Source organism: Vigna unguiculata, chromosome 3, assembly GCF_004118075.2.
Source record: "Vigna unguiculata cultivar IT97K-499-35 chromosome 3, ASM411807v1, whole genome shotgun sequence".
NCBI lineage: Eukaryota > Viridiplantae > Streptophyta > Magnoliopsida > Fabales > Fabaceae > Vigna > Vigna unguiculata.
In genome coordinates, this window is record NC_040281.1 from 50,074,530 (window position 1) to 50,146,618 (window position 72,089).

The 72,089-nt window shown below is 31.0% G+C and overlaps 7 protein-coding genes across 7 annotated transcripts; 2 read left to right on the top strand and 5 right to left on the bottom strand.

The window, feature by feature from the left end:
• Nucleotides 1-4,552: 4,552 nt before the first annotated feature.
• Nucleotides 4,553-6,479, top strand: LOC114176030 (40S ribosomal protein S13). Its single transcript, XM_028060923.1, has 5 exons — nucleotides 4,553-4,701; nucleotides 4,790-4,862; nucleotides 4,984-5,122; nucleotides 5,404-5,590; nucleotides 6,125-6,479. Exons 1-5 carry the CDS (start codon nucleotides 4,679-4,681, stop codon nucleotides 6,156-6,158), a joined length of 456 nt encoding a protein of 151 aa, XP_027916724.1. The 5' UTR covers nucleotides 4,553-4,678; the 3' UTR covers nucleotides 6,159-6,479.
• Nucleotides 6,480-8,092: 1,613 nt separating this feature from the next.
• LOC114175746 (maspardin) lies at nucleotides 8,093-13,759 on the bottom strand. Its single transcript, XM_028060533.1, has 8 exons — nucleotides 13,455-13,759; nucleotides 13,189-13,314; nucleotides 11,630-11,728; nucleotides 10,280-10,422; nucleotides 9,684-9,792; nucleotides 9,346-9,453; nucleotides 8,838-8,978; nucleotides 8,093-8,736 (listed from the first exon to the last, which is right to left on the bottom strand). The coding sequence occupies exons 1-8, from the start codon at nucleotides 13,524-13,526 to the stop codon at nucleotides 8,320-8,322; spliced, it is 1,215 nt and encodes a 404-aa protein (XP_027916334.1). The 5' UTR covers nucleotides 13,527-13,759; the 3' UTR covers nucleotides 8,093-8,319.
• Nucleotides 13,760-15,737: 1,978 nt separating this feature from the next.
• Nucleotides 15,738-17,464, bottom strand: LOC114175744 (UDP-glucuronate 4-epimerase 5). The gene is given in 2 exon segments (XM_028060532.1): nucleotides 15,738-17,148; nucleotides 17,151-17,464. Coding segments are annotated over 2 exon segments (1,287 nt in total). The 5' UTR covers nucleotides 17,332-17,464; the 3' UTR covers nucleotides 15,738-16,042.
• An 18,899-nt stretch (nucleotides 17,465-36,363) lies between these two features.
• On the bottom strand, nucleotides 36,364-39,164 carry LOC114176670 (geraniol 8-hydroxylase-like). Its single transcript, XM_028061779.1, has 2 exons — nucleotides 38,089-39,164; nucleotides 36,364-37,045 (listed from the first exon to the last, which is right to left on the bottom strand). Exons 1-2 carry the CDS (start codon nucleotides 38,992-38,994, stop codon nucleotides 36,425-36,427), a joined length of 1,527 nt encoding a protein of 508 aa, XP_027917580.1. The 5' UTR covers nucleotides 38,995-39,164; the 3' UTR covers nucleotides 36,364-36,424.
• A 4,753-nt stretch (nucleotides 39,165-43,917) lies between these two features.
• LOC114178985 (geraniol 8-hydroxylase-like) lies at nucleotides 43,918-46,975 on the bottom strand. Its single transcript, XM_028065158.1, has 2 exons — nucleotides 45,863-46,975; nucleotides 43,918-44,669 (listed from the first exon to the last, which is right to left on the bottom strand). The coding sequence occupies exons 1-2, from the start codon at nucleotides 46,799-46,801 to the stop codon at nucleotides 44,043-44,045; spliced, it is 1,566 nt and encodes a 521-aa protein (XP_027920959.1). The 5' UTR covers nucleotides 46,802-46,975; the 3' UTR covers nucleotides 43,918-44,042.
• Nucleotides 46,976-53,225: 6,250 nt separating this feature from the next.
• Nucleotides 53,226-54,903, top strand: LOC114175514 (protein MAIN-LIKE 1-like). Its single transcript, XM_028060270.1, has 5 exons — nucleotides 53,226-53,333; nucleotides 53,375-53,512; nucleotides 53,589-54,095; nucleotides 54,335-54,661; nucleotides 54,883-54,903. The coding sequence occupies exons 1-5, from the start codon at nucleotides 53,226-53,228 to the stop codon at nucleotides 54,901-54,903; spliced, it is 1,101 nt and encodes a 366-aa protein (XP_027916071.1).
• A 3,009-nt stretch (nucleotides 54,904-57,912) lies between these two features.
• On the bottom strand, nucleotides 57,913-64,907 carry LOC114179876. The gene is made up of 3 exons (XM_028066362.1): nucleotides 64,722-64,907; nucleotides 63,457-63,528; nucleotides 57,913-58,623 (listed from the first exon to the last, which is right to left on the bottom strand). Exon 3 carries the CDS (start codon nucleotides 58,609-58,611, stop codon nucleotides 58,105-58,107), a length of 507 nt encoding a protein of 168 aa, XP_027922163.1. The 5' UTR covers nucleotides 58,612-58,623; nucleotides 63,457-63,528; nucleotides 64,722-64,907; the 3' UTR covers nucleotides 57,913-58,104.
• Nucleotides 64,908-72,089: the final 7,182 nt, after the last annotated feature.

Below are 72,089 nucleotides of genomic sequence, written 5' to 3' on the forward strand. Positions count from 1 at the left end.
CAAGCAAAAGAACATACACCAAAAGAAAGGATAAGCTAGAGAAAATATTTTAACATGTAATGGAGCAAGCAAAAGATAAAACATATTATTAACAAATAAACAACAGGCACCCAGATCATGTGAGACAAGCAAATGCAGGACACTACGACTCAATATCTGGATCATACTCTTGATATAGAATTCTAAAGGAAGTATGCACCTGTGTTGGCTTCTAAACTATGCAGAGTCTAGACGCAAGGGGTTATCACCCAACCACACACAGGATTAATCCTCTGATGTCTTGGACCCAAATATGTCCCAAGACTAGGACCTCCTGCCACTCTCACCACATCAATTATTCTACTCTATGTGAGCGTGAATAATTATTAGAGTTCAGGATATCTTCCTTTATCTAAACATCTCCTATATCAAAGTATACACTAACCATACACATCACCAAGAGTTTCCCATGAAACTCTTTTACCAACACATTCCACGTATTATATCAATCACCCAAACCTCATGTAAATTCATCTTCCACCCACCAAACATATTATGTTTCCCATTTCATGCTCAACATAACATGATTTTCATTTCCTTTCATACTTTTCACATGCATAACAATATTAAATCCACTAAGTCATGGCTCATTTCATAATGACACATTCATTTCAGTACACTCAAGCATCCATATCAAGTATGACCACATACTATGAGCAAAGAAAATAATTAACACAATCATGGAGCCTCATCAGCCAACACAATAGACCCTGCCAGGAGTTTTCGCCCAAGCTAAAGGTCCTCGCCCAGGCGAAAGGGTCCCTTTCACTCAGGCGAGCCCTTCTCGCCTAGGCGAGAGCTCAACAGTGGCAAGTGCAAGGTCCCAACGAGTTCTCGCTCAGGCGGAAGCGTCTAGCCTAAGCGAGACTACGCCTCGCTTAAAAATAAAACCAGTCGCCTAAGCAACAACTCGAGCTAGAATCCAGGGGTGAGTCCTTGTTAATCACGCTTAGGCGAGAGTCACTCACTTGGGCGAGATTAGCAGGTTTCTCATCTGTTAGCACATGCAACTTCTCGTTCAACAGAACATACACATGCATCAAACATTTTCATACAACCATCAACAACATTCAAGCACCAAAGACACAAGAACAGTTCATAAATAAGCAAAATACTTTAAAAAAACATAAACCCTAGCTTCCCTTACTTGTATTGAGAGTAACTAAAGCAAACAGGTCTGAAACTAAGGAGCACCACAACTCCCAGAACTAGAGTAGCGTTGAAACATGGAAAGCAAGGACAAAACGAGGCCAGGAGGTTAAATCCTAACCAAACCAATGTACCCCAAAAGATGTAGAGGAAAAAACTGACCATGAATCGTAAGAATCACTTACTTGGGGGTTGGACGGACTTAACTAGCTTGAACATGTGAGTATTCCTCTATGCCCTAGTATAGCTCTTTTCAGGAACCAAGAGTGATTGAGGGTGGAAGACAGTTTATGAAAATGAGACAAGTGAAAAGTGAGAGGGCTGGACAGGTATTGGGGTCCTACAGTGGCTGGCCTTGGGCCTACGAAACGGGCTAGGCCCATACACAAATAAACTGGAAAAAGGGGACTTACAATTGAAACCATATCATCCATTAATTTTTAAAATTTTATTTAATAATTAATCATATATTCAATTTACATCATTTTGTTAAATATGTGTTATTATTTAAAAAATAATAATATTTATGATCTATAACTATTATAATGTGACTAGAGATGGCAAATAAACCCATCCCCGTTTTTTACGGGGAATCCCCGTATTGACTGGGTATGGGTATGAGTATGGGGAATCTCCGACTTTTCAGCTGGGTATGGGGATGGGTATAGAGATGTACATATCCCCGCCATAATACCCGTCCCCGCCATATCTCCATTATCGTTTAAATTATTAAAATATTCACAATTAATTAAGTAACCTTATATATATATATATATATATATATATATATATATATATATATATATATATATGACAAACCAAATAATTAAAATAAATAAAAAATAGAATATATACATATATATGTGTATATATATGTATATATACATATATACATATATATATATATATACATATATACATATGTGTATATATATGTATATATATATATATATATATATATATATACATATATATACATATATACATATGTGTATATATATGTATATATATATATATACATATATATACACATATGTATATATGTATATATATGTATATATATGTATATATGTATATATACATATGTGTATATATATATATATATATGTATATATTCTATTTTTTATTTATTTTAATTATTTGGTTTGTCATGAAACTCATTCGCATCTCTAATATGTAATTATGTTAAAATGATGTATGTTAATTAAAAAAAAATTATGCCTCACATTTGAATATTTTTATTTATTATATATTTTTCTTTCACATGAGAATGTTTATACTCTCAATTTAAGGTAATATAAAAAAAATTACTTATTATTATTATTAATTTTTGTTTAATTTGAAGAACTCTTTTGTTTCATTAAAATAATTTTCGTTATTTTTCAACCATTGAGTATATATGTTGATATTTGAAAAGTTTTCTTAGTTCTCTAAGATATTTTTCATCTTATCATACCTTAATTATACATTAGATTTTCTTTGTGCGATTTCTTTCGATAGTCTCTCAAATTATTTCTAAAACACACATTTGTTAGTTTTTTAATATTTTTATTTATTGTTTTTATTTTCATCATGTAGAATAATATTTCGATATATTCTATCTAATTATTTTTTATTTTATAACTCATTATTAATCATACTGTAATTTTTTCACTTTAAATTATGTTTGAAGTGGTTAAAATTATATATATATATATATATATATATATATAAATAATATTTAGGAATAATATATGATAATTCACTATAAGAAAAACATGAAATAGTGACTGATTTAGTCAATAACCCATATAAGTCACTATTTTTCGTCATTAGTGGTAGTAGTTGATTTATTTCTGAATCAATGATTAAATTAGTGACCGATTCAATGATCAAATCGGTACTTGATTTAGTGACCAATTTAATTACTAATTTATTTGTAATTTAATGACAAATTTTTTAGCCACTAATGATATTTCTATTTAATTTTAACCACTTCAAACATAATTTAAGAATTAGTTCTCTAAGGTATTTTTCATCTTATCATACCTTAATTATACATTTGGTTTCCTTTGTGCGATTTCTTCAATAGTCTCTCAAATTATTTGTAAACACACATTTGTTAGTTTTTTAATATTTTTATTTATTGTTTATTTCATTATGTAGAATAATATTTCAATATATTCTATCTAATTATTTGTTATTTTATAACTCATTATTAATCATACTGTAATTTTTACACTTTAATTGTATAAATAACTTTTATTTACTACAATATAAAAATTTAATGTAATTGCTATGAATATTTTTTTTGTCACTATCCAACATATATTGAAGTTCAAAAGATACAAAATCTATGTCAAAATTTTATTATTATGTTTATTCTTTGTTTTTTGTGTCATTTTGATCAAGTGATGTATTATCACTTTTATTAGTGTATAAAAAAGAGATTCATTAGAATTTAAAAAATTGAAGTAAACAAACATTTAAAATATATTTTAATTTGAATATTTGTTTTCCTTTTATATTTTTTTGAAATATTTTTTAATTTTATCAACTAAGTTCATCAATGTTGTAGTTTGCAAATTTAATAAATGTTTTGGTTCTCATGAAATTTTATTTGGTATTCTAATCTAAAATGTAAACAATTATAATTTATTTCAAAGTATTTGATATGCAAGAAACAATCATCCTCCTAATATTGAATATTTGATAATATTATGTTTTCTTTACTGTAATTTTTTTCTTTTATAAAAATTAATATTGAAGTAATTAGAACATGAGTACGGGTATGTGTACGAGATTATACCCGTTACCCGGTGGGGATGGGGATGAAACAAAAGTTTGATAACCGTTAGGTTTGGGTATGAGGATGAATTTTTTATGCAGGAATGAGTATGGGATAACGAAACCCGTCTCCGTCCCGTCCCGTTGTCATCTCTAAATGTGACTTTCTTTTAACTTATCTATTACCAATATTATATTTATGAACAAAACTGATTTTGTTGATATTATTATCTAAATTTTACACTTGCTAACACACATAACTTTTAAAAATATAGAAAAAAAGTTAAATAATTATATAGTTATTCTTGAGTTGAAGAATTCTTTTTTGTCAAAAGATTATAGGTTATATATATATATATATATATATATTTTTTTTTTTTAAGTAATAGAATTATTTTAATTAAAATAAAAGATAAAATAGTATAATTGAAAATGACCAAAAGATATATTTATATAATGGTACGTAAAAGTGTACTTAGAGTGGATATGTGTAATTATAGAATTGTAGAAGTTAATAAAAAAAAAAACTTATTTTTATAATTACTTTTATATTAATGTTTTTATAATTCTAATATAAATTTTAGTGATTTTTTGGGGTGGCTGTTTCATTTATAAATAATAGACAAGGGTTCAGATTCTAGGGTTTTTCAGAGTGTAGTGTGCCGAAGAGCGTCGCAACCCTAATCAGAAGAAGCAGAGCTTCAACTAAGTCACAGCACCAGCCATGGGTCGTATGCACAGCCGCGGGTTTGTACCAATCTGTCAAGTTCTTTCATCAATTTCGTTCTATTCTTTTCCATTATTCGAAATCAAAGTTTTTTATTTTTGGTTTCAGTAAGGGTATATCCTCTTCTGCTTTGCCCTACAAAAGGACACCGCCCAGTTGGCTTAAGATCTCTTCGCAAGATGTAGCTTTCTATCTCTCTATGTATCAGTGTTCAAAGATTATATTTTTATATCTTGTATCTTGTTTTTTAACCTTTTTTTTTTATTGTGCAATCTGTTTTTCTCATCTGTTGAATTTTCTAGGTGGAAGAGAATATCTGTAAGTTCGCGAAGAAGGGTTTAACCCCATCGCAGATTGGTGTCATTCTTCGAGATTCTCATGGTATTGCTCAGGTGAAGAGCGTTACTGGCAGCAAAATCCTTCGGATCCTCAAAGCTCATGGTTTGTGCTTACTCTCTGCTATAACGCTTACAATTTCTATTGATTTTTTACGCGATTGTAATATGGAAAATGCTAATGGATAGTTGTAAGGAAGAGATATAGAAAGAAAGGAAAGAATAGGAGGAAACAAAGTGATATATGTGATGAGTGGTGTGAATGGTAAAAGAAGCGAGATAAGAAGAAGAGATGGTGTGGGAATGTGAAGTAAAATAGAATGTGTATTTGTTTATAGGTGCCCTACTGATACTAATGATGAAAAATGTTTTGGTGTTTGTTTTCAGGACTTGCGCCTGAAATTCCAGAGGATTTGTACCATTTGATTAAGAAGGCAGTTTCAATTAGGAAGCATCTGGAGAGAAACAGAAAGGACAAGGACTCCAAGTTTAGGTTGATTCTCGTGGAGAGCAGAATCCACCGTCTTGCTCGCTACTACAAGAAGACCAAGAAGCTCCCACCTGTCTGGAAGTAGTAAGTGCATTGAAACCCTTCACCTATATGTTGCATCCATGACTATTTTGATATTATTTTATCGATGCTTTTATGCTGTGAGCAATGGAATGGAAGTGAAAAGAAATGGTTAGCTTCAGTTTTTCTCTGCCTCTCCTAACACAGATTAGATAATTCCTTTGTATCGTTTCTCTGTATACGTTAAATTTATGTGTACCAAATACTTTGATTCTTTTTTGCAAGCACGTTTTCAGTATTTATTTGAGATGGGCGGCATAAATAGTCATTCAACTTATAGTTTTGTTTTTTAGATCTGTTAATGGTGAAAACTGATGAAAGTGTCATGCTGATAGACATTTTCCTAGAAGTGTTGTATGCATACTTGATATCATTTGGATGTTATATTACATAGAAATGAATTTTTTCTAATTGAATTTAATTTTTACTGATGTTCATTGCTTATGTATTTGTAATCTGAAACCTAATATTGTCTTTTTTGTTTACCTGTTTGCCCTGTCCCTGACCTTCTATTGATGGCTTGTAATATTTGTGCAGTGAATCAACAACTGCTAGCACTCTGGTTGCTTAGAGAATGTATGCACCTTTCATGGGCTTTACTGCCTTGCAGTAGCTGTTGAGCTAGCAATTTGCCAGATCATTTTGATGTTTATTTGAAGGCTGGATAGGTAATGTGGTCTTAGATTCGCTAAGATCTTGTGGTTAGACTGAGAAAGATACTTCAAAGTAGTTAAGTCAATTTATCAATGTGGTGTTTTTATTTTATTTTAGCTGTTGGAGGTTGTCTTTTAAAGAGATGGCTGAATGCGGTTTTTGGTTATAATTTCGAGTAATATATATGCTGAGAAGTTTTGACTTTTGAAAGATCGCAGTGTTTACTGCTTTAGTACCATATGTCTGTGCATACAATTAGCTTCCGATAGATCGCCACAAATGCAAGTGAAAGTGTTTTCTTTTGAAATTTATCGCCAAATCATACTTCGGGTTTCATGTTTTCGCTTAGCCAATCCTTACGTTGTTCCAATAATGTGGAGTGTCAAGGATGTAGTTTAAACATCGAAATAAATGTCATTGATTTTGTACTTAAAATTTGAATACAAAATTTGGGTTGTGAATTTTATTCTCCCTTTCACTCAACAAAGCGTCTATTATGTTTTTCTTTCTATTTTGAATATAACTTTGCTTATTTTAATCAGTGTAAGGATTTGTTTTTTTATCGGAAAGTTAATAATATATCCCGACTTAGATGCTTAGCTATTATTTAAAATATAACTTATATATTTTATTGAATTTTTATTTATTTGTAATATGTTTTACATTTATATTTATATGGAATTGAATTATTTTGTCTTCGTTACACGTTATTTTTTAATTATATAAAATAAATTAATAAGATAAATACAAATATTTGTCGTGTGCGATTACTTTCTTAGAGATGTCATTTACAAGAGTTCTTACCAAGAGATGCGCTGGGTATATCTGAAAGTCAGAAATTGGTTACCAACTGACGAAGGGTAGAGAATAACTTTCCGTTAAGAACATTGCTAATTGGCTGCGACAGTCCCTGCTTTCTAGAAGTTATGTAAGCACTGGGTTTTGCATCAAGAGCTACTCTTATTTGGATACCACTTCTTAAGAATGGGTTTTATACAAATTGTGGCAATATTTTGACTCCTTTTTGTGTGGTGTTTCAGTCATGGATTAGTAAGATAGAAGTTTAATGCGGTACTTGATTACAAAGTTCTCCAGCTTAATACAGAAGAGTCCTACGGATTCAGATATTATGTTCTGCATAAGTCATAACAGCTGATAAACCGATAAAAGATGTCAGTATCATCCTTAATACCATAATATAATGCACCACACAAGCCAGATACTTGTCCAGAAAGGTGAATCCAAGCTAATCAATCATATAGTCGCGGGTTTGTGTTAAGAACTTTCAAGATGAGATGTTTGGGTCAAGTGATCAGTCTCATAACGTGGTGAAATAGAGATTAATATCTTCTGGCGATACAAGTTAATACATTTCTCAAGCACATATTTGAGTCATTACAATTTAACCATTTGGTTGATTGATAATCGATATTCTGATTATTCGCAGTTTAGCCAAATTGTGTGCAGAAGTCTGTTGAATTACAACTAAAAAATATTCTGGAATGGTTTATACCTGCGAATTATGTACCAACTAGGTAAATAATCAGAATAACCAATTCCTATTGAGAAACTTGATTTATTGTTTTAAATATGGTTTTTCCTTTCATCATATTATATTTTTATCGGTAAAATTCGAATGCGAAACTTTGTCTAAGAAATTCAAATGCAATATCATTTATACCAACAAACATTGTGGTGGTTTATCATCAATCTTTCTAGCCTGTTATTTGATTTCAATACCTGCTTTAAATAAAAAGGTAGAATTTTACGCGACCACTATCCGACTTCACAGATACATAGAGGAAGAATGTGCCAAATAAAAAAAATATACAGAGGAAAATTTTCACAACATTTCTTGGTCACGTAAATACTTGAAACATGGAACATAAATTTGGATGGAACAGTTTAAACACTACCTTCAAATTGCACGCAATAACTTACAGCATCGCTATCTCAAGTTCATCCAGCTAAAGGAACTCAACTCAGACATCCAATCCACAATACAGTCCATCTCAATAGCTTTGTTTCACACCCTTGGTTCTCACCACAACACATTGAATCTCCAAAAGAATTCTGACTTACACAACTTGACTAAATTCCAAAGAATAGTTCCAGATAATGTACAGTGAACTGATGTAATGAAGAAGATGTAAAATTGCAATATGGCACATGAAATGTACAGAAGTTCCTGGAATGTTCGTTCTCCCTTTGAATCCACCAGGAAGGGCATATAAGGCGTGTTCATGATTCAAGTGGCAACATTCTGAACTATCAAGTGGCTGCTTGTCTAAATTACCGGATCCTGAGCTTTCTGGGGTAGGATTTATGTCATAATCAGCAGGTGAATTCTCTGAGCCCCCTCTATCGTCTTCGTGGGACTTGTCAGACTCATCTTCGTTACTCTCTTTGCTACTAGGACTTCCTCCAAGATCACCCTTAGGTATGTTGTGAACCAAATCTGGCCGAGCTTCGACACCAACACGCCTGAGGTGTAACTGCATGAGGATATAAACATGTTAAAAGATAAACCCATGTGCCCAAGACTGTCAGAACAAATCCCATGTAAAATAAGAAAAGTCAGATACCACATATATACCTGAAGATGCAAGTTCACTTCATCAGGCCTAGAAAGAAATGGAAAATCTCCACCAGTTTTCAAATAAGCGCGCCTTGCCTCTGGATATCTTTCACCCAGTTGATCTTTGAGTTGTTGAGGAATTGCACAGTAGTCATTAGTCTTTAAGAAAGGAGAAAGATCATGTACAAGGATGAAAGTGGAGTTATTAAAAATTTTGTACCATACCACACTTCCATAATAATAATAATAATTGTGCTGATAAAACAGTGAGACATTTTCATCAGTGTCACAAGCAAAATGTATTGATGGTGCATTATAGAAATTACCGGTACCAGAGGAATTTAAGAGTGGAATAGTATTACTCAAAAAAGGAGCTTGTACACGGCACATCAAAACAATGCGATTACAATTGATCTAGAGATTCGACAATTAAGATTTTTTTTAAGATAAAAAAGAACTATCCAAAAAAATTCATTTCATATCAGCATTATACAGAAATAAGTAATTATATCTTAAGATGACATACATCCATTATAGTGATAAACGAATCTGAAAGAAGAAGAGGTCCCACTGAAGCATCATCTGTTGTCAGCGACAATCTGGAGGCCAAATCTTCTCTAGAGAGCGTTTCCACCTGAATCAAGTAAATCAAAGAAAACATTTAACACAATAAGCGCAAATTCTTCTTAAAAACAGGATATAGATTAAATTTTAAGGAAATGTAGTGCTTGATGACAGTTGATTAATCTCGCAGTCTAAAAGTATAGTGCAAACTCTTTATTTATTGTCTGAAAATAAATTCTTTCGTACTGAGGCAAAATAGCAGTTTGCCAATAAGCAGTTGATTACGCAAGAAAAGATTACCTGAGAAACAACAAAGTCCACTGAATCTGCAATAAATGGTTCATGGGGACCGTCTCGAATTCCTGTCAACACATACCGCTTAAGCAAAAAGGAAGGAGTCCAACTAACACTGTAAACGCAATAGAAAAGCTGAATCAGTAGATGGAAAAAAAATATACATCTAATGAAAAACTATCACGAAGTATAGCAAGAAATTCCCAACCGGGGACAGATGAAACATTTTGTTGGACAAAAAGCTTAAGGGAAGGGGTTCACCATTTTAGGGTCGAGTATACCATACAGTAAGCTCTCACTATAGTAATCATAGATGATGCTTAGTTTGATGGAATATTACAGGAATATATATATATAATTTTGAAGATATCATTCTAGTTTCCTTGTGACTACCTATCATAATTTCTTGGAAGTGCATATAATTGTCCAACGTGTATAGGTATAGGTAAAGTAATCATTGATGCTTTTATTTGCTACGAACTCCACTAGATGACACACAAAGCAGTTTATCTTTCACAAATATAAAGGACAAGAAGGCACATAGTTTGCTAATTTCTAGCATATCAATTATTACTCGTTACAATAGAATCAGAGAAAAGTACATGGGTGCCCATGGCATTGCAGCAGAGAAACTCCGGGTCTCCAAAAATGTGTTTGATAGAACTAAAGACCGAACTCTCCTAGGACGATGCTGTGCAAATAGCTGGGCTAGGAAGCCTCCAAGTGATGTACCATAAAGATGTATCTGTACGAAAGATTAAACTAATTTACTGACCATTTTCTCAAGTTGTTAAAAGCTATGCCACAAAATTATAGATTCAAAAGATGACATTACATTGACAGACATCTAGACATGTTGAGCAGTTAGTGGAGAGATTTGTTGTGTAAACTACTAAAATCATGCACTGTGTCAGCATATTTTATACTAAGCACTTTCATGAACAGATTAAAATCATACATCATTTGGTTGTATATCGTTAATACTTGATAGATATAACTTCTAGAACAGATTAATCCAACAGGATACAAGCTATGAAAATATAATCGAACAAGAACTTGAGTTTTAACCAAACAAAAAATGTATATTTCCAGTGGCAAACTACATCCACTGAAATGGTTGTGGTAAGAACATTTGAAATTTTATCCAAAAAGACCTAAATCTTAACTATATAAAAAACCATGCGCGATATTACAAGTAACAACGTCTCGATCAACCATGAAAACATTGAAAGCAGGCTAACTGGTATTTTAGGTTGGGCTAGAATATTTTTAGGCTCACATGCTGAGGCTTCAAATATATTGCAAAAGAACATGACTTCATTAATCTGGGATGGAAAAAGATATATCAATTTAATTATAAGCACTCAATTCCTTGCAATTAATAATTTTCAGTGAGAACTTTCAAAGAGACTCGAACTGAGTGTTAAGCCTTAATATATACAGCTCCATATTTGGGCTGACGGTCCAATACTGTTAGTTGTTTGGGGATAGGATTCAGCTTGGATTTGTAATGTTTGCCAAATAAAATCCTTTATCATTACACAAATTGTTGGAAAATGTCTAGGAGCCATTCCCTCCTTACGGTACAGGAGTGTAGACATCATACACAACAATATCCAAATTCGAAAGTAGTAACATATGACAGATCACAACAAAATTATAATGGTGCACAACCAAAGTAAATATGAATTTTGTATTATATATGAACACTAGAGGATGTGCAAAACTGAAGTATAAGAACAACAAGAGATTTAAGAAAAAAAAAACTGTTTAATTGAATACCAGCTACGTAGGGCTTTCCATTAACTGGAATGATCAATGTCTCCCACATGGAATAAGTTATCCAATTATACGAAAAAAAGATATATGTGGCTATTAAAGCAAACAATTTATAGATTTAGCATCTGAGTAAGATGTTAGTAGTAGAAAGCAAGATGAGTTTGAGATCATACATGGTGTACATCAATAGCATCCAAGAACTTTTCAAATGCTTGAATCCACTCAGTATTATTCCATACACGAGGTATGTCAACAGATATGACCCTGTAACCCTGTACAAAATAAGGATTAATAAGAAGTAAAGATAAGCATACACCTAATCAATAAAAAAAATTTAGCCAAATCCTGTTAGTAGGCAACACGCAATGAGATTTTATAGTACAGAGCTCAAATTGCATTGCTAATGCTCAATACACCCCTTCTCAGTTGTTATAAGAGAAGTACATATCAGTTACAAAGATAGAAAGCAAATAGAAATAGCAAAGAAATAAATCTGAAAATGGTATTCTGATTAAAAGTCGGAATGCGAGTAATGCAATTCCCTAAAGAAAGGCTATCAATGCTGGAAACAAATAAAAAAGGAAAAGAACTAAATATATGTCTCAGCTCCCTGAGCTGCGTGCCCAAGCCTGTGGCCGTAGCTTGCACTGACTTCCCTTTCACCATCAGCATACTTTATAAATCCCACTCTGACCCTATCATTCTTCCACTCAGGTAGCAACCTCTTCCTCTCTCTAATTTCCACGTGTCCCCCCTCTTTGCTCTTCTGCAGAAAAATCTCCATGTCTTTGGGCCATGAATGAATTGATCTAACATTTAGTCTATACTTTTGGCATGTATTCTTGGGCTCTATCAACCGTGAATACAACAACAAGAATCTTTTGTGAATGATTTTGTAAAATTCAATCCATTTATTTAGAATTAAACTTTCTTAGTAGTTATGATCAATAAAGAAATACCTAGCAAACCATTCAAATATCCAAAACAAGTTTTTCACTAACTATAAGCCATCCAGCAGTTAGATGAGTCTAGGTTATTGCTCTCTTGTTTAGCAGCAGAACTGCAGAAAAAGCATTTTTGAAGTTAGCTACCCGTTGCCTAATGGCTTTGTGGCAAGAGAGAGAGCATATCAACTTAAAAGGAGAAGCTTGGATGATGCCATTATAACATGCAAAATATTGAAGTTAATATATGAGTTGGAGTCTAACATTATGGAAAAATCGACAGGTTGAATAATGAGAAAGATCCACACATCTATTTCCTTAAGTTTTTGGGTTGAGATAGTCATGTTCTCTTGCTTTTTGGCCCGTGACTCATTTTGACTAACAAATTGTTCTAAGGATTTGGGTCAAAGTTCACGTTATGTTATATGTCTTCCCAAGATTTCTCTCGTCGGATTTCCCAACTCACAATGTACACAAGTCAAATCTTAACAATTAAGAGCGCATTTGTAAAACTGTCATCACACATTCCAAAGCAGTTGCGCGTGACTAGAGAGAAATGGATAATATGCATTGAATGAAAGTTAAAGCGTCAAAACAAACACAACTTTAATCATCCACGAATGACTAAGATTAAAACATGGAGTCAAGAGAACCTTTCTAGAGTGCTGCTGATTTTAAATAAGTTTCACTGCGAATTAGAGTGAGTGAAGATTAGGTAATTGCAAAGCGCATCAGTGGAAACACATTAGATGTGATAATGTTTAGGCAATCAGCATATGCATGGGTACCTTCATGGATAATGACATGATCTGTTTATAATATACATCGGCGGTTCCAGCCGTTCCGGGAAGACATATAAGCGGAGGTACAGCTTTTGGTCCGAAATCGTAATACCGCCACTGTTTAGTGCCAATCTATCAAGAATTTAAAAGCAAGAGATCAAAAGAAGAGTACAAATTCCAATCTGTTGATTAAGAAAGCAACTGTAACGGAATCTATGGGTAAAACCTAGAAGTGCAATTGGGAGAAAGAAAAGGGGAAAATAGAAACGTACTGGGATTTTATGAAGAGGGACTTGGGACTTGAAGTGGACGTAATCACCGGGCGCCGAAAAGACGCTTTTCATGGTTAGCACGCTAATTCGCAACGCAAGGGTGGGTGGTTGTCCACTACCACTGCTTATGCCATGCCCATCCTTCAATTTCACCTATCTCTCTCTCTGTCTATGCATTATTGGGATTGCAGGCACGCACATGCCATCTAACCTATGGCCCCTTTCTGTTGTGACGTGAAATTAAATGACCGTTCACAAATGACGCTATTTACAACACAGAATTAAATATTACGGTCACTCTTTTCTTTCTTTCTCTTTTATTCCCTTCGTTTTAATTTCCGATCAAAACCAAATATCGTGTTGTATTATGACTTGGTCCAATCTTCATTCTATACAAGTTTTTTTTTAATGAGTAAATCATTGAAAAGGAGATTAGCTATGTTCCGCGTCTGAATAATTATTATTCTTTTGAATATGCTTAAATTTTAATATTTAAAATAATAGAGGACCAGTAGATTAACCACCGAATATTCTAAATAATCTATATTTTAAGTCATTCCTTTTTTCGCTCCTTTTATCCAGCTTAAATTTCTCAACTGATTTAAATATTTGCCATTGAAACAGTTCGTAAGTCCAGAGAATCGTAAGAAATGAACTAGAGGACAAATCTTAGTTGAAGTAAACTATTGCATCGTTCGTAGATCAGTTTTTTAGTAGATCAGTAGGTACCATTTATGAAACATTTTCGAATTGGTAAGCGACAATATTACAAAGTAATTCTTCTAATCAGTTCTTTTCTTACTATGTGTATATATTTTTCCTTACTTAAAAGAGCATCCAACATGTCACTCAACCAACCACTCGATAGTCAAGAATCTAGTATCATAGGGGGAAAATGTTTTAAGTGTTAGAAAATATCAAAATTATTCAAAAGAAAATTGCATCAACATAATCGCGAAGTTGAAAGGAGTTGGCTTACTTAGGTCATTATGAGGAAATGAAATTGTCAAAAGAGAAAGACAACATGACCCTCCATTGAGTGTGATGAGTAAGCCAGCTGCTAACAAAATGAACAAAACTTAACAATTTATTATGCGTTACTTATATGAATGGAATTTCAAGATTCACAAGTCATGATGTGCTATAAAGAACAACAGTATCAGTCAGCGATTGGTAAGGTCTGGTATTATTACTTCACCTCTTTCCTTTCGCTCTTCGCATAAAAATGGCTGAGAATTGCGAGTTAGAATCACCTAACTCGCAGAATATCATGTGAGCAGTTGAACTCTCTCAACAAGGCACATGATAATGAGATCAACAGGCGGCCCGATGACCCATCCTTGTAGGAAAAGAAGCTTTCGTTTAATCTCTAGAAGAATCATCATTGAGTCGCCTAAAATGAGGAATGAAGACTTCATCACAATCCAACTTAACCGGTATGAAGCTTCTTCAATCACTGTCTGCCAACTACGCAACAGTTGCAGCAAGATAGCCTGTCGTAAATCAACTCTAGCTGACAAATGAAGTTTTACTTACCTTGAACTCAACAAACTGTTTAAAAAATAGTACAAAATAAAGTTAATAAAAGTCTCTCTGAATGCAAGAAGTTTGATCTACCACGTATCGTAACCCCTCATGGTATTACTACCTGATGTGGGCATTCGGCAAGTCAAAGCGAACGCTGCAGCTCACTACCTACCATACCGATCCATCGGTAGGTTGTAATAACTCGCAATTGCAATGTCAATTTACTCGCACATGCACTTGACAAAAGCTTATTTCGAAATCCAGGAGGTACATAGTCGAAACTGATAAGATTAAGGTCACAAAGCATCTGTATCTGATTCTAAATGCGTTCATAGTTTAACCTACTCTTGATCCTTCATAAAAGACTAAACTCAGAACAATATGAAAGAAACTTGTCAGGAAGCATTTGATTCAAATTGAAACCATCAAACTTCCTCGCATATCATCACAAACCACCTGACTACAATGTCATACATGACCAAATTCATTTGTCATTTTATCTTGGTTTCAATACCATTTCATACGTCAGTTGTTAATGACTCCACAGATGGCAGGAACGTTAAATCAAATAGCCTTCTGAATGACAGTTCAACAATCCTGATAATTCAGAGTCACTAAAACAGGTCTATACCTGCACATTTACAACAATACCACTCTCATCTAACATCCAGAATCTGCACCAAACATATGTAATACCCACAAGAATTAGCATTACATGCAGAACACAGACAATTCATCAACCAAATAAAAAGGTAGTTTAAACCAAAATCAAAGCAAAGCAAGTCCATAAGCACAAATAAGTAAAATATGAATTCGATCTCTAGAGTCTCAACTAAAAAATGTACAAAATGGCTAACCTAAAGGCAGGCAGGCATTCAAATGAAAATGAGAAAACCCAAAATTACAAGAAAAATGACAGGACAGAACAGAACATGATGGTAGATCACCCTAAACCCCTAATACAACTGTAAACCCCCAAATACAATCATCAACAGGGCGCCAAAAGAATAGGGGCAGGGAACAATGACTTGTGCAGCAAAGCAAAAGAATCACATCACCATTCACCAAGAGCTCTTCTTGGAGTAGAATTCAAGGTACCACTTCACAAACTTCCTGAGGCCAGTCTCCAAATCAGTGGTAGGCCTGTATCCAAGGTCCCTGTAGGCCAAACTAATATTGGCATGAGTGAACTTAACATCTCCATTTGTTGGCATCGGAAGCGCCTTCTTCTTCGCTTTCACCTTGAGAAGCTTCTCCAAAATCGCAACAAGCTCACTCACAGGCACAGGGGAAGTATTCCCCAAATTAAAAATCCTCAATTGCGCAGGCCCTTTCTTCTTCCCGCCACTCCCAGTACTCTTCTTGGCCGTATCCAAAGCCCCCAAACACCCCTTCACAATATCGTCAATGTAGGTGAAATCCCTCGCCACAGTTCCACCATCGGGGGATTCAAATATGGTAATCTGCTTTCCCTTGAGAATATCCTTCGTGAAGAAAAAATACGCCATGTCGGGCCTACCCCACGGCCCATAAACCGTGAAGAACCGAAGTCCAGTGATGGAAAGCCCATATATGTGGTTATAGCTGTGAGCGATTTCCTCGCCAGCCTTCTTCGTCGCCGCGTAGAGACTCGCCGGTTGATCTGTACGGTCCTTCTCTGAGAAAGGAACCTTCGAATTGAGCCCGTAGACAGAGCTGGACGAGGCCCAAACCACAGAGGGCTGCGGGTTCGCGTTTTTGCAGGCCTCTAGAAGGTTCACGAAGCCTGCGATGTTGCTGTGAACGTAGGATCCAGGGTTCTGCATCGCGTAGCGGACCCCAGCCTGCGCGGCCAAGTGCATGACGTGCGTGAAGGGTACGACGTCGAAGAGCTTGCGGAGGAGCACGGCGTCGTTGATGTCGCCATCGACGATGAACACGCCGGCGCGGTCGAGGAGGCGTTGGCGCGCGCGCTTGAGGTTGGGGTCGTAGTAGCGGTTGAAGTTGTCGAGCCCGAGGACGCCGTCACCGCGGCGCTTGAGGGCGAGGGAGACGTGCGTGCCGACGAAGCCCGCGGCGCCGGTGACGAGCACAGTGAGGCTAGAGGAGGAGGAGCGGCGCGCGGATTTGGCGACGCGCTTCTCCCAGTGGGAGCCGCCCCAGGAGTCGCCAAGGGCGCGGCGGGGGAGGTGGAGGGAGACGGCGGAGAGAGGATGAAGAGGAAAAGGATGAATGCGAGAAAGAAGGAGGACCAGAGAGTGAGCTTGGAGAGTGAGGAGTGGATGCGGAGGCGGTGGTGGATGTACGGGGATTTTTCTGGCTTCAATTTCCCTGGCGTTGAGGGCGCGTGGTGCTCATTCACCTGCGACATTTCATTCAACCACCACACCTTTCAATGCGCACTGCTTAAGTTTTTCTCTTTTATCTGATGAAGATGATGATGATGAGGGATACAAAAGGGTTTCTGTGATTACTTTTTCGTTTTTGCTTCTTTCCACCACCCGACTTAGATATGTGTTTTACTTATACCACGTTTCCATTAGGATACTTCCAAAATACACGTGGCATTTTCTTTTTATATTTAAGTTTCATTTCTTTATTTCTACATACTACTCTTTCAAAATTGTTATTACAAAACTGTAAGAAAAGCTGTTCAATTTAATGTCTGGTTTTGTTTTGAATAAAATTATTTCCAAAAAAATACATGAAAGTAACAAACAATTATATTAATATGTTTAAATTTTAAATAATTAAAAATAATAGTTGTAGAATTAATTTGCTCCCACGTTTAGGAAAAAAAAAATGTTCTTAGATAAACAATGAAAGTTTAGTATGTTAAATTATTTCTCTTATTTTTATTTCATTTCCTCTGTTTAGTGTGTTAGGGTGCATTTACTGCACCGTAGAAAGCTGGTCCATAGATAAATTAGTAGCAGTCATTTTTTCCAAATAATAAAATCGAAAATAATGGGGTGCAGGTAAAAATGTGATAGGATGCAGATATCAACTCGTAGCCCAGAAAATACAATCTTTAAGGATTTGAGTTTGGTTTTGAAACTATTTTGGTAACTGCAATATATTTTTATGTGGAAAAACTTTAATTTTCAATATATTTTTATATGGAAAAACTTTAAATTGCTTATTGCAATATACTGCAAAGGTGATTATGATGATAACATTTTTTTTATTGTCTATTAAGTTTGTTGGTATATATTGTCACCAGTTATTATATCGTTCCATAAAACAACTAATGTATAAGGCGATAGTTTCAGGATCCGCTTTTGAGCAATAAACTCATTTGAGTAAGTAAATCTCAGGGTATTGATAAATTATTCATTGCAATAAGTAACTGGTGATGAATTTCTAAATGCCACAAATCTCAAACCACTTTCATAGATTATTATCACTGCTTCCTTTCCATATATTAAACATTAATGAATATAAATTAATAATATGTCACAAATATAAATTTGGATAAAAAAGAGTTTTTAATGTCCTAAAACTAGCAACAAAACTTGTTATACATTTGAAAACAATATTTTAACAGGTTGGCAGATAGCACATGGTAATGCTATATTAATTTGACTTTGCTAAAATGTCATTAAGTATTTTATTTTAAATTTAATTGTATTTTTTCTTGCTAAACTTTTTTTGACACAATTTCTATATTATATTTGTCATTCTTCTTCCAGGAATTAGGTAAAAAATATATTTCCTAGGTGCCGCTGATTACATTAAATTATATTTTCACCCTAAATGTATATCTACTTATCAATGAAAATAAGTGATTTCAAAAGAAATATACATAATAATATAAATTTGATTGCAAAATACTACAGAGACAATAAAATCTTCGTGACTATATTTCATCTTCTTGTTATTATTTGTATTTTTGCCATTATCTACAAAGTTATGAACAAACAATATGTATACTTAACAAACACGTTAACAAATACTTATTTCACGTCTATATTTGATTGTATGCTTCTTTGTTATTATTGAAAATATCTGCAAGATCTTATTAACATCAAAATCTTTTGAAGAAAGTATAAAAGCTACTTCATGTAAAGGAAAGACAAAATATACACTCTTGAACATCTTCTATTCATCTTGTTCTTACTCTTCAATTTGCATTCTTCTGGCGCTTCTTGTCATAAGGGTTTTTTTTTTATTTTTTATTTTTTATTTATTTTTTATATCATGATGCCATAAGAATAAACTTTGGTGGTCATGGAGAATATGTTTGTTTTTGAGTGACATTATCACCCCACTATTTCTTATTTTCTATCACCCCACTATTTCTTATTTTCTTCCTTTCGATCATATATACAAAATAAACTCTATGATTAGCCATGTAGACTTTCCAATTCAGTAAGTTATTAGTATATATTATATTATCTTATCCTTAACTTATACAAAATTCCAAATAAACTTAAATGAAGTCAATATATTGACTATCCTTACCTTCATTCCAAGGATTTTTCAATGAAAGAAACGGAAGGACTAAGCAAGTTATGAAAATCTTAACCTACTTCGAATAAACTTAAACTAGCATATATTGATCTAATGAGCTCTTACCTCACATGAAAAACAAGAGAAAAAGAAAAAAAATAAATATTCAACAATAAAAAACTTACTTTAAGACAAATTATAATTAATTCAAAATGTCCTAATATTTTCCTTTACAAATTGGCTTCCTACTGAACTAAAAAAAGTAAAATGGTATTAGTATTTTAAAGAAAAGTTTGAGAGAATGAAATAAAGGAGTTTAGAAAGATGATGACGTTTTTAACCGTTTTTTTTTTTTCTAAAAACACCAAAAAATAAAAAATAGCGATGCGAGAAGACATAAAAACATATTTATATTAAAATATTATAACCATAGATTATATACAGATAAAAAAGAAAAATATATATTTTTTAAATATTTTTTAATTAATTGAGTTACCGTTATGCTTTGATGTAAAAAATTTATTTATTCTATAATAACGTATATTTTGTTATAGACATAAATTTATCCCATATTTGTTAGTCATGTAATTAATTATAAACTAATTAGGTGAAATGAAACTATTTGTTAACACAATATATTATTTGGTTGTTAATATACTAAAAAATATATATTCATATTAAATTTATTAGTGAAAATATATGCACACCTAAGTTTGACTATTGTCGGACACAGGATACGAGGTTGAGGTTTATAATGTGAGATATGTTTATAATAGTCAATCAAGAACATGTGACTACATTAAGATAGTCTAAAAATAACTTAACATAAAACGATTAAGTAGTTGTATTAAGATATGATTGAATTCTTTTAGATAAATTTTTTATTATAATAATTATTTTAATTTTAAAAAATAGTTAAATTTAAAAAAGAAATATGAAATTGAAAAGGAGCTGTTAAATTAAAAAAAGTCATTTAAATGATAAAATAGATAAATTAATTATTTCTATTTAAAAATGTATTTAAAGGATAAAATTTGAAACAGAATATGTACACTAAAAGAGATTTCTTTATATAATATAATAGTATAGATTATAACCGTAATTAATTATATAAAAATAATAATAAGTTACATTTTAAGTAATTGACCTATTAATCTATCTATGCACCGGATATTCACTTTTCTTTTTTTACATATTTTATTTTTCAACTTTATCCATACTAACTGTTTTCTAAATTAAAATAATTAACCTACAAATTTTATCTTTGATTGTCTTGTTTCTTTTAAAAGAAAATTAATCACTTTTTAAATTAAAATAATTATTTATAATAAACAATTACTTATAAAATAAATAAAAAGATTAAAATTATTTTATATACTTTTATTTTAAAAAATTAAGCTGCCCATAATGTCGATATTTCACATGTTGCATTTTTATTACCTTAATATATATATATATATATATATATATATATATATATATATATATTAGCGAACACACAGACGCGACAACGCCCGTATTCGCATTTTTTAATTTTTAAGAAATTTAAAATTAATAATAAATATATAATTTTTAAAATAGTTGTTAAATATAAAATTAGAAAAAAAAAGATATGTAAAATTAAAATTTAAAACAAAAGAGATTTGTACAATGATGAAAAGTAAATTATTTATAAAATAATTAATTTTTAAAATAACTAAGGGTAAAATGGGTACTATGAAATGTGGATACAAAAAGAGGCATCCCCTTTATTGTTTTATATAGGCTTAATTATGATTTTGGTGTCCTAATTTGTTGGGTTGGTTCATTTTGGTCCCCTTATTATTTTTTTGTTCAATTTGGTCCTCTAATTCTTTAAAAGGTTCAATTTGGTCCCTGCCGTTAAGTCAACTTTAACACCGTCTCCTTGACCTGCCACATGTCATTTTGTGAAATTTTCAATTTTTTTTTAATTTTTTTTAAATATTTTTTTTTAATTTTTTTAAATTTTTAAATTTTTTTTTTAAAAAATAAACTGCCACGTGTCACCTTGTGGTTGTGACACGTGTCAATTTGAGATTTTTTTATTTAAAAGAATGTACTACCACGTGGCAGGTCACAATTGTGCCACGTGTCAAGCTAATATTGGTTGTTTTCAATTTAGTCCCTCTATTTAAAATTTTGATTCAATTTAGTCTCCCAATTTTTTAAAATGATTCAATTTTGTCCTCTCTAATTTGATACCAAATTAGTAATTAAGCTTAATTACAACTTATATATACATATTAAAATAATTTTTATTATATTTATAGATTAAATTACTCCATCTAACTATTCAAATTATTATTATTTTTTACATGTATAGAAAATTTCAAGTGTAAAAAATTACAAGTGAAAAATGTAAGAAATGAAATAACATGAGTATTTAGGGAGTGATTTGATGTATAAATGGTAAAAAATCATTTTAACATGAATATATAAATTGTAATTAAGTTTAATTATTAATTTGGTCTCAAATTGGAGAGCACAAAATTGAATGATTTTAAAAAATTGGGGGACTAAATTGAATCAAAATTGTAAATAGAGGGACTAAATTGAAAACAACCAATGTTAGTTTGACACGTGGCACAATCGTGACCTGTCACGTGGCAGTACATTTTTTAAATAAAAAATCTCAAATTGACACGTGTCACAACCATAAGATGACACGTGGCAGTTTAATTTTTAAAAAAAATTAAAAAAAATTGAAAATTTCACAAAATGATACGTGGCATGTACGGAGACGGTGTTAAAGTTAACTTAACGGCAGAGACCAAATTGAACTTTTTAAGGAATTAGAGGACCAAATTGAACCAAAAAATAATAAGGGGACCAAAATGAACCAACCCAACAAATTAGAGGACCAAAATGATAATTAAGTCTTATATATATATATATATATATATATATATATATATATATATATATATATATATGAAAAAGAAAAAGAAAATAACTTGAATAAATTTTTAATGATTAATTAAGAGGATAATAATTAAAAACGAGGAGAGTGATGTATGTAGAAATTTTATAGATTACAACTTTTAAAATTCATAGAAAATTAAACCACATAACAAATTTAACCTATTTATTTGTTAAAAAAAGTTACACATAGCTTTAGATAAAAATAATTAGGAATAATTTAACCTATGAAAAACTTTAAATACTCATATTTTTTCATCCCATTCCCATTATATTCCATTATACTTTCATAATTCATGTTTATAAGATTTGATTACCTAATTCATAAGGATCAAGAAAAGTCATTAATTTCCTTTAAAAATAAAAAGAAATAAAATTAACTAATTTGCTTGATGCAGTAAATATATCTTAAATTTATATTCTACTAAAGTTATTATTGTTATTAATATTTCTCTCTCTATTATAATAGTTGGTTAACGTTAATATATATATATATATATATATATATATATATATATATATATATATATATATATATATATAAAGTTCTAATTTATAACATGCAAGAATCTTATAAAAAAAATCAAAAATTAAATCAAACATATTTTTTACATCACACATATTAGATATGACAATGCGTCGCAATCAAAATCGCGACGAGACGACGAACAAAAAATTAAATTTTCAACCATAGTTTAATTTGAAAAATTAAGGAAAAACAAAAATGATAAAACAAGGTTTGCGAAAAACCAAATTTTGGATCCGAGAGTCGGTTACCTTTAACTAGGGGTGGCAAACGGGCCAGTCCGGCCCGTTTTTGCCCGACCTGTATGTGGCCCGTCAAAAAACGGGCCGGGACGGGCTGACCCGTCAAACAGAAACGAGCCAATAGTCACAACCCGTCCCGTATAGGACGGGCTAACGGGCCGGGCCTGGTTGGCCCGTCTAGTTTTTTTTAATTAGTTTTCAAATTTTTTAATTTGTTTTATTTTTTAAATTTGTTTATATATACATATAAATTATTATTAAAGTCATATTTAATCAAATAAAATATTATTTTAACTTTTAATTGATTAGTTAATGTTTTTAATTAGATAAGTTAAAATAATTATTAAATTTACATATTAAATTATTCAATTATAACTAATAATTCAAACTTAATTTGTAGGTGCTAATGACTTAAATTACAATACTATTATATATTTATACATTAAAAATATATAATCTAAAAAATTAATCTTTTTAATTATTTTTATTTCATTTTATTTTTTTAAAACGGGTCAACGGGCCAGGACAGGCTGGTCCGTACTTTGGCCCGTCAAGTTGACAGGCGGGACGGGACGGGCCTGAACGGGCTGACGGGTTGAAATCTTCAACCCAGCCCGTTCCTTTTAGCACGGGCTGACGGGCTGGCCCGTTGGGCCCAACCCGTTTTGCCACCCCTACCTTTAATGACCATCCTAAGACGGTACCTTTAATTAAATGTACAAAAGTTATGTGATTTTTTTAAAATATTTATTTTCCCCAAAAATAATAATAAATGAATTTACAAAAGAAACAATTTTTTTTTTAGTTTTTTGGGACCGACAAGGATTAATCTTCACTCCTACATATCTTCATTTACAATGAAAAATCAGGGTTACTTAGTTATTTTACAAAAAAAAAAAACTATTTGGAAAACTAATTTGAAAAATCGTTTGAATTTTTTTGATATTTTTGAAAACTTTTTTATTAAATTTTTCGTATTTTGAATGATTTTAAAATTGGTGTCACGCGACCGTGAGTGGCCGGACAAACACTTGAAATAAATTACTTTTTTATATCTTTTATTTTTTCAATTTTTTTAATCATTTATACATTTTTAATATTTTTTTAAAGTTATTCAAGAGTGGATGTGGATGTCGTGAGTAACAAGATAATACATAATATTCATTCCATTGTTTTTTTTTTCATGCCTCCTTGCGGTACATACCATACACACATTCACATGCATGTGTAGCATCTTGCATTTTCATGTCACTTTGCATAACACATAACATGCATCAACACCACATCTTGAAAAAAAAGTTTCACTATAATAAATTCAAAATTAATTGTTTTCCATTTGTTGTTAATAAATTCATGGAATCTTGCCAAAGGTGGAAAAAAAGAAAAGGAGAAAATAAATCATTCTTTGGTCAAATTAGTTAGTTGAATAACTATTTTTTTTAATGAAAAGTGGCATGCTTTTGAAACATTGCTCTAATATGTGTACATGGAATTGCTCAAATTCATTTCCTTTCCATCCCATTTCTCATCACATTACCCTCATAAATCTTTGTTTTGTATTCCATGGCGATCATCATAAAGGGGGCATGTGCCCTAGAATGAATTTAAATTGAAGTGCGTCTTTGAACACAGAAAAAAAAAAGAAGGAAAAAAAAATGAAGAAAAGTCTGTTAGACTGAAAACCCAAGAGGGCGGTCTAAGCAAAAATTAAGATAACAAAAAAAAATAATAATACAAAAAAAAGTAAGAGTAAACAAGGGGCAACCTCTAATGTGTGATTGAATTTTTTTACTTTGGATTAAAGCTTTTGAAATTAAAACAATCATGAGTTGAAATGATGTGTAGTCATGTTTATTTATCAGGAAAAAAATGATCTTCCTTTGTTACCCATTTTGTTAAAAGATCAAAATTTCTTTCTAATTACCTTAAACAAGGGTCACCTTCCCACTGAAGTTAACATAATGTTTGCATCTATTTCATTTGACTTGTAATTCACCAATAAAAAAAATCAAAAAGTTTGGAAAGACAAAAAAAATTGGTTATGCAAAAAAAAAAGAGAGTTGGAAATTGGAAAAAAAAATGGTGAACAAAAGTAGTCAAATGAATTTTTGGTGCAACGTTAGATAAAGACCCTTGTCCTAAATAACCTTTATATACCATTTATTTTGAGCCTTCACTATCCATTTTTTTTATTTTTATATCCCTTAGCCTTGATCACAATACAAGCGTAATAAAGTCCACACAAATCAATACACAAATCAATGATTGATTGTTATTTTTTCAAAACTTTAATTTAGAGGAAAATATTTTGTCATGTTAAGAGGTTTGTAAAAAAAAAAGGATTAAAAAAGTGTTCAAAGATTTGCTTTCAAATACTGGGGCAGTTTATTTTTGGTTGACATATTTCCATCGAGATCAAAATTAGCACGAGTAGTCAAATCAAGGTCATGCCCTCCCATTCTTTCATTCTTCATGTGTATCCTATCATATTTTCTGCTTTGAGCTTAAACTTTGATCAACCTTTCTCCAACCATTACTCATTAATCTCACCTTGAAATAAATTGGGGAGACGTTCCACTTGTTGTTCCTACATTATAGTCGGATTACATTGGGGCAACTAGTATGAAGTTTCCCATTATTTTCAACATTCTCATGTTATCAACAACTGGGACAAGCTCAAACACATTTTGCACTCTAAGACCAATCTATATCCTCAAATTGGGACAAATTTTGACGTCTCCATCTTTTTTGATCAATAACTGGGACAAGCCCAAACACACCTCATGTCCTGAAGTTAACTCTTAACTATCAAATTGGGAACTCCTTAGTCAATTACCTCATCTAATCCCTTCCAAGACCTTTGGAAATTTTATGTATGTCACACAAATAGTGTTCAAAAAGTAATGATACAGAAAAGAGTTTTGCAATAGGCTGATCAAACCAAAGAATTTTTTTCAAAGAAAAAAATCAAGACAAAAGGATTCCATAAATCTAAAAATAACAACAAATTGGGGATCAATTGAAATATAAGTTTCATTTAATGTAAAAGGGAAAAATTATACGAGGGCATGCTTCATGGATAGATTCATATCCAATCATACATACATCATTCACGTTTGTGAAAAAAAAATAGCAAATTGGCTTTCATCATGCATTTATACATTAATTCATACATCAAAGTTTCAACTTGGTTCATGTAAAAATAAACAAATCATAACATGTGCATCATACACTAATATTGTAATAGTGTTCAAAAAGAAAATTCATTAGTCATGCCAACATTATCTTTCACTATGCATGTTCGAAATAAACATAACAACATTATCACACATCATAATCCATGTTAAAAAAAAATACATAGCATGCGTCAACATTTTTATGCGTATATCATGTAAATGTTAGAAAAAAAAAGTCATAACAAGTGTCAACATATTCATGCCCTCATAAAAAGAAAATTTATAACATGTGTTAGCATCTGCATGCATTCCTACACATGACATCAATTGTCAAACAAAAAATATCCAAACATGTATTAGAAAAATTAGGTTCTATGTAGTATTTGGTTCAAAAAGAAAAAAAGTCACATACATGCCAACATATTCATGCATATATCATATTAGCGTATTCATGCACATATCATATTAGTATATTCATGCACATATCAAATTATGTTAGCATATTCATGTATGCATGAATCATCTAAATGCTCAAAAAGAAAATTCATAACATAACATGTCTTAATCATCATGTATCATGTACATGCATCATAGTTCTTTTTTATTAAATGAAAAATTCTTGTCACTTTTACGAATCGAAACCATCTTCATTCATATGAGTGGTTGTCGAATCTTTTTTTTTCAAAAAAAAAAATGAAAAAATAGTAATATACCTAATTTTAATCATCATGGTTCTCTTATGAGTCAAGGTTTCCACACCTTGTTTCTATATCAGTCAAGGTTTCCACACCTTGTTTCTATGTGAGTCAAGGTTTCCACACCTTGCCAAGGTTTCCACACCTTGCCAAGGTTCCCACTCCTTTTTCTATGTGAGTCAAGATTTCCACACCTTGCCAAGGTTTCTACACCTTGTTTCTATATGAGTCAAGGTTTCCACACCTTGTCAATATTTCCACACCTTGCCAAGGTTCCCACACCTTGCCAAGGTTACCACACCTTGTTTCTAAGTGAGTCAAGGTTTCCACACCTTGCCAAGGTTCCCACACCTTGTTTTTATATAAGTCAAGGTTTCCACACCTTGCCAAGGTTCCCACATCTTGTTTCTATGTAACTCAAGGTTTTCACACCTTGCTAAGGTTTCCACACCTTGTAGCTGCCTTAGTCAAGGTTTCCACACCTTGTAGCTGTCTTAGTCAAGGTTTCCACACCTTGTTTCTATGTTAGTTAAGGTTTTTACACCTTGTTTCTAAGTCAGTAAGGGTTTAAACACCTTGCCAATGTTTCTACACATTGTTTCTATGCTAGTCAAAGTTTTCACACATTGCCATTCGTTTTTACACATTATTTTAAACAAAGTTCCCACACAAATCCATCTGAGTCATATCTTGGTCTTCATGTTTCTAACATGGGGCAACTTTTTTTGGTTTCATAGTATACACTTACACATGATTTGTTAAGAACAAACATGAGTCTCTTTCATTCATGCATTCATAGAATTCAATTTGACTTTCACATGTTGATTTTATATTATAACCCTCTTCACATAATGGTTACAAACTATCGTTTGAATATCAGCCCTCTACGAGACAATGTTCGAGTTTAGGTTTTCTTTTGGTATGTCAGCCTTCTATGAGGCAATGATCGAGTCTAGGTTTTCTTTTGTTGTATCGACCCTCTGTGAGGCAATGGTCGAGTTTAGGTTTTCTTTTGCTATATCGGCCATCTGCGAGGCAATTATCGAGTTTAGGTTTTCTTTTGTTATATCAGTCCTCTGCGAGGCAATGGTCGAGTCTAGTTTTCTTTTGGTATATCGGTCTTCTACGAGATAATGGTCGAGTTCAGATTTTCTTTTGGTACATCGAGGCCCTCTGCGAGGAAATGATCATTGATCTCTTTAAATCAAGGCCCTCTACGAGGTAATGGTCATGGATTTCTTATGTCACATCGGGACCTTCTACATGGTAATGGTCACTGAGTTCCTCCCGTCCGGATGGAGACCCTCTCCTTGGGTGTGGTCATGTCTATCTTTAAATATGTTTGAATCTTTTTCACTTATTTTATTTTTCTTCTATATTTCTTTTTGAAACCCAAATGAAATTAGTATTTTTATCTTTACTTATCTTTTACTATGATAATATGAAAAATTCACTTTCATATTATATAGTCAAATCTAAGTAAAGAGGGACAACTGTCAACACCTAATTTCGTCCGGGTAAATGCATTTGTTTTGTTAAAAAATCATAAATAATAAATGTATAAATATAAATATAAATAATAATAAAATAAAATAAAAATATGTTTTTATATGTTAGGTTTTTAACTTTAATTATACCATGAAAAAAAGAAAAAAAAAGAAGAATGAAGAATCTAATTTATTTTTAATTGTCACACCTTCTTCATGAACCCAAATGTTTTATACATATTTTCACCCACTGCTTGCTATTTACACTCCATAAACAATATGTTATGATTTGATCACAATCTTTATGTGACGGAAAATGTGATTCTAATAATTACAGACAATATTTCGTTAATAATTATAATCAATACCGTGAATATTATGTGACCATTTAATTTTTATAATATGTTTCACCAGGCCCAATTACTTCCTCATGTATTTTATTTATTATAATTAGATATTAGGATTTTAGTGGTACCTCAAGATGCCTATATAAGCACAAAATTTCTCCAATGCAAGACACAGAAAACAATTGGAAAAATCCCTTTTCTTCTTTAATACCAGAGTACACACGCAAAATGGGTCACCTTATTATCCTGTTAGTCAGTGTTGTTCTGTTCGTGTCCCTGAAAGGTAAACTCTTTTTGCTCCTAATGTTATTCATGGTTCTCTTATAGTATCAAATGCATGATCGATTGACGTGTATGATTAGATGTGTTTGGAGTTCGCACACATAAGATGATTTTGGATTTGTCATAGATATGCTCAGCCCTTCTCTTTCCTCTTATTTGGAATGCCGTTTATCTTGATAATTAAAAATGTATCTTTTGTAGGCTTTAATTCTATGTAAAAAAAAAGATAAAAAATTATATTAATTCTTTTATATAAGTATTGAATATCATGTCAAGTCTTGGACTTGCTTGATAATCAAAACCCCTTCATAGGCTTTTAATTTTTTTTTAAATTAATAATAATAAAAAATAAAAAATAAAAAATATTTTAAATATTATATCAACCCTTGGATTTGCTTGATAACTAAATCTTCTATTATGTAGAATCTCGGGTTCTCTTGATATTAAATAATATATATATATATATATATATATATATATATATCTAAAATTTAGAAAATAATAATAATAACATCAAACAACTTTTTAAAGAATTATGTTATCCCTGATTTTCCAAATGAAAATATGTAGGAGCAAGATACAATCCTTGTCGGGCCCAAAAACTAAAAAAATAATTTAATTTTTAATCTTTATTATTTTGTATGTGTTTTTTATTTTGTTTGATTTTTTGGGGAACAAACATATATTTTAAACATCAAATTATAGATTGCAGACTTAATTAAAGAAGGAACGTCTTAAGACGGACGTTGTAGGGTGCTAATACCTTTCCCACATGTAACCGACTCTCGAATCCAAAATTGGTTTCGAAGATCATTGTTTTTGAAGGTTTTTTTTTTATAGTTTTCTATAATAAACTATGGTGACGACTTCTTTATTTATATATATATATATATATTATTTTTTTGTGTTCTAAAATTAATTAATGTATGAAAAAGAATGGATTTAGAGAAAAAAATTAATCATACCTCGCTCTTAACCTATTCTTACCTTCTCTTATAAGTGTGGAAAGTTATATAGTATTGAGGCAATCATGATGTTTTACTCAACCTCTATCTCACACCAAATAACACCACATAAGTCAAAGTAATCAACTTAGGTAAGTATCTTCAACTCTCTCATGTCCTAAAATGCATATATAGTGAAATGCTTAATTTTCTTTTCAGATAAATTTTAAGTATATTATTAATGGTTTGTAAAATGAAGAGAAAAAAAAAAGTAAAATAAAAGATGTGATGAATGGTCTAATGCACATTGGTGTTTAGTTAGTTAAAGAAAAAGGTTCAAGACTTAGCAAGGAAGCACGGTTTGCGTATACGAGATGAAGTATGTATCTTGTTTTGTACTATTATTTATGGTTTTTTAAGTGTTAAATCAGCAACAACGCATCCAATTTTCTTTAGTGAGAATTAATGTAGCAGAATGATGTATGATGAAGATGCTACATCAGCCTTTGTAGATGTAGACTTTGGCTTCGTCAAAGTCTTTGTCTTATATTCACTTCAAACATGTATAATTAAAAGAGTTATTTGATATATATCTTCACTACTAATTAATTCATCATGTTGTAGTTATTTTAATAATTTCTATTATATTTGTAGAAGTTTTGGTGTAATTTTATTCATAAAGTTGCAACTAATTTATTGGTTTGAGAATATGGCAATAATTGTATAAAATTCTGATTGAATTGTTTGGATTACATTAATTGATTTTGATGCTTACATTAATTTTGAACTTGGACTAAAAGAGTAAAAATGATTATAATAGTTAAAATAGGCAAATAGAGTGCAATCATTTAGTTTAAAATTGAATTTTAATTTTGTTAAAAAGAGTTAGTATACATTAATTTGTAATTCTGCATTACTTTTGACAAAATTAATGTTTTTGTGTATGAGTTTTGTATTATCACTAAAGTGACATCATCAAATTGGATGTAAAATATTATGGCTTAAACAATCATATGAATGTCGAAGTAATATTACTCTTCAACAAAAAAAAGTAATAGTTAAATTTGGAGAGACGAATGTCATAATGTTGTCTCTTATATAAAACTCTTTTCACTTAAGTCGCGATTAGTTATTCAAATGATGATGTAGTAACCAGTTGAATAAGGCTTAAGAAATATTATAAGAATCAAAGTAGTGTACTATTTAAGAAATATATACCATCACTACTTAAATGAGAATGAGAGCAAGTCAATTATCTATACTTATATGTTCAAGTGTTGATTTGATGTCTAAACAATCTATTGTATCACTAAAAAAATGTTGTAGCTTGAGCAAAGGAGATTTAGTAAATTAGTTTGTTTTTTCTTGTTTGTGAGATCAAAATGTTCCACCAAGACCTCAATATTTTGTATTGTCGTCCGAAATATTCTCTCTTTCACTCCTTTGAAATGTTTCTTCTTTGCATCATTATTCAAGATGTTTCTTTCTTGTATTGAGGTGTAAGTATTCGTTAAGGTACTTCGATGTTCAAGTTAGTAACTAATATAAGATATTATAATTTTTGTTTACCTTAATTAATAAATAATCTCTCTTATATATCATTTCTCGTTCACTCTATTTGAATGGATTTGACTCTCATACACTCTCTATTTTAAGAATATTTGAATGAGATGTACATTACATTATTTTCCATATGATAACATTAATTTACTGTATAATATGTTTTAAATGCAAGTTGTGATGTTGTTGGTTATCTGATGCAACATGATCTCAACCATGTATTGTACCAATTTTTATATGATAAAGATTGCAAGTGTCAGTTAATATATATTTCTATTCAATTAAATGGTTGTACAATTATTTGATATAAGTATAAATTTATATACATGAGCTTGTATAGGAATGGTTACATTTACATGAGTTTAATTAATGAATATTATATATGTTGAATTATTTAATGTCACATATATCTAGAATGATACATTGAATTACTATATGGTTTGTAGTATTAAACACATAAAACTATTACAAAGGAAATTGTTTTTGAACCTATTGGATTTATAGTGATTTAATAAATTTACTTTAATATAAGTAGCAGAAATCCATTTGTAAACCAAAAATACTTATAATAATAGGTTGACTGTAAGTCAGTAACATATTTAATATAAGTATTTTGAAAGACACATGTTTATGTCATTTATGTTCATTTGAAGTTAGATCCATTTATAAGTGTAATTTTTTTTTTAACTTGGATAAAATTTGTTGAACTTTGTAAGATATTTTTATGGTCAAACCCTATAATTATTTTGTCGTAAAAAAAATCTGAATGTAGTTAATACATAGATAAATAATATTGTAAATTGAAAGAAATACTTTTGAATGAATACAAAACGTTATATATATATATATATATATATATATATATATATATATATATATATATATATATATATATATATATATATATATATATATATATATACTCCTTTAAATTACTTTTATTTGGGTAACTCTTAAACAATTTGTAACATATCATGCATACTAATATATACTATTATTAGTTCATACCAAATAATACGTAAATCAGGTAATTTTACTTTACTAAATATAATTAATTTTTTTATATATTTATCCCTTCTAAAAGTTGTTATACAGAAAGTTTCAAATAAACATATATAATTACGGTTTGGAGTCCAAACATGTGATTTACAAACACATAGCTCCATGTTTGTCCCTATTGTTGTAGATACTTGAACAAAAGAAAGGAGTAAAAAGTAACAATGTTTATTTTTAATAGAATTTTGCATAAGACGAAAAATAATTCATAAACTATAATTAATTTATACTCAAATTGAAAATCAGATTTTAGAAGAAAAAAAAAATAGAATCGCAATTTAATTTCTAAATACTTAATTTAGTTTATAGAAAAACAAATATTTATTTTCTTTTTTATTTATTTCTCGTTCTCCCGTAAGTATTTATGAAAAAGTAAATAGACTCTAATAATTTTGTTTGTCAAAGAGAAGTTTATCCCAAAAAGGTTGGATTTTGATGTACTCAGTGTTTCGTGATGAGTGAATAATGCGTGAACATGAAAAATATAGGTATTTTCTTCCTACACCCCATACTGAGATAAATAAATAAAAAAAAACTAAAAACTAAAATACCTTCTCTAGCATAATTATATATGTTACCATTGTCGACGATGCTCCTTTGGTTACCATTATTGATATCATTGTTGCATTTCAGTTTTCCACTGCGTAGCAAGAACAAGAATATAGAGAGTTCCTTCGAGAAAAAAACTTCTTCCAAAAAGCTTGTTTCATAAAGAGTTATATGTATTTTGGAAAGCTCATTTATGAAAATTCGTTCTAAAAAGTATTATATATGTTTTTGGAATTTCGTTCTATAATATTTATTTCAAAATGCATTTCACGCGTTTTCTGAAGTATTTTGGACATCTTATTTATGAAAAATCATTCTAAAAAGTATTACATATATATAGAAAATTCTGTTATAGAATGTTTGTTTGAGAATACATTTCATGCATTTTGGAAATTCTATACCATAAATTCTATTCCAAAAATTATCTTCTGAAAATAATGTTCTGAATATTCTGAAAATTTTATTTTCAAATATTTTCAGAAATTCTGGAAAATTTTCAAAGCGGGTAATCAGAAGTCATTTTTACAAAAAACAAAATGTTATTTTGAAAATGATGAGGGTAAAGTTAGATATAATAATGGTAATGCAAGAAGAAAAGACCAAAAAGTTATCAGGACTGAGGCAGTAACGGACCCTATTGGGCTGGTAAAACTGGGAGGAATTAATTAGGCTAGCCCGAAACAAATATAAAAAAAAAAACCAAACTTGTTGAAATTGCTGATGTAAAACTCATTTTTAAATTTATTCACATTTAGATTATCGGTCTTCATTTAGGGTTTCTTTCTACACCTCTAAATTTTTTTCTGCACCTCCACCTCTAAGTATTTTCTAAATTCTAAAACTGACCTTTGACAATTTGACAAACTGCACTCAATTTTTTTAAAACTTGAATCTCATCCTCTTTTTCCTATTTAATGAAAACGAACTCACCTCACCTTCTAAGATTTTACTCAAAATTTTTCTCTAACCTAACGGTGTCGTATCGTACCCCACCAAATCTCACACTCCTCTTTCTCCTCTGCTTTGTGCTTCATAGACTTTGTGGTTCATTCTCCTCTTTCTCCTTTATGTTATTCCTCATTGACACCATTCAGAGTGCACACATGTAATATTTCTCTCTTCTCCACTATGATTGTGCTTTGCCTATGCCATGTTTATGAATGATTTGAAATTGACATTATAGTTTTAGTTTATGTAATATTTGAGAAATACAAATCCACATATGTGAAAACAGTTCTGGAAAAGCATCGGAAGTCGACTTCGTGAGATAAAAAGATACCGGAAGTGAACTTTCATAAACAAACAAATTTATTGGACAAATAACACCGGAAGTCGACTTTGTAAGCGTAGAATATGTACCGTACCGCATGTCGAAATCCGATAAAACAAAATTCCATACGTGGACTTTCGGTAATGGAGTTTCGTGATTTTTTAGAAGTGGACTTTTGTAAATGTAGCTTCTAGATGTCGACTTTCGGTGAAGGGTATTTTCAAATGTTAATATCCGGTGACTGATGCATATGGATATCCACTTCTATATTATGACTATGCTGATTCTTGATATTTACTTCCAATTATTTTGAATTATAATTTTGGTTTATTATTTAAAGTTTTATTACTTTTAAGATTTCTCAGATTTTTTATTTATATTTTTTATTTTAGTTGTTATATTACTTTTTTTAGTGTTTTTATGTTTTATTATAATTTTTAATTGTAATTAATTTTAATGTTAATATGTTTTTTATTTTTGTTCATTATTGATTTTAATTTTAATATGTTTTTAAATTTGTTTAGTATATATATGGCTAGAACAAGAGGAGCATTTGTACCTCTTGGCAAAAGTTCTTCACTTGCTGAGGCTTTTGAGTAGGAACCTTGACATAGACTTACAACATCTCTTGGAGAAGAGGTTAGGATCGTCATGGAAAAGTTGGTCCATTAGCATCTCATGGAGGATTTGATTTATCATTAAGAGCTCATACTAATATTCATGAGGAGCAGAAGAATGTTTTCAACATCAGGAGGTTGTTCTAGAGCAAGACTACCATGATTCAGGATGATTTTTTAGAAGACTTAAGGATACTTCTATCTTGATCAGGTATGTTAATCATATGTATGTCTTATTTGAGATGGACAGATTAATATAATACTTTAATAATATTTTTTTCTTAAATTAGTGGATGAATTTTAAAAAAAATTATATAATTTTATTGACCATGACCGAGTAAATATGAAGTTTGTGGTCAATGGTAAGAAGAAATTAAAAAAATTCAAAGACGAGGGATTTTTTTTTTGTTGAAATTCCGCGGCTGCTAACTTTATATTAAAGGTTGCAAAATGGTTTGTCCGATTGGGTTAGTAAAAGCCCATCCAATTGCTTGAGATCAGGGATTACAATTGTCAACGAAATAAAAAAAACAATCGGTTTTGTAAAATTTATTTTTCAAGCATATAACTCCAAAATGAAAATATTATAAAGAAAACTGCGCCAACGAAACATGATCTAAACAATGCAACACATCGCACCCAGTAACAAAAAGGAAGAACGTAAGCAAAAACAATTTAAAAATTGATATATCTCTTTCTATATCCAAATGGAATCACATCGACATTTAATCCATCAGGACAAGCAATAGTTAAAGGCACCCATTCACATCATAAATAAATCATTATGTTGGGCGTCTCTAATTAATTAAGACACGTAAAAAACATTGTCTGCTATGTTTCTAGCATATATCCTCTTTCTGAGTTCTTCTTGAAAGGAAACCTATTTTTAAATTTCCAACCAAAACCTTAAATTTCAAAACAAAAGCTTCTAATATACGCCATTTAATTAATTTACATCCGTTGACAATAGTTCAAAATAAAGAAATTTGTCAACGGAAATGAGTTGATAACCGTTTGTATTATATATTTTTTTCAATTTTTTATCACGTGGCGTCATAATAAATATTTTAATCGGTTTTAGTTTCATATACATGTTATTTTTAGAAAGGAATAGAAAGTTAAATTAAAAATGAACTTGATATATAAAATAAAATTTTTAACTATTTATTTATTCATAAGCCTTATCATTGGTTTAAATTAATTTTGAACTTTCAAATTCATTCTCATAATTTTGGTAATATGAAAAACACTTGTGAAATATGTAAGAAAGAAGTAGAAATATGAGGCATTAATGAGTTTTGAATACATAAATACATTATATTCAATTGTAAAGATGTGGGTTGGAGAAGCGCGGGGTGGGGATGGCAACTAGAGGTGTTTTCTTTTTTAGAACAATACCAAATTTCTCTGATAAATCCAAATTCTCTCCTTCTGGTATTCTCCAATCAAATAAGTGTAGAAGTGTTGCCAGAAAATATAGAAATGTTCTCTCAGCCATTGCTATTCCTGCACAAATTCTTCTTCCAGATCCAAAGGGGAAATAACTGAAGTCATTGCCACTGAAATCCCAGTTTGCATCTAGGAACCTTGAAGGGTCAAATTCGAGTGGTCTTTCCCAAATGGAAGGGTCTCTGTGAATGGCCCACACATTGATGAAGACTCGAGAACCCTTCGGGATGGTGTAGCCTCCCACATTGGTGGTTTGGCTAGGGCAATGTGGGATTAGAAGTGGAAGCGCAGGGTGCAACCGAAGAGTTTCTTTCATCACAGCTTGCAGGTAAGGCAACTTACGAATGTGAGTTTCTTCTACCATCTTATCTTTTCCAACCACATCTTCTAACTCTTCTTCAACTCTCTTCATTACCTCTGCTTTCTGAATTATTTCTGCCATTGCAAATTCAATTGTGTTGGATGATGTATCGGTTGCCCCTGTAACCATATCCTGTTTGTGTTCATCACAGATTTGCACAATATTAATTATCAAATTATTTAAAGTTATCCTTTTTTCTAACATTAATAAGATGGAGTCGCAGTGTAGGAGATTTCGTTAGCTTTTCGATACGGACATACTTACCATTGAATAACATTATCCAGTTAATTCATGACTTTCATTTTCTCCTCTCAAATAATGCTAAGTTTCTCCATTTTCTTACTTCAGCAAATAAATAAAGGGTTAATGTACAACTAATAAGAGTATCAAATGAAACCATATAGGTAATAATATTTAAAATTGTGTAGTATTAACAAATTTGAAACCTAATATATTTTTAATGCATTAAATAACTTAGGTTAATTCAATTTGATTAGGCCTAAAATATAATACATAATTAATTAGATTTTGTAAATTAAAAAATCCAACTATATATTAGGTTAAAGTTAGTAATTAATGTGGCAGAGTTGTGATGGTGGGTAGGTTTTTGATAGAGCTGTTAAAATATGTTTGAATGCGCTAATTAACTCGGCTCATCACAGATTCAGATTAGGTTGGATTGAAATATTTTTACAAATTTAAATAGGGTTAATTTTTGACTCGACTCATTCGAGTTGAATCTGTGAATGAGTCGAGTTGACTCACAATCTCACAAATAAATGATCATACAAATATTTTGTTGTTAAGTTGAACTTTGTTTTTGGATCATGTTAGATAATTTGTATTTTTTTATTTTAGTTTGTATTTAGATTATATTAAAATTTATTTAGATTTTAATTAGAATTTCAATCTAGTTTTAACTAAAAAATAAATAGTTTAAATTCATGATAGACCGGATCTATCGAAATTTTTTACTCTTTTGATTGACTCCATAAATAATCAACCGTGATAAATCGAACCGGGTGGGCGAGTTATTCGTTTTTCCAGCTTTAGTTTTTAGATTACTCATGTCTGTTGTAGTTGGAAGTTGGTAGAAGGAAAAAAGACGTGAAAAAGAAACATCAAACGAGACCCGAAACAAGAATTGGAAATGGAAGTAAGTGTAGGAAAGGTACCATGAGTAGGGCCTTGAGGTGTGTGATGGTGAATGGCGTTTTCGAATCGAAATCTTGGGAATCCTTAAGATCCAACAGAAACTGCAGAAAATCCTTTCTTTCTTTCTTGTTCCCATCTTTTTCTTCACCCACCTTTACTCGTTCACCAATCATCTTTTCAAATATCCCATCGAACCGTGACACCAACACGTGCATCTCTTTCTCCACACCTTGCAAATCGAACCGCGCCAACATGGGAAAAAAATCCGAGACATTGGGCTTCCCCAGAAGCCGCGTCGTCTCCGCCACCAACTCTCTGAACTCCGCCCCCAAAGTTTCCCTCTCCGCCTCTTCCACCGCCCCGCCCCACATCATACTAGTTATCACATTCATCACCGTCAGAAACACCTGCTCCCCCACGTTCACTGCACTCCCCGCTCGGCCGTACAAATACGACACCGTTTTACGCACCTCGTTGCGCCGCAGATCGTACACGGAGTCCAGGGTCGTGTTGCTCAGCATCTTTACAGTGCAGACTTTCCTCAGCATCCGCCATTCGGCTCCGTAGGGGCTCCACGCTATGTCAAAACCGCCGTAGGTTGCAACCCTGCCGGCGACTGGGACGTCGCGGTTGGCGAATACAGTGTCGTGGTCTTTCAAGATCTCGTGAGCCACGGCTGGTGAAGCTATGACGATGGCGAGCTTGCTCCCGAGTCGGAGCTTGTAAATTGGGCCATGGATTTTGGCCAATGCGGCGAAGTAAGTGTGAAGGTCCGGGTCAAGAGATAGAAGGTTCCCGAGGAAAGGGAGGCCCGATGGGCCCGGTGGAAGCCTCTGAGTGTTGGGTTTGAAGAAATAAAGCCATGCGTAGTAAATAACTGTGGAAAGGACCCAGAATAGTAGAAGCAATGTTGAGAGGGTGAACATGATTGCGTTGAAATCTGAGAGAATCAGAAGATGAGAATGGCGACCACATAGGTAATTCCACTACCTTTGCTCTTCTAAATGTGAAGTTTCTGAAGATATTTTTTCTACTTGTTTAATATCATGCGAGTTAATAAAAAAAAATGTGCGCATGGCAATAAAATCTGCAAGAGAAGACAAATATGAGTGTTCTCTGCCCCGCAAGGACCGCACATATTTATGGGCAATGGAAGTAGCCGGAGTGACCACAAAATGATCACATAAATATCTTCTTTTCTTTCATGGCCTAATATTCATTTAAATCCAGAAATTTTTATGGATTCTTTTTTTTTTCTTTAAATTAATAAAAAATCTTTGAGTAGGTAGGATGTGATGTGACGCCTAGCTCTATATAGGAGGGAAGAAAAAAGAAACACAGAAAGGAACGTTTTGGAGCGAAAGAAAGAAAATAAAATCTTGAAAAGTAGGCAATTAATATGATTAATGTGCTAGAATAAAAAATCAAATAATCTGGTAATATAGTGTAAGAGAATAAATTAAAATGAAAAAATAAAAGTAATTTGATGAAATTCTTTTAAAATATAAATTAAATAAAAAACGTTTTAATTAAAATATAATCATAAAATGTTAATAAAAAAATTATATTTAGAATAAAAATATAAAAATAGGAATTTTATTAAAAAATATTAATGAATAAACATATTAGTTTTAGAATAACAGTATTTGAATAAATTATTTTATAAAATGCCAAAATTTAAATTAATAGAAATTTTATAACTTAATTTTTTATTTTATTAAAATAAAATATAAATAATAATAATAAATATTAAAAAATAATTTATAATTGATTATAAATGTTTATCATAATAAATTAGAAGTAATAAATTATATATATATATATATACATATATATATATATATATATATATATATATATATTTGGATTTTCATGTTTTTTCTAATTGAACAATTAAAATTGTAGTATCATGCTTCCGAAGATGTAAAGAAGTTGTATTTACTTGTTTTGATCTTCACTTATAGTTTCCTTGTTAATACTTTAAAAAATAAATGTATTCTTTTATTTTTTATTAATATATTTATTTCTTTCCAAAGAATTAAAATTCAAAAAAATAATTGATCATAATCTAATTACTTAAATAAAACTTTGATAAAACTAGCTATGAAAAACATATAAAATTTATTATTTTTTTTTCTATATCAATAAAAGATAATATACAAAAGATAATATACAAAGACTCACAAAATAAATAAAAAATAATGCTAATTATTAAACTAATATTTAATTATCAAGTGAGACAAAAGAGAGATATTATTATTTTTTTCAAAAATTAAAAAAAAAAAACATAAGAGAAATGAGAGCAAAAATAACGAGTTTATGTCTAACTTTAAAAAAAAATGAAAACAAAAAATAAGTACAATAGGTAAAAAACTTAAAAGACAAAAAAATATTTATTAATATATATTTTTATTCTTTGTTAAATTTGATTTTATATTTTATTATTTGTTTTATACTTTATAAAAGAAATAAAAATATATATAATTTAATTTTCATCATTTTATATTATATGCTATATATTTTTTAAAAATTTTAAAACTTTTTAATATATAAAATTAAAAATTTAAAAAAATCTTGGGGAGCCACTATCCTTTGTGTTATTGAAAAGGTTTGTCACTAGGTAAGATTTTATATGCGTATTAAACTAATAATAATTTAAACTTGGACAAAATATTTTATTGTTCTTTAATTTATGTTAGAAGAATTAAACACAATTTATGAAAATAATACTATATTATTATATTATAGTAAATAAAAGATCTTTATACAATTATGGTGGTAAAATTATAGTTATAAGAATGAATTGAAAAATAAAAATAATTATATAATAAATCATAAAAATAAGTAACAAATAAAAATATCAAATGATTTGATACAATTATTGAATAAAATTACATGCAAAAAAATATATAATTATGAGTATGATAAAGATAGAAAAAATTTTAAAGATTTGAGAAAATTTTATATGAAAATAGTCGAACAAACATCATTTGAATAAAATCACATATAAGAAAAATGTATGATAAATGTTGTGATAAGAAACAAAATAAAAAAGAATATTGGAAATATTAGTAGAGTTAAGGGAGAGAATAATATATATATATATATATATATATATATATATATATATATATATATAATCTTTGAGTAGTTTAATAATTTAAATAGAGACAAGATGAGGATGAATATGCATATATCATCTATGTTCTTACACCCAATTGAAAAAATTAGATATTATCCATATTTATATTCATACATGTAACGAGTCAATGTAAGAATTTTCTATCAAATCATGGACGGATTCAAATAATAATAATTGATATTTTAACCCACCACTCCAAACAATACTCATATAATTGAGAGGAACATAATCTTTTACTTCAAAATTAAGAATATAATAATCAAACTTATACAGGTCCCATTCTCATCTTCAAAACTTCCAAACTTTTAGAATCCATGTGCGTGTGTAACGAGAAGTTATGGTAATTAAATGATGAAGATTTATTAAATTTTGTATTAGTTAACATGTTTCCTCAACTGATAATAAGCAAAAGTTAAGCTCTTAGCATAATTATTTATGCCTGCAATTTGTCTAATCCCGGATTAAACAAAGTTGTCTACAATAATTATTCATGCATTTAATCACTTTCATTTAATGCTTAATTCATCACTTTTTTTTGTTGATATTTTGCTCATCTTCCAACCAATTAGTCAACTTATTATTTAGTTAAATCGAGGGGCTTAATTATTTTGAAATTCTCTCTCCTAATGTCAAATTTACCACTATCTACATCCTTTTAGCCTTGGCCACTGCTAACTTTGGTTTATTCTTTAGTTGGATGTTGACAATGCTTTCCTCTATGAAGACTTACAGGAAGAGATCTATAAGAAGTCTCCACCTGGTTTTTCTCTTCCCCAATCAAATCTTGTTTGTAAGCTTAACAAGTCTCTATATGGTTTAAAATAAGTCAGTAGTAATTGGAATCAAAAATTAACTTCAAAGCTACTTCTTCTTGGTTAATATAAAGCTCTGCTGACCACTCTCTCTTTAGGAAGAAATTTACCTCTATTATTACTATTTTATTGGTTTATGTCGATGATGTAGTTCTCACTTGCAATAGCTTTGCTGAAATTAATGTTGTAAAAGTTCATCTTCATTCTAGATTTTATATTAAAGATCTTGGTCCTATCAAATATTTTTTGAGCCTTGAAGTTTCTCGTTCTGTTGATGGATTAGTTTGAATCAAAGGAAATACTATTTGGACTTGTTTCAGACGTAGGGATGCTTGGATGTAAACCTACACCAACGCCATATGATCCTTCTATCAAACTACATATCGACGAGTGAGCTCTTCTACCAGATCCTTCTTCCTTTCGATGTCTGATTGGACGACTTTACTTGACTAACACCATACCTGATATTAGTTTTACTGTCCAACAACTCAGCCAATTTGTTTCTTCTTCGTGTGAACCACATATGCAGTAGACTTTACAGATCATTTGATACTTAAAAAATGCTCTTGGATATGGCTTTTTGTATAAATCCAACATCTCTTTTAAAATTCAGGCGTTTTCTGATTCTGGTTGGGAAACATGTGCCACTACCCGACGCCCTGTTTTTGGATATTGCGTTTTCTTAAACATCTCTTTGGTTGCTTGGAAGTCTAAGAAACAAAACCACTATTTCACAGTCTTCTTTTAAGGCTGAGTATCGCGCATTGGCATCCCTAGCATGTGAACTACAATGGATTCAATACCTTATTCAAGATTTGCATTTTTTTGTTCCCACTCCTTACACTAACTTTTGTGACAACAATTCTGATATTCATATTGCCAAGAATCCCACTTTTCATCAAAGAACCAAGCATATAGAACTTGGTTGTCACATTATTCGACAAAAGCTTGTTGATGGTCACCTTCTCCATGTTCCTTCTAGAAGTCAACTTGATTATATGTTTACTAAGTCCTTACATCCTTCTACTTTCCGGGTTGGGCCTTTACAATCTTCATGCCCACCTTGAGAGGGAAAGATAAAGATATTATATATCTTTTGAGTTTATTTATATTGATAGAGATATCATATATTTGATTCTCTTTTATTATTATCAAATATTTTGTTTTATTAGGTTTTACTTTTTCCTTTATATGATGGGACATTGTACTCTATATCTATATATTGAACAAAGGTTCTAATAAATCAATAAGCAACTAAGCTCTCTTTGAGTTGTTTTTCACCGAACACTTCTTGTGCGTTTCTGTACGCATTTTTGTACACATTCTTTCTTCTTTCTCTCATGGCTTATATATATTAACATAGTATTAGAGTCAGGTTAGAGTCAATCATAGCGAGATTTTTTGGACATTCTGTTCCACTCGCTATCGGGTCACTAACGGACCACCCACTAAATTTTAATTTCATGCACGAGATGAATATACCTAGCGTGACGGGGTGCAAACTTCACCTTATAAGCTGGTGTTGTGGGATGAGTTAAGCTAAACCCACCTTTAACACGTGTGTAACAAGAAGTCATGGTAATTAAATGATGAAAATTTATTAAAATTTTTTATTAGTTAACATGATAATGTTTCCTCAACTGATAATATACAAAAGTTAAGCTCTTAGCATAATTATTTATGCCTGCAATTTGTCTAATCCCGGAAAAAACAAAGTTGTTATAATAATTATTCATGCATTTAGTCAGTTTCATTTTGTAATGCTTAGTTCATCACTTTTTCTCGATTTTTTGGTCATCTTCTAACTAGTTAGTCAACTGAAAACGTAATTCCAACGTTTTCTTCTTTTAGAAAATTGCAGTTGTACTGAGGGTTTAACAATAGAACTACGAAAATCTATAACTAAATGCATTTTTGTTGCATTTTATTGAAGTATTTAAAAGAAAAGGCACATGCTGGTTACATAACTATTATCACTGTAGTATACACTCCCATGCTTGGTGCATGAATAATAAATATATTAAATTCTATTATAAAGGTGTGGGTTGGAGAAGCGTGGGGTGGGAACAGCAACCAAAGGCATTTTCTTTCTTAGAACAATACCAAATTTTTCTGCTGTCTCTAACTTCTCTCCTTGTGGTATTGTCCAATCAAACAAGTGCACAAGTGTGGCAAGAAGATGCAGAACAGTCTTTTCAGCCATCGCTATTCCTGCACAGATTCTTCTTCCAGATCCAAAGGGAAAATAACTGAAGTCATTGCCGCTGAAATCCCAGTTTGCATCTAAGAACCTCGTAGGATCAAACTCAAGTGGTCTTTCCCAAATGGAAGGGTCTCTGTGAATGGCCCACACATTGACGAAGACTCGAGAACCCTTCGTGATGGTGTAGCCACCCACATTGGTGGTTTGATTAGGGCAATGTGGGACTAGAAGTGGAAGCGCAGGGTGCAACCGAAGAGTTTCTTTCATCACAGCTTGCAAGTAAGGCAACTTATGAATGTGAGATTCTTCTACCATCTTATCTTTTCCAACCACAACTTCTAACTCTTCTTCAACTCTCCTCATTATCTCTGGTTTCTGCATTATTTCTGCCATCGCAAACTCTACTGTGTTGGAAGATGTATCGGTTCCACCCACAACCATATCCTGTTTGTGTTGTTTATGTACAATTTTCTTAGTGTTAGTCACAACATTCTTCAGTATGGTGTTTTTTTTTTTCACTAAGGCACGGAAGGAATCGCCCTTATAACAATTTCAAAATAGATAATTTACCATTTGATTCGCTTAAAACTGTTTAGTTATACTTATCTGAAAACATAAATCATGTTATACTTATAAAACCTAACCTGTTTGTTTGCTAGCCAAAATTACATACGAAAACAATTGTAATCGAAGAAAAATAGGAAAACAATACTATAAAGTATTAAAAATGTTAAAAAAAAGAAATCGATATGTATAATTTATTACATTAAAGAAAATACTAACATAAAAAATAAATAATCTATCTATTATCATATAAAAAATAATCAATCACACCTAAAATCATAATAATTCAACTGTAATATAATAAAATTTACAAAATAATTAATTCTGAATACATGATCAATTTTATTATAAATATTTTATTATATTTATATAATAAATCATACTTTAATATAATTAATTATTTTTTTTCACATGATTATAATTATGGTATTAAAATAATAAATAGAATAATTGTATTATTTAAAATTTTAACATTTTATAAATTCATTTATTTTAATATATTTTAGTTTTGAATTATGGTTTTTCTATTTATTAAGATTTTATAATAGTTTTTTTTTTTATTTTAACCTAAAAGATATTTTAACTTTAATTTATATTTCAAGAATTCATTTTGCATTTTTTATTATATCACTAAATTAACTATAAGATTTTTGTTTTTTTCTCTCATTTTAAATAATTTATTTTCTTTTTGACTCACTATCCCGAGAAAACATCAATAACTAATTGTGCCATAACGTGAACACTCTTCAATGAAGTGAGAATTTGAATCATGAAGTGATGTCAAATAAAACTGCATTCTTGAGATTTGAATCATGATATATTCTAACCTGAGGACCATGCTTTGAAAACCTTTTAGGTTCACAACACCTCCTTATGTCTATTTACTAAAGCGGTGGAAAAATAATGTTTTCGTTCCGAAATTCTTATATTCCATAAACTTAGTTGACTGAAATATATTATTATTTTATTCTAAAATTTAGTTTTAAAAAGAAAAGGTAAAATTCTAAGAAAAAAATGAGATGCAAAGAAGATAACCCATAATTGAAGTTGGAAAGGGAGATAAGAAAAGGTACCATGAGGAGGGCTTTAACATGGGTCATGGTGAATGGCGTCTTTGAATCAGCGCTTTCAGAATCCTTAAGATCCAACAAAAACTGCAGAAAATCTTTTCTTTCTTTCTTTTTCCCATCTTCTTTTTCACCCACTTTCAATCGTTCACCAATAATCCTTTCGAATATCCTATCAAACCGGGGCACCAGCGCCTGCATCTGTTTCTCCACGCCCTGCAAATCCAACCGGGCCAACCCGGGAAAAAAGTCCGAAACATTGGGCTTCCCCAGCAGCTGCGTCATCTCCGCCACCAACTCCCTGAACTCCGCCGCCAAACTCTCCCTTTCCACCCCTTCCACCTCCCCGCCCCACATCATACTGGTTATCACATTCATCACCGTCAGAAACGCCTGCTCCCCCACGTTCACCGCACTCCCCGCTCGGTCGTACAGATACGACACCATTTTGCAGACCTCGTTGCGGCGCAGATCGTAGACGGAATCCAGGGTGACGGTGCTCAACATCTTCACCACGCACACTTTCCTCAGCATCCGCCATTCGGCTCCGTACGGGGTCCATACTATGTCAGAGCCGCCATAGGTGGCAACCCTACCGGCGACGGGGACGTCGCGGTTGGCGAAAAGAGTGTCGTGTTCTTTGAGGACCTCCCGAGCGAGGGTGGGTGAGGTTACGACGATGGCGAGCTTGCTCCCGAGTCGAAGTTTGAAGATTGGGCCGTGTATCTGGGCCAAGGCAGCGAAGTAAGTTTGAAGGTCCGGGTGAAGAGATAAAAGGTTCCCGAAGAAGGGGAGGCCCGGTGGGCCCGGTGGTAGGTTTTGGGGGTTGGGTTTTCGGCATAGGTAGAAGGTAAGTAGGAAAAGGAGGAAGAAGAGTAGAAGGGTAGTTGTGGGTTGAGCAGAGAAATAATGGTGGGTTTGAGATAGAATTGAGGAGAGAGACATGGTGGTGTATTGTATTATGTTATTCTGTTGGGATTTGACGTATATTTATAAGAAATTGGAAGGTAGAGGTAGCGAGTAATGCAAAGAAAACCAGAACAATACGACAGATATAAGTTTGTCAAAGCTTTTAGGTGTTTCAAGGACGACAGAAAGGGAATCTTAGATAGTTTAGGTGTTTCAAGGACTGAATTTAAGAGCCTTAGGAAGACATCGAATCAGGAAAATTGAATGGGAAGTGCGTTATTACGAGTTTGGGGAATTGGAAATAAAGAAAATATTTTAATAAAAGAGAATGATATTTTCTATAAAATTTGACAAAATTTATTTTTCAAATCACATTAAAAAAATTTTTAGGGGTGCCGACATTTATGCATGGTCAAAAATTTTTTCACAAAACTTTGTTAAAATATATTATTTTTTTGAAAAAATAAAAATATAAATGTATTACTTTATAAAGTATATATATATATATATATATATATATATATATATATATATATATATATATATATATATATATATTGTAACGTCTCATTTAATTATTAAGCGAAATTAAAGGAAAACGTCACACAATAATAGTACTGTAGCGTAGTCTTGAGGTCCTTAACACAACCCATACAAAACTAGGGCACACCACGATGCCAAAGGAAAGCTGAATACAAGTCTAACAAAGAGTGTAGAGTAGAAATGCATAAAAAGATACATGAGCCATAGCCCTAAAGAAAACATGAAGAAAACTCCAGCCCAGATGGTTAAGCAACGGAATCACCATTCCCTTGTTGACCACGAGAACTTCGCCTATCTGCTCCCATCAATCAAATTGATGATCATCGCAAGAAAGAACAGCCACATACAATACAACCATGCAACAAAACGGGTAAGCTAGAGCCAACAACATATTCATCATACAGTTAAACATGATTTCACTATTCAATATCTATACAACAACCAAGCATGTTATGACTCTTCAATCAATACACTACGACTCGACTCGACTCATCCGGATACGTATAACTTGGTTGGATTCAGCGGATGTTTGCACTTGTGGTGGATACCTCTGCTCAACCCCGAGCTGCTCGATCCTGAGCTATGTAATACAAGTGTTATAATGAATCAAATTCCCCTCACCACAAGGTTAGCCCTTGATGAATTTCAGGCCTCCTGCTACTCTCACCACAGGGTCAGTCCGCTCTAGGTGAGACTAACTGGCTCCTCAGAGTGTCAGGATGCAACCTTACCTTGAATCCTTACCTAGTTATACAGATGGGGCACCACCATGGACACCCATTAACAGAGGCCATGGAATTACGTCCTGACCACTGAAGCGTAGCGCCGGAGGTCTCACCTAGAGACCCCAAGGAATTACACGCTGACACGGACCAACATTCATAAAACAACAGTAGGAGAACATCAAAATCATGTTTATAATTCCATACCAATCCCTGAGATTTATTCCTCATACGCATCACATTTTGAATCCATACATCTGATCATCACCATCCCATGAGTCTAGGGCCTCATCTCATGTCAATACCATGTTCCTTTAGTTCCAAAACGCTCATGCATCTCACATGCCAAGTTCCCACGACACTCATCATTCATCATTTATGAATCATGTCACGCATACATAACAATCCATCATATATATATATGCACATACACCTCGACATACAAGCATACCCGAGCAATTTCCACTCATACCATCACATAATAGTACAATAGAATACAGTTCAACCACCAAAAGACATAAAAACCCCAAACTGATCGCATCCTCGCTCAGACCGTCGCTCAGGCTGAGGAGTCTCGCCCAGTCGAGAGTCTCTCGCTCAGGCGAGTCCTCTCCGCCTAGGCGAGAGTTCGCGAATCTGGAACAGGGGCCTCCGCACGTTCTCGCTTAGGCGAGACTTGCCTCGCCTGGGCGAGACGCTCGCTTGCTCGAAATTGAGCGAGTCGCCTAGGCGACCATCTGCGCGAGAAGACCAGGGCGAGCCTCTGCTCGCCTTGCCTGGGCGAGACGTGCTCGCCTGGGCGAGTTGAACAGTCCCCGCCACTGCCATGCTTGTAACAGACGTGTTTTGCACAAACCAACAACACACCAACCATTTCAAGCGATCTCCACAACATACAAGTTCAAGAATCATAAAGTGTACCGCAAAACAGTTTATAAACACAACAACAGTGAGGTTCTAGCTTCCCGTACCTGGACAAGCTAGCTGAAAACCTCGACACCCCAAATTGTGGAGGACGAACAACTTCTAGGAATGGACTCGAAGCTGGAAAACAGCGAGAATGGGTCAGTTCAGAACCCTAACAACAACTTACGAAAAACAGACCAAGGAAAGGAAACTACGAGTCCGAGAGCACTTACGTGAGCTAAGAACGACCAAACGGAAGGTGGACTGTCAACACGATAGAACCCTAACGGAGAGAGTGCGGCTACAGCTCTAAACACCAAGGTAGGAGAAATCTGAAAAGTTGGGAACTAGGTCAGACTCGGGTGGCTTTATCTTTTGGGCCAGCCCTAAGACCCAGTAGCTCAAGGGCAGCCCTTAAAGCTTTAGGGCAGAAAAAGTAAGGTGGATTTTCATGGGCCTTACATATATAAACAAACGTAACAAGCTATATATGGGTTTTGTTTTGTGTCTACAGTTTTATCATATTATTTTTGTTTTATTGAGTTTAAATTTATTTTCTTTTACTTATTAATATGCATATTAATTTTGATATACTTTTTATATGTATTTATTGGCATAACTTAATTTTTTTATATTTCTTAAAATTTGAGATATTATTTAAAGATTTAAATTTAAATTAAATAATTTTGAAATGGTTTTGTAGAGTAAAAAGAAGAAAACTTGGAACTCATAAAAGAATAGAGAAAGTAGGGTGAAAAAATATATTTTTGTGGTTATTTAAAAGAGAAGATAAACGAAAAGAAAAGAAATATAGTAATATTATGTAGGTTAAGGGATTCGTTTGAAAGCAAAATATGTAAATAAATCTTTATAAATGACTATTTTTATAGAAGAGAGGAAAGAAACAGAGAGAAGAAACAAAGAATTAAAAAAAGATGGAAAAAGAAAGAGAAGAAAAATGGGCCTCTTGGTTTGGTCTTTAAATGAATCCCAATATAAATTATAGGATTCTATTATATGATTAATAAAATAAAATTTGTTGGGTAGTGCACTTTGAATAATTTAATGGGTGAACGTCGTGGTCTTTGTCTAGGTGAGTAGTATAGAAGAAGATTTTTGTGGTGAATATTAATATGTTTCGAGATTATCTTTATTTTGACTTTTAACGAAACAAGTAACAGTATAAATCTGAAACCAATATTTGTGGAGTACCTTGCTCTTGGTATTCATTTGTCTGAGTTTAATATCTATATAAAATGAGAAATAAATCAGTCTTTGTCAATATTGTCTGAATTATTCTTGTTTTGACGAGAAATTTTTGTATTAACTAGATATGAATATGAGTATGAGAAATCTTCAATTTTTTTCAATTGGATATAGGAATGAATATATGTGAATGTACATATCTGTCCCGTCCTCGTCCCCATATCTGTCATAATACCCGTTTCCGTCATATCTTCATCTGTTTAAATTATTAAAATATTCATAATCAATTAAGTAAACTTATATATATATATATATATATATATATATATATATATATATATATATATATATATATATATTATTACACATTTACAATTTTTATTTTTTCTAATTTTTTGGTTTGTCATAAAATTCATTCACATCTCCAATATAGTTTTCATTTTATCATAACCTCTATGTAATTATGTTGGAATGATGTATGTCAATTAAATATTTTTTGTCTCACATTTAAATGTTTCTATTCTTTTTTAATATTTTTATTTATTATATATTTTTCTTTCACATGAGAATCTTTAACACTATCAATTTAAGTATTCAGTAACATAAATATTTCATTTACTAGGTAATATAAAAATTTATCTTCTTTACTTTATTATTATTATTATTATTTTCATTTGAAAAACTATTTCGTTTCACTAAAACAATTCTCGTTATTTGTCAACCATTGACTATGTTGATATTGAAAAAAATTTCTTAAATCTCTGTAAAGTATTTTTCATTTATCATACCCTTAAATATATATTTGTTTTTCTTTGTATGATTTCATTCAACAGTCTCTCAAATTGTTCCTAAGACACACAATTGATAATTTTTTAATATTTTTTTTTTGTTTGTATGTAGAATACTATTTTTATATAATTAGTTCTTATTTTCTAACTCATTATCATACTATAATTTTGTCACTATAATTGTATAAATAAATTTTATTTACTAAATATAAAAATTTAATGTAATTGTCATGAATTTCTTTTTATCACCATCTAACATATACTGATATTCAAAAGATACAAGATCTATGTTAAAATTTTATTATTAGTTTAATCTCGGTTATTTGCGTGATTTTGATCAAGTGATGTATTATAACTTTTATTAGTGTATAAATAAGAGATTCATTAGAATTTAAGGAATTGAAGTAAACAAACTTTTAAATTATATTTTAATTTGAATATTTGTTTCCTTTTGTATTTTTTTTAAATATTTTTAAATTTTATCAATTAAGTTTCATTAATATTTGCAAATTTAATAAATATTTTAATTCTCATGAAATTTTAATTGGTATTCTAATGTGAAATGTATACAATTATAATTTTTTTATAAATATTTAATATCGAAGAAACAATCTTTCTCTTAATATTGAATGTTTGATAACATTATGTCATTTACTGTAATTTTTTTATACAAATTATTTAATTAATTAATATTGAAAAATAAGAAAACAACAAAAGTTTGATATCCATTGAGTTTAGATATGGAGATTGAGATAATTTTTTTGATGAGAATGTGTATAAAATAACGAAACCTTGATCTCGTTGTCATCTCTACCTAAATTTCTATCTATATCATAAAATCAAAATTCTCACTTAGATTATATTGAGTTTTATAGATTATTGTATCATGTACGACGAAAATTATTTCGGAATAGATAAAAGTGTCTTTATGACAGCAAAACATTTTGATCAAAACAAAAATTAAAACATAAAATGAATTATTAATAAAACCCTAAACAAATTAGCAAACAACTAAGCGGCCAATACACTACCGGATAAAAACTCGTACACATACTATAAATAAAATAATTATAAGATAAATAATTTTATATTCATTATAATATTTATTATTGTCTCAACCTCATAAGAAATCCATCTTGAAACATGTACACATGTCAGGATGGAGGACAATTGGTGAAAGTTTAGGGGCCTTCTTCCTGCACCTCTAATAATCTCTCGTGTACCCCCAAAATTTACTTTATTTTCATGTTTGTCCATGGTAAAAAAATCAGTTACTATCTCTTTTATCTCTTTTACCGCACTGCACCCAAAACGCACCCCAATAAAGCAGATTCCCTGCAGCCTGCACCCTTGGAATCTTTGACCTAGGTGCAAGGTCTTTTATCTGACGTTGTGCACACAACCTCCACACCTCCACACACCCTTCATCCTCCTTCTCCCTCATCTCCCTCTTCTCCCACACAGCTTCCACAGTTGTTCTCTCCAGCCTCCGCGACATCCTTTTCTCTTCCACACCGTTGTTCTCCCCAGCCTCCGCAACATCCTTTTTTCCTCCACACACCATTCTTCTCCCCAGCGTCGGCAACCGCCTTTCATCCTTTTGCGCCGCTTCTCCATTTTTGACAGTTAAGTACTGGTCTTTTAATATTAGTACAGTGCAGTGCATGTATTTATATTTTAATTTATTTATTTATTTTTAGCAGTAGATTAGAAGATACTGGTTTGAATATTTGACAGGAAGGGTTTTCCACGAACAGGCGTGGTTTTTTTTTTTTAAGGAAACGGAATGTGGAATTCGTTTCCCAGAAACCTGAAACGGAATACAAACTCCGTTTTGTGGTTTGTTTTTTTTAAGGAAACAGATTGTGGAATCCATTTCCCGTTTGGGTTTTTTTTTTTTAGGAAACGGATTTTGGAATCCGTTTCCCATTTTGTTTTTTTTAGGAAACAGATTGTGGAATCCGTTTCCCGTTTCCTTTTTTTATTTTAGGTGAAACGGATTGTGGAAGCCGTTTCCCACACTGCTGAAACGGAACCTGGAATCCGTTTTGCCTGTGTTTTTTGGTTTTCCAGCGAAACGTAGTGTGAAATCCGTTTTAGCATCTGATTTACTTCTTGAATGCGTTTAATGTATTTTATTTAAATTCGTTTCATGTAATTAATTTGATTGTGATCCGTCTTCAATTTGTGAAATTGAACTTGCACTTAGAGTTATTGTTTTTACGAGGAAAAAAGAAGGAAAGATGAGGGCGAGTCTTTTTTATTTATTAATTTGTATTTTATTTCATTATAGATATGGTTAGGACACGAGGAAATTTGTCTAGACGTGGTTCAAATGATGCACCCGAGAGTTCCAGACAGGGTGGTGCACGGAAGAGACCGACAGCTTCGGCTCGTAAAGGGGTCAGCATGAGGCTAATGTTGTTGAGGATGATATTGTTGAGAATGAGGTTTCCGACGTTCCTCAGGAGGACGAGCAGGGGATTGATAACGATGGTGAAGGATTTCCTGGTGGTCCATATGATACATCTTTATTGACCCGGTACGAGGATCATGTTGCACGCATGATATGGGATGGTCAGGTCAGTAAGAAGTTTTTATATATGTTTAATTTTTTTGTTGTTAAGTATTTTTATTCTTTTTTGTTTCTTTTGTTAGGATCGAGTTGTGAAAGTGGTCTCCCATATTAAAAAAGTGAAGAAATTAGGACGTCCTCACCCTTCTATTGTTGCACCTTTTGTGTTAGCTTCTGGATTATCGCCTCTGTGTGATATTTTATATGAATATATCGATCTTGGGTTAGTATTGGGTTTCGTGGAGAGATGGCATCCCGAGACTAATACTTTTCATCTACCCATTGGGGAGATGACCATCACTTTAGATGACGTATGGTCACTTCTCCATCTTCCCATCAGTGGAAACTTTTGCTCGACTAAAAATCTTGAATATGAAGATTCAGTTGAGATTTTGACGACACTTCTTGGTGTTGACCGGGCCATGGCTTGTATGGAGCTGAATCAAAGTCGGGGTGCACAGGTCCGACTTAGTTGGCTGAGAGAGTTGTATGACAACTGTTGTGAAAACGAGCTATGGGAGTTTGCTGCACGTGCATATCTTTTGCACCTTGTAGGGTGCACGATATTTGCTAACAAAAGCGCCACCTATGTTCGTACACATTATCTCGAGCTATTTAGAGATCTCCCCACATGTCGTAGATATGCTTGGGGAGTTGTTACTCTTGTCCACTTATATGACCAGCTAGGAGATGCCAGCTTTGAAATACAAAGCAATTAGCTGGATATCTACCTCTTCTACAGGTACCCATTTATATAACATTTTATTCTTTATTTTACTTGTTTTTAGTTTTATATGACAATGGTTAAATGAAATGTTATTTGATACAGGCTTGGATATACAAGCGCTTCCCTACATTGGGAAGGAAGCAAGTACGGGATACATATGTGGAGACCGAACCCCGTGCTCTACGTTATGTCATTGGACGCGTCATTTCCGCTATAGCTGATGTTAGAGTCCAGTTGGATGGCTTGACATATGATGGGATGAATTGGAACCCATATGTAGCACATAGAGCTGCTCGACAACTTGTAACACATGGCATGTTTTCTGGCTTCCTGAGGGTTGGTACCCTCGTACACCGTCATCTGCCGGAGCGTGTGTTGCGACAATTTGGCTTCATGCAGCCTATTCCACAATGTTATGAAACGGAATCTGTATTCCATTTCAAAAAAAATTGCAATTTTTTTTTATGAAACAGATTACAGAATCCGTTTCAAAATGTTATGAAACGGAATCTGTATTCCGTTTAAAAAAAAATTGCAATTTTTTTATGAAATTTTTTTTTATGAAACGGATTACAGAATCCGTTTCAAAATGTTATGAAACGGAATCTGTATTCCGTTTCCCATACATTTTGACTTTTTTTGTGAAACAGCTTTTGTATTCCGTTTGGTAAAAGTTTGAAACGCATTCCATAATCCGTTTCATAAAAGATTTCGTTATATAGTTTATGAAACGGAAAACAAATTCCGTTTCGCATCACAAGCAAACAGAAAAAACTTAAGCTGGTATGAAGGCTAACCTGGATAGACGGGAACTACCACTTGGAGAGAAAATAACGCAGTTACTCACAACCACCTTCCTTCAAAGAACCAAGAATGACAGAACCTTCAATCACAATAACCACAACGCAAACTGAAGACACTGAGAGAATAAATAACATTCCTTTAAAAAAAATAAATGAAAGTGATACAAACCAGAAGAGGGACCACCACCACCAAAGACAATGAACGAATGAAGGACAGAAAAATTAAAGCTCTCAGGGACCACGGACCACAGAGAATGAAAGTGAGCAAAATTTTAAATGAAAGCAGACAGTGGGATGGAGAAGAAACGGAAGTAGAAGAAATACTAATAGTAACGTTTTGGGGGTGCAGGGACGCTGGCGACGCAGTAAATGAAATTTACTGCGTCCCTACCCACTTTCACCCACTCTCACCCGTATGTTAAATAAGGGTATAACGGTCAATTTTGGTGGTACAAAAGAACTGTTGGAGGTGCAGGGAGAAGGCCCCGAAAGTTTATAAGGGATATGCTTCGGTGATACATAAATTCTGGTTCCAAATTGTGTATAATCTTCCTTCATTATTGGGATCGTGATATTTACGATCTTTTCAGGAAAGTGGAGCAATTGGATCATGATATAATCAAAATGAGTCAAGCACAAGTTCGGTCTAGACAAAACTTTCAAAATTTTAAACCCGTATTAATTTTATTAGAATAGTGTTTAAAAGTATGATTTTAATTTTTGTTTTATTTTTAATATATGAAAAACACTTTTTTTTATATATGAAATTGTGCATTTAAACATGATTTTGTTTTGTTTTGTAAATTTTTAATTGAGTTTTAGCAATTTTTGAACAAAAGTTGAATATTAATTTCTGTTTTGGTTTTATAATAAATTTATCATTTTATTTATTTAAAAATAGTTGACTTATGGTTTTAATCTTAAATAATTGTTTGTATTTATAAAATTATAAAATTTTGAGAACTCAATATATTTTAATAAAGAATAAAAAACTTAATCAAGCCATTAAATAATAATGTTAATTGAATTGAATTTATATAAATTCTTTGAGTTATTACATTTATATAAAAAATTAGGTATAATTGAAATTTTATAATAATTATCATATTTATTATTTTTGTCAGACCATGTCAACTTACTCTACCAGATCAATGATGGATTAACCCATTTTATCAACACATACTTAATTTAAAAAAATTTAAAAATTGAGATATTATATTTTAATAGTACAAATCATCTAAGTTGAAATTTCTTCATATCATTACTTCTGAAAAGTTATTTGTTGTCCTTAGTTGTAATAAAAATATGTAAATATATCTTCTTTAAGTGCTCTAAAATATTTGATATTACTACAATTAAATAAGGTTTTATAAATTATTTAAGAAAAACATTGATGAAGATAAAAAAAAAAACGTTTTATTTATAATCAATCATTCTGCTAATAAGAGCCACTAATACAAAATAATAGATTGTATTAAGTTCTAGATAATTGATTATATTTGCACCACTCTCCTCACACCAAATTAGTTATACACGGAGAATCTTATCACGACATTAATTGAATAATTGAAATTTATATATAACAAAATTACAATACTAAAGATCTCACAACCTTTATTATATGCAAACAAAAGGAAACAAGATAGCAACAATTCGTAAGGTAGAGTGGTAGACACATTATGCATTTTCTTACACATGACAGCAAAACTGGTCTTGTATACCCACTTTTTCAGTCACCACCAATAATGGTTGCTTTCATGTATACAGAGTTCGAACCATTAGGGGACAAATTGTGCGATCATAAGAAATAGTAAAAATAATATTTAAGCCATTTTTAATAATGTATTTATAACAAAATTAAAGAATATTATATATTTATTAAAAGTAAAGTATATAATTTGTTTTATATAATTAAGATCATCTATATAATTTTAAAGCTAACAAACATAGAAATATGACTACCTTATTATCCATTTCCATCCTATTAATAAGTAAATATTTATTTAATTATGTTTTCGGTTCATAATAATCCACTTTCTAAATACAGTCAGATTTTAATGATTTTAGAGAACCTGTGCAATAAAATGGATTTAAAAGTTAGAAGAGTATTTATCCATTTTAAATAGTATATTTTTTTAATAAATAAATATCTTAACCTTTAGTTTCATCCTAATTAATTCTTAATTTTTATGTTCTTTATAGATAAATATTTTAAATGGTAAAGTCCTTACATTTTATCTCTTTTCATACATAAACCTTAATTTTAGTTTCATTTTTAAAATTTTACTCTCTTGTAAATGATTTTCTAATTAAATTCAGGTTGAACTATTAATAAAGAAGAAATCTCGACCATTTATGTATTTATTTTAATTATCAATAATTACATAGTTTATGGAAAATAATTTCTTCAAACACTAAAACATTATCAAATTTGTAATTAAAAGAGTCAAATAAATATTTATTATTTTAATTTTCTTAAATTCATGTTTTTTCTTTTTGTTTTAATAAAAGATCCAACGAATTGTAAAAAACCAAGAACAATAAAACATCATTATCTTAGAAAGACTAAATTAAGTATTATTAGTTAAAACAAAATTAAACTTCATTACGTCTATTTTCAAATAAGATATAGTCAAGATCAATCAAAATAAAGCCACAGTACCCCTTTCCTAAAATTAAATCAAGTTTCCAATCAATAATATTTTTTCCACATTTCTAGCTACAGTAACTCTTTCCTAATGTTGCTTTGGGTCGTAAAAGTTGTCCCAAAACAATAATCAAAGTTGATAAAACCTGCACCGTCTCTATTTTTCAGAGTTAGTAACACTTGTAACTGACCAACGCGAAAATACTCCCTTGATAAAATGGGCACATAAATAGCAAAATGTTCAGATTCCAAATGAGGAATACATCACTTATTCGGATTTTGAAAACATGGTTTAATGTTGGGAATGAAAGATTAAACAAAATTGGCAGCAGCACAATGAGTATTTATGAGTCAGTATGTAGTTTACTAGTTTATTTGCATTTGTCAGACGAAATTCCTTTTAAAGCACATTTCAGTATAACTCACTTGTCACCTAAACGGCCAAACCTACGTAGGCAATCAGCAAAACTGGTAACAAGACTAGCACACTTCAAAGGATCCTTGATATGTTCCTTGTAACATGATAAGGTCGCAAATCTCTCGGCCGTGCATGGCTCAGGCTTTGGGTTTGGAAGCTTATACTCTTTATCATGAAGATCCTTTGCCTTCTGGGTTACTTCCTGCAACATATTCTCCTCTTGCTTCTGCAATCTTTCCAAAACCTTCTCACTTTCCTGAAGCGTAGACCGAATACTCTCTAACTCTGACTGTAGAGGTTGAGCAGGAAACGTTCCAGGTACATGCAAAGGGGGCTGCACTGGCCACGCTGGAATAACTGCACTCTCAGGCTTTCTAGTTTCATTAGATTGAGACTTTTCAGTGTCTCTTGCAACCTTTCGTCTGCTCTTTCTTGTTTTTTTCTTTGGCATGCCATCATCAACAAGCTGATTGACAAGGTCATTGCTAATCTGAATCGTAAACTCACCCATAATTGATACCTCCTGCATAAGGTACCCGAAAGATATCATTCAAGTAATGATGTTAAAAACATACGGATGCAGGTAATGTAGAATAAAAATAACAATTGGGAGTATTTTAATGATTTATGGATATTTATGTATCCACCAGACTTTAAAGTAGTTAAATAATCAAATTTTCTTAAGTTCTAATGTTCATACATACGATGCAGTTAGGAAGTAGCTGTTGTGTCTCTCCAATCCTTATACTTTTGAAAACACTTCAATGTCCACCAAGGATTCCCTTACCCTAGTCCCTCACTCCTTTCACTGTTGTGGTCACACCCACTGCAACTACTGCAATTGTTGGGGTCGTGTTGAAGGAGAATGTCACACTAGAGCTCACAAGTATCTCAGCCAGCTAATGTGGGCGAAGCCACCACTCCTATTTCAGATATCACGATTTTTTATTTTGAGTGTCATGAACTTTTGAAGCTCTGAGCATCAAACTAAGCAACCTGCATCATATGTTTTAGTTGTGGCTTAGTTAGGTAAACCTGTAGATCTTGTTTCTCGGTTCTTCTCTAGTAAACCTTGGATACTTGAATGTGATGACTCAAATCATATATCTAGTAACCAATCTCTTTTTCCCTCCTTGACATTTTCAGACTCCATGCCTTCTGCTACTCTTGCCGGCTACTCTCAGATTAAAGTTTGGAGCATCGAACAAACTCTTCCTCTTCCTCAATCTCTACTACCAAACTCAATAGCACTCTTCATTATTTTGTCCTGATTGTTCATAATTTTGTTGTTGTACAAAATCAACACAGTAGACAGACTAATGTAGATGCTACGGCAAGGTTTGGCTGGAAAAGGCGGATTAGTGTTTTCAGATATGCGACAAAAAGCCTTTTATAAATTTGCGTGATGCATCTGACCACATGTTTTGTTTTCAAATTTTGTGCATGGATTTGTGATCAAGTTTTTGCTTTAGTGGCATTCCCCTAGCATTGCCAATTGAACTAGTGTAGTAAATGTTACGATGTTGTATAGCCCTTTAAGCCAGGAACTTCCTAAGGGTTCTTAAAGGTCGCCTAATCCAACAAAATGACCTGGAAATCCCAGACAATCTCTATAACTGCTAAAATCACAGCACTAAGTTTGGCAGTGAACAACTTCAGAGGGTGCTGAGAACCTATATAAATTCATGTACTTGCAGCTAAATGTAAATTCTTACATAGGACCAATTCCACCAGAGATCGCAAACTTGAATCAACTCATCACTTTAGCCCTTTTTGAAAAGAAGTTTCAGGTCAAATTCATCCCGAACTGTCCAAACCTTCTCACCTTCGGGGCTCTGTCTACATGGCAATGTATTAGAAGGTACAACACCTGTTAAACTCTCTGAACCAAAAGATCTAACAGAACTTTTGCCACATCAAAACATGTTGGTTGGTTAAATACCTGATTCTATCTCAAATCTTGATATGCTTTCACAGTTAGTCCTTCATAGAAACAAACTTAATGGCCACATTCCAAGAAGCAGGGAACAGCTTAATCAGCTTTATTCTTCGGATCTCTCTCACAACCAGATCACAGGACCAATTCCTAATGATGTCATTGCTCACTTCAAAGAAATGCGGATGTAACTTGACCTTTCTTAATACCACTTGGTTGGCCATGTTGGAAATGATACAAGCTGTTGATAATCCAAACAATATTCTTTCAGCCTACATTTGTTTGGAAATGATACATGCTATTGATATTCCAAACAATAACCTTTCAGCTTTCATTCTCAACATAAAAGCTATTTAATCTTGATTTTTCAGGAATCAATATATCAGGTCCTATTCCCGCAGAAACTTTCAGTCACATGGACTTGTTTGAAACCCTAAATCTCTCGAGAAATCACTTCAAGGTGACATGAAATATTGGCAGAACTTTCTTAAGTTACCTTGACCTTCTTTAGAGTAACCAGAGATATTCCTGATGACTTTACCAACCTTTCCTTCAGTCAACTTATCCAAAAAGAGTTTATATGTGTCAACACAACATATACCACAAGAACATTAAAATGCTGCAAGTTAACCACCTTATCTAAGGGTGATCTTGCCCAATCAGCATTAGAATAACAAACAACTTGGAATTTCCTAATTTGCATATATTAAACTGTGATCTTGTTCATTCTTGAAGTATCAAAGTATGCGCATCACTAAATTTCAATGATTATCACATGAAGCCTTTAGGAATTGGCTAACCACACTAATTGCATATGTGACCTTTGCTCTAGAGAGAGTGAGGCAATTAAGTATGCCTTCTACCCTATGATATCTTCTAGGGTCTTTCAACCATCCAATAAGCATCGAAATAACCAAAAACTTTGGAATTGCCTTGGTGTATTCTTGGTGTATAGAAGGATGCACATGACAAAATTTCAATGACTATTACATGGAGCCTTTAGGAATTGGCTAACCACACTAATTTGATGTTTGGTCTAATGACAGTAAGGTAATTAAGCATGTCTACTAGATGGCAATACTTCCAAGGTTTTCCAATGACTCCCCTTGACTTGAAAAAAGCTTCACGTTAGGATTCATAAGACTATCATTGGGGAGACAATCAATCATACCAATCTTAGTCAAAATATCTAAAGCATATTTTCGCCAGGAAATGACAATGCCAAACGAGGATTGAGCAACTCTGATGCCAAGAAAGCACTTAAGTGGACCCAAGTCCTTGGTTTAAAATTGACTATGAAGGTGAGACTTGAGACAAAGAATGCCATTAGGGCCATCGCCAATGATGATATTGATCCATGTACACTTCTTGGAACTCACCATGAAGAAAGGCCTTAGTCCAACCGTGAAGAGACCAATGGTGGATGACCACCATGCCAACAAAAAGGGTAAACAATGGTGATTTTGGCTACAATAGAAAAAGTGTTACCATATTCTTGACAACAAAATTGAGTTTAACCCTAAGTTACCAAACGAGCTTTGCAATGATCAATTGTACCATTAGGTTTGATCTTCATTGGTAGACCAAATGACACCTAATAGAGGTTTTGTTAGTAGGCAAGGAAACAAGCTCCCATTTGTTTCTCGCATTCAAAGCCGTTAGCATGGCCAATTTCCAAGTGTGGTCAACAATGGCTTCACTTGTGACTAGGAAATAGATAGGAAGTCCAAAGAAAATAGGAAGGATCAGGTGTAAGCAACATTGGTTAAAGAGCAATATGAGCTAGAGATGATGTTGGAGGGTCACTAGAGGCACTTCCAATGGTGTCCATATCCATGGCGGTATGTGAATAATGGAGGTGAAGTAGGAGCTACTACAAGTGTTGGGACAATTAGTGAAACCTCCAAAGGGACATCTTCAACGGTGGAAGAAAATAAAGGAGTAGTCTCAAAGAATGTAACGTCAACAAAGACAAGATACCATTGTAGTTGAGGAGAATTGATAACCTTTTTGGAGTCGAGAGCGATTTAGATAAATGGATTTTAGAGATTTATCACAGGGTTTATTTTTACATAGAGTGAGATCATGGACAAAACATGAGCTCCCAAAGATGCAAAAAGGGATAATGAAATTTTGAGAACTGAAGAAAGTATATGGTTAATAATATAACATGCGGTAAGAAAAGCATCCACCAAAAGTGTACAGGAACATTAAAGTGAAGAAGAGTATGAGTAGTTTCCACCAAGTGGTGGCTTTTGCACTCAACAACACCACTTTGTTGTGGTGTGTGGGCACATGATATTTGATGAAGAATCCCCTTGAGAGTTTAGGAAAGATTGAAATTGGAGAAACAAATATTCTCTTACATAATCTGTTAGTATAATTTTAATTTTGCAGTCTACCCGGGTTTCAATTCCAGAAAGATTCTTCATCAGAAAAACCCAAGTGCAACAAGAGAAATCGTCTATAAAAGTGACAAATAAAAATATCCTAACACGAAATAAACACGACTAGAACCCCAAATATCATAGTGAACTAAAAGCAAATGGGGACACAACATGCTTATTCACATGAGTACCACAATTAGAACAAGAATGTGTACCCAATTGATATGACTTGCTAATAAAACTTAATAGTAGAAAAACTAGGAACAAGTAAACGTAATGGTTCATCACCATAGAGTTGTCTTATTTGTATTATTATCATCTATCAATCATGAATAACTAATTAATGATTTTAATCATAGCTAATTATAGGCACACACAAAGACTTAATTGATAGTTACTATATAAGACCATGATTACCTCATGCTTAATAAACAGAAAGAGCATACAAAATCTAGGTTGAGAGAAAAAGACATCACCTGGGCTACATAGCTAAGCAAATTAAGAGGCAGGCAGTAGAGGAAAGACTTGAAATTTTAACTTAATGTCATTAGGTATGGGATCCTATATAAGAGCTTGAACTTAATTTCTAAATGTTACATTACATGAGCAAAGTCTTCAACTGGTCAAATCAAACTCAAACCTGTACTAGTACTATTTTCATAAAAGTAGAAACCTATATTGTAGATATAATAAAAATATAATGTCATACTGATGTTCATAATGCAGAGCCTAAAGATAGCCAGCCCTTAACATGATAACAGGGATATATATGTACCACAAATATGTGTATCATGCATGTTTAGTTTAAACTTTACATCAAACAATTTGGTAAAGACTTTGAGTAATAGGAAGAGTGATAAGTTTGAAATCTTGGGTAGCATGTGTTTGAACCACATACTCATAAGTCTGTGAACGTGAGAAAGAATAGGTAAGAATTGAAAGAGATCATGTTTCCTATGCTAGGTTTGTAAAAGGCACATACATACCCACAAAATTAAACGTACATTAAATAGACAGGTAGATGCCACTGTACCTGTAACTTGGCGAGTTCTTGATGATATACTGTTGGTAATATGTTAGGCCGAGTGCTCAATGTCTTCCCAAGCTGGAATCATAAGAGGATTAAGTCAAACATAAGAACTGCACGGGTGATATATTGAATAATGCTGAATATTAATTATTGCTCCATTCAATATATCTAGTCATAATGACAATGTGGAAAAGAAGGAAACAAAAAGAAAAGCTGCTTATAGTGCTTTATCAACGAAAATATGATACTTAAATAAAAAATATACATTAATAATTCTTTTTTTAGTCAAAGGTATGCAATTAATCAGTTCAAATTCATGAATTTGGTGATTAAATTAAGCAATGATATCCTTATTAAAGGCATATGCCCTAACCAAGTCACATGGTGAAGCTCAAAAGTGAGCCAAGAAACTATAGTACCGCATGTATGTAACTGCAAACTCATTTCAGGCAAGGTAAAGAGCGTTTACTTCAGAGACAACTGTTCTTGTTCTGTATCTGTGTACTCTCTTCTCCTCTAACTTGCAAATAAGTAACTAATAACTAATGCAAAGGCAATGTGCTGTTGACATTTGCATTTCCAATTTCCCAATAACACCACACGCGTCAAATCCTCCACACTCATAAGCACACTTTGCCCTGAACTCTCACCTTATTAGTATTTATTTTATTAGATCTACTCAACCTCTTCTTATTACAACTTTATTTTTATGTCAAATCTAACTCTCAATTTTGCTGCTGCTCAAAAGGTCCAGAACTAACTAATATACATTATAGCAAATAAAGGAACTATTCACACCTCAGAGATTGATCATACATACTCCTGATTACTACTGCATTAGAATCGGAAGAAAAAAGTGGAATGAATTTGTTGATACCAAGGACTAGACCACTGTATTTTTCTAAATTTTGTACCAAAATATCTAACTCATTGACCTTGTATTTCTGTTCCTAGCTTCTAATTTTATCTCCGTTGGTCCTCTTGTAAATCAATGCTTTTCAAAATTGCTCTTCCACTCTATCTCTTTCTCCTTTATCAGGTTTATCGAACTCGTGATTCAACACGACTTTACTTTCCCACACCTTCGAACCTAATCAATTCTGCGGGTAGAACCGTTTTTAAATAGGCTCGAGTTACGAAAAACTCGCTCAAACTTCTTTAAAATCACGAGTTTAGAGTCCATTCAACGATCGGTTGAACACTAGAAAGAAAACAAAAAACCGCACTGGATTTGTTTGTTCCTAGGTCAAAATTTATGCAGAACGCACCTGGTTAACAATTCCGTGGTTCAATGGTTATCTTTCTTCCGATTTGCGTGTTGGTGTTGCTTCTCCTATCCCACGAACAGATCTGTTGTGTCTTTCTCAGCCACACTCACCTTTGAGGTTTCCCTGCTACGTCACTGCCTTCCCTGTTCATATCTGTTGTTCGTTCCTTTCCGACTACAGATTACTGTGGTTAAAAACAATATAATATAATATATATATATATAGACAATGATTTTTTTTTTTTAATTTACTATTTCAATTATCATTAAATCATTATATTACATCATAAAAAAATTAAAAATTAAAATAAATAATCTAATAATAATTAAAATAATAGACTAAAAATGAATAAAAAAATGTGTTAAAATATCATTTTTCTATATACAAATTCTGTAATGAAATGTTAAATTATTATATTATTTGTAAGTATTTATAGGAAGTAAACTTTCAATTACTTAAAGAGTAGAGATGGTAAATAAACCTGTTCCCGTGGGTATTGTCCGAACTCTTCCCGTTTTGACGGGGAATCTCCGCATTGACTGGGTATGGGTATGGGTATGGGGAATCTCCGATTTTTTCAATTGGGTATGAGGATGGGGATAGGGATGAATATATCCCCGCCATAATATCCGTCCCCGCCATATTTCCATCCTCGTTTTATTTTTTTTATTTTTTATTTCTTCTAAATATTTGGTTTGTCATGAAACTCATTCGCATCTCCAATATATTTTTATCTTATCATAATCTTTATGTAATTATGTTAAAATGATGTATGTCAATTAAACAAAAAAATATGTCTAACATTTGAATATTTCTATTATTTTTTAATATTTTTATTTATTGTATATTTTCCTTTTCACATGAGAATGTTTAATACTCTTAATTTAAGTGTTTAATAGCATAAACATTTCATTTACTTGGTAATATAAAAAAAAATCTTTACTTATTATTATTAATTTTTATTTCATTTCAAGAACTCTTTTATTTCGCTAAAACAATATTTGTTATTTCTCAACCATTGAGTATATATGTTGATATTTGAAAAGTTTTCTTAGATTTCTAAGATATTTTTCGTCTTATCATACCCTTAATTATACATTTGTTTTTTTTTGTGCAATTTTTCCAATAGTCTCCAAATTTTTTATAAGACACACATTTGTTAATTTTTTAATATTTTTATTTTTGTTTATTTTCATCATGTAGAATACTATTTCGATAATTTTTATCTAATTATTTTTTATTTTCTAACTCATTACAATCATACTTTAATTTTTTTCACTATAATTGTATAAATAATTTTTATTTACTACAATATAAAAATTTAATGTAATTTTCATGAATATTTTTTTATCACCATCCAACATATATTGGACTTTAAAAGATACAATATTTATGATAAAATTTTATTATGTTTATTATTTATTTTTTGCGTCATTTTTTTTATCAACCATTGAGTATATATGTTGATATTTGAAAAGTTTTCTTAGATCTTTAAGATATTTTTCATCTTATCATACCCTTAATATATATATTTGTTTTCTTTTGTGTGATTCCTTCCGATAGTCTCCAAATTGTTTATAAGACACACATTTGTTAATTTTTTAATATTTTTTTTTATTTTCATCATGTAGAATACTATTTCGATAAATTTTATCTAATTATTTTTTATTTTCTAACTCATTACAATCATACTTTAAGTTTTTCACTATATTTGTATAAATAATTTTTATTTACTACAATATAAAAATTTAATGTAATTGTCATGAATATTTTTTATCACCATCCAACATATATTGGAGTTTAAAAGATACAATATCTATGATAAAATTTTATTATGTTTATTATTTGTTCTTTGCGTCATTTCTTTATCAACCATTGAGTATATATGTTGATATTTGAAAAGTTTTCTTAGATCTCTAAGATATTTTTCATCTTAACATACCCTTAATTATATATTTGTTTCTTTTTGTGTGATTCCTTCCAATAGTCTCCAAATTGTTTATAAGACACACATGTGATAATTTCTTAATATTTTTATTTTTTGTTTATTATCATCATGTAGAATACTATTTTGATAAATTTTATCTAATTATTTTTTATTTTTTAACTCATTACAATTATATTTTAATTTTTTCAATATAATTGTATAAATAATTTTTATTTACTATAATATAAAAATTTAATGCAATTGCCATGAATATTTTTTTACCACCATCCAACATATATTGTGGTTCAAAAGATACAAGATCTATGTTAAAATTTTATTATTATGTTTATTATTTGTTCTTTGCGTCATTTTGATCAAGTGATGTATTATAACTTTTATTAGTGTATAAAATATAGATTCATTATAATTTAAAAAATTGAAGTAAACAAACATTTAAAATATATTTTAATTTAAATATTTTTTTCCTTTTATACTTTTTTAAAAATATTTTTTCCTTTTATAATTTAAAAAAAATATTTTTAAAGTTTATCAACTAGGTTTCATCAGTGTTTGCAAATTTAATAAATGTTTTGGTTCTCATTAAATTTTATTTGGTATTCTAATCTAAAATGTAAACAATTATAATTTATTTCAAAGTAATTGATATCAAAGAAACAACCATACTCCTAATATTGAATATTTTTTTTACGGGATGGGTATGGGATAGTGAAACTCGTCCCTGCCCCGTTCCGTTGCCATCCCTACTTAAGAGTTTAGCATTGGAATTTACAAATTACATTTATGAAATTCTCAAATTTACCTATTGTTTTAAACACTTCTTTCGTCATTAACTATTTTTTTGTTGTTAATCTTGGTAATTTTTTATTTAACTAACAAATTCCATCTATATTTTTTTTTAATCTGAAGTGAAAATATTTTTAATTAAACCATGCTCACTTTAATAATGTAAGTATTAGAAAAATAATAATGTGGATTAAAAATATTGTTTACTAGAAAAATACTGTTAAAGCATGTGTTTGAAGGAAGAAATTAAAGAGGTGGGTGTGGAGCAGAATGGGTTTGCTAAAATGGAAATAGTTAAGTGCTGGTTGTTTTATTGAAAGGAGAAAATTTGTAAAATTTATTATCTAGAATATGCGTTAACAATCTCTCGTTAATTTTACTCAAATAACCCAACTCTGGGTAAAATGATCTTTCTTTTAAACTTCCTTTCCCACCTTTTTTTTTTCATGATTTTATAGTTTTTTTCTATTGTTTTGTATTTTTAAACTTCAATATTTGTTTGAGGTTATATCGTAGGTGATTGACTTGATCGATGTTTTTATGTTTTTTTAAGTGTTGTCTTTGTTAAGTTGTCTAAAAATTTTAAATTTTTCGTTGGTTTTTGCGTTTTTAATTGTATGGTAATGTTCTCTATTTTTAGTTGTAAGATGAGATATGTGTTTTTAATCTGTATTTGTATTTTATTATAATTGGTGTTCTATGATTTATGTTCTCCTTTCTTTATGATGTATATTTTTGCTGTGGTTATGTTTTTTTAGTTAAGTTGTTAAGCTTTCCATAAGTTTTAGGTCATGTTTTTTTGTATAAATATATTATTTAAGAGGAATGGAGAGTAGGACATAGAGGGGTGAGCACCCTATTCTTTTTGAAATAATACAAAATAATGACAGATATAGAATAGAAGGATTGTTAAAAAAATTTATTTCACTACTGTGAAATTAGAATATAATAATATGAAATTACCATTTTATTCTCATTTTATTTATTTTTTACTTCTTCTACCCTCGTCATCTTTTTTCACATGTTACATAGTGTTAATTATTTAATGAAACAGTAAAAAATGATTTTAAATTATTGTAGTCTTTAAATTTTGGTATGTTTTGTTACGTGTCATGTATAAATATTATTTATTTTTAAATTTTTAGATAATTTAGTTTGTTAATATTTTCCAATTTTAATTTTGTAAGAAAAAAATATATGTAATTTTAGTTTTAATTTATTAATAATATTAATAAAATTATTATTAATAAACATTTAAAAATCTAAAAATTAAAAATATATAAACAATATATAATTCTATAAAATTTGAAGAAAAGAAAACAAATTTATTAAAAACTATTACCTATATTATTAACAAACATAATCAAATTAAAAAATATGTTCATATAAAATGAATAAAAAAATTTATATTTCAAAAACTAACATAATCAAATTAAAAAATATGTTCATATAAAATGAATAAAAAATTTTATATTTCAAAGACTATTATTAAAAACAAAAAAAATATAAAACGTAAATAAATTATTTTCCAGGTAAACATTAAATTGGTAAATGTCAAATTTAATTTCATACGAAATAAATTTTATTTTTCATTTATATATATATATATATATACATTTATATATATATATATATATATATATATATATATATATATATATATATTATTCAGACAATCAATAAAAATTAAATAAATTATTTTAAATCATTTAGTATTTTATACTATTTTTAGGGTTAAATATGTTTTTGGTCCCTCAAGTTTCAGCGAAATTTGGAATTAGTCCTTCATCAAAACTTTTGATCAATTTAGTCCTTTATCTTTCAAAATGCGTGAATTTAGTCCTTTTAATCAAATTTTGTTAAGTTTATCTGACGTTTCAAGCGCATTTCATGATAGTATTTAAATTATTTACATTGTTTGACACATTTTTGTTTCAATATTAACTTAAATACTATCATGAAATGTACTTGGAACGTCAAATAAACTTAACAAAATTTGGTTAAAAGGACTAAATTCATGTATTTTAAAAGATGAAGGACTGAATTGATATAAAGTTTTGATGAGGGACTAATTCCAAAATTCACTGAAACTTAATGACCAAAAACATATTTAACCCTTATTTTTAACATTAGAGTTATTTTAATAATCTTATTTTTTATCTATTAAATTTTTTAATATGTCACATCACATCACTCAATTCAATCACAAATTTTTATGAACATTCCAAAATCATCTCCTAATCTCTTAAAAAGAACAACATCAACTTTATTATCTATCCCTTCTGATTTCTTTCTCTCCCTCTCCCTCTAATTCTTCTTCTCAAAAGAATACAATATTGAAATTGTTAAGTTCATCCATAAGATAAAATCTTTTATTTTTATAAATCCTAAATACTTCAATGTTATAAGTTGTTATAATTTTTACTTTTGTGTTGTTTTAGTTGTCACGAAATGACTATAAAATTCGATATAATAAAAAAAAATCGATACACTTTTTCTTGTATCGTACAACAAATTTCATAAGTATTAAATACACAATTTCATTAATTTTTGAGTGATCATGTTATTATTGGCAGGTAGTTGCATGTCCATATATATTCCAAAAGTTCAGCAACATCATCCATTCTTAATGCTTGATGGTGTGTTCTCAGGGACTATTTTAATAAAATAATTAATATTTTTGAAGAATTTAAATTTCTTTTGTAATAAAATGTTTTGTTTAGATAAAGAAATTAAAAATTATTTAAAATGCAAACATTTTTTTGAAATATTTCAATTAGTTAAATTAGTAAAAATTCAAATACTCTCAAAATAGGTTGAATTTGATATTATATTTCAATAATTATAGTTAGAGTTGATTTAAAAATAAATGAAATAAATATTTAATAAAATATGAAATTTAATAAAAAATTTAGAATAACATTTATACAAAATTTAAATTTGATCAATTTGAAAAAAGATAAGATTATTCCATTTTGAAAAAAAAAAATGGGACTAAATACAATGTTAGACACTAACACATGGCACTGACTTTGACACGTAACATTGACATTGGTACATGACATTGTTATTGTCACGTAACATGGTGTTGACTTGACATGTGAACTATTTTTTAAAATTAAGAAAAAAATTAAAAAATAAAATAAAATAAACATAAAATATACTGACATGTAACATACCTTATTCACATGCCGTTAAATATTTAAACGATATTAGTAAAAAGAATTACATTCAACAAAAATAACAAAAACCGAAACTTAATTAAAAAAAAATCAGAACCACGTAAAAAAAAATTAGAGACCTAATTAATATTTAAGTATATCTAATGGTTTTTAATAGTGTTCTTGAAATTCAATTATCTATTGCCAGAGGAGATATAACTTCAATGACTATTGCGCACATTACTTAAATGAGTATTTGGATTTTAATCCTAAACTTGATTAGATTTCTTGTATAACCAATCCTAACAATTACTTCACGCAAAATTCAGATGATGAAATAATATTTATACTTCTGTTAATGAGACAATAAAAGAATTTATCTTAAACATGAGATTTTCAATTATTCAAATGTATTTACAATTTAATATAAAGTTTTTACTTAATGAGCAAAGCATCAGCATTAGGGATGGCAACGGGGTGGAGCGGGGACGGGTTTCACTATCCCATACCCATCCCCGTAAAAAAAGTTCATCCCCATCCCCATCCCTAAACCCAACGGGTATCAAACTTTTATCCCATCCCCATCCCCACCGGGTAACGGGTATAATCTTGTACCCATACTCGTACCCGTTTTCTTACTACTTTAATATTAATTTTAATTAATTTTTATAAAATAATAAAAAATTACTGTAAAAGAAACATAATATTATCAAATATTCAATATTAGGAGTATGTTTATTTTTTCGATATCAAATACTTTGAAATAAATTATAATTGTTTACATTTTATATTAGAATACCAAATAAAATTTAATGAGAACCAAAACATTTATTAAATTTGCAAACATTAATGAAACCTAGTTGATAAATTTTAAAAATATTTTTAAAAAAATATAAAAGGAAAAAAATTCTTAAAAAAATATAAAAGGAAAAAATATTTAAATTAAAATATATTATAAATGTTTGTTTACTTCAGTTTTTTAAATTATAATGAATCTATTTTTTATACACTAATAAAAGTTATAATACATCACTTGATTAAAATAACGCAAAGAACAAATAATAAATATAATAATAAAATTTTAACATAAACCTTGTATCTTTTAAAACACATGTGGATGGTGGTAAAAAAATATTCATGGCAATTACATTAAATTTTTATATTGTAGTAGATAAAAATTATTTATACAATTATAGTGAAAAAATTAAAGTATGATTGTAATGAGTTAGAAAATAAAAAATAATTAGATAAAATTTATCGAAATAGTATTCTATATGATGAAAATAAACAAAAAATAAAAATATAAAAAAAATTAACAAATGTGTGTCTTATAAATAATTTGGAGACTATTGGAAGGAATCACACAAATGAAAACAAATATATAATTAAAGGTATGATAAGATGAAAAATATCTTAGAGATCTAAGAAAACTTTTCAAATATCAACATATATACTCAATGTTTGATAAAAAAAATG

What these genes read in the sequence shown, in the direction of transcription:
- LOC114176030 (XM_028060923.1), top strand. Translation starts at nt 4,679, where the DNA reads ATGGGTCGTATGCACAGCCGCGG. An exon ending in TTAAGATCTCTTCGCAAGAT is followed by an intron (nt 4,863 to 4,983) that starts GTAGCTTTCTAT and finishes TGAATTTTCTAG; the next exon opens with GTGGAAGAGAATATCTGTAA. An exon ending in CTCCCACCTGTCTGGAAGTA is followed by an intron (nt 5,591 to 6,124) that starts GTAAGTGCATTG and finishes ATATTTGTGCAG; the next exon opens with TGAATCAACAACTGCTAGCA.
- LOC114175746 (XM_028060533.1), bottom strand. Translation starts at nt 13,526, where the DNA reads ATGAAAAGCGTCTTTTCGGCGCCCGGTGATTACGTCCACTTCAAGTCC. An exon ending in TCCCTCTTCATAAAATCCCA is followed by an intron (nt 13,315 to 13,454) that starts GTACGTTTCTAT and finishes AATTCTTGATAG; the next exon opens with ATTGGCACTAAACAGTGGCG. An exon ending in ATGCTATTGATGTACACCAT is followed by an intron (nt 10,423 to 11,629) that starts GTATGATCTCAA and finishes TCTTTCGTACAG; the next exon opens with ATACATCTTTATGGTACATC.
- LOC114176670 (XM_028061779.1), bottom strand. Translation starts at nt 38,994, where the DNA reads ATGTTCACCCTCTCAACATTGCTTCTACTATTCTGGGTCCTTTCCACA. An exon ending in ACCTCAAGGCCCTACTCATG is followed by an intron (nt 37,046 to 38,088) that starts GTACCTTTCCTA and finishes GAACACAAACAG; the next exon opens with GATATGGTTACAGGGGCAAC.
- LOC114178985 (XM_028065158.1), bottom strand. Translation starts at nt 46,801, where the DNA reads ATGTCTCTCTCCTCAATTCTATCTCAAACCCACCATTATTTCTCTGCT. An exon ending in ATGTTAAAGCCCTCCTCATG is followed by an intron (nt 44,670 to 45,862) that starts GTACCTTTTCTT and finishes CAACACAAACAG; the next exon opens with GATATGGTTGTGGGTGGAAC.
- LOC114175514 (XM_028060270.1), top strand. Translation starts at nt 53,226, where the DNA reads ATGGTTAGGACACGAGGAAATTTGTCTAGACGTGGTTCAAATGATGCA. An exon ending in GCATGATATGGGATGGTCAG is followed by an intron (nt 53,513 to 53,588) that starts GTCAGTAAGAAG and finishes TTCTTTTGTTAG; the next exon opens with GATCGAGTTGTGAAAGTGGT. An exon ending in AATGTTATGAAACGGAATCT is followed by an intron (nt 54,662 to 54,882) that starts GTATTCCATTTC and finishes TTTGTGAAACAG; the next exon opens with CTTTTGTATTCCGTTTGGTA.
- LOC114179876 (XM_028066362.1), bottom strand. Translation starts at nt 58,611, where the DNA reads ATGGGTGAGTTTACGATTCAGATTAGCAATGACCTTGTCAATCAGCTT.